The 72,089-nt window shown below is 40.1% G+C and overlaps 3 protein-coding genes across 5 annotated transcripts; 1 reads left to right on the forward strand and 2 right to left on the reverse strand.

Annotated features, from left to right (window-relative positions):
- Nucleotides 1-5,890: 5,890 nt before the first annotated feature.
- On the reverse strand, nt 5,891-7,122 carry LOC148369366 (acyl-CoA-binding protein-like). Its single transcript, XM_088331343.1, has 4 exons — nt 7,043-7,122; nt 6,814-6,931; nt 6,446-6,508; nt 5,891-6,353 (listed from the first exon to the last, which is right to left on the reverse strand). The coding sequence occupies exons 1-4, from the start codon at nt 7,046-7,048 to the stop codon at nt 6,268-6,270; spliced, it is 273 nt and encodes a 90-aa protein (XP_088187469.1). The 5' UTR covers nt 7,049-7,122; the 3' UTR covers nt 5,891-6,267.
- A 7,118-nt stretch (nt 7,123-14,240) lies between these two features.
- LOC148369367 (metalloreductase STEAP3-like) lies at nt 14,241-32,043 on the reverse strand. Of its 3 annotated transcripts, none has more exons than XM_088331342.1 (6): nt 31,977-32,043; nt 29,838-30,071; nt 23,497-23,763; nt 22,888-23,415; nt 22,656-22,820; nt 14,241-14,803 (listed from the first exon to the last, which is right to left on the reverse strand). In XM_088331342.1, exons 2-6 carry the CDS (start codon nt 30,063-30,065, stop codon nt 14,516-14,518), a joined length of 1,476 nt encoding a protein of 491 aa, XP_088187468.1. In that variant the 5' UTR covers nt 30,066-30,071; nt 31,977-32,043; the 3' UTR covers nt 14,241-14,515. The 3 variants fall into 3 exon arrangements, with proteins under 3 accessions (XP_088187468.1, XP_088187465.1, XP_088187467.1); XM_088331339.1 differs by having other exon boundaries at nt 31,981-32,042; XM_088331341.1 differs by lacking the exon at nt 31,977-32,043 and adding an exon at nt 31,789-31,970.
- Nucleotides 32,044-43,901: 11,858 nt separating this feature from the next.
- c1ql2 (complement C1q like 2) lies at nt 43,902-48,882 on the forward strand. Its single transcript, XM_088331344.1, has 2 exons — nt 43,902-44,737; nt 46,562-48,882. Exons 1-2 carry the CDS (start codon nt 44,150-44,152, stop codon nt 46,739-46,741), a joined length of 768 nt encoding a protein of 255 aa, XP_088187470.1. The 5' UTR covers nt 43,902-44,149; the 3' UTR covers nt 46,742-48,882.
- The last annotated feature ends 23,207 nt before the right edge of the window (nt 48,883-72,089 follow it).

Genomic DNA, 72,089 nt, shown 5'->3' on the forward strand with positions numbered 1-72,089 from the left:
CACTTTTCCCCCCACCAGGGCACTGCCCTGGTCCTACCTGGTTTCCCCCCCCCCCCCCCCCCCCCCAGCTAGCAATCACCCCCCCCCCTCCGCTAATTTTCAGATAATTTCACTTTGGTCAAATCACATCCCTGTAAATTCTATTTATATTTATTATGGGGGGAGATTTATTAAAAATGAGAAAAACAATATAAGATTCTTTCCCATCCACCACGTCATCCTAATCTGATCATTTTATGTTGTTAAAAATAAAATCAAACTTTGTTGTTTTTTTCTTCCCTTTTTTAACAATATACCTGTAGTAATTTTAATTAATACTCTTGTTGAAATTTACCGTACAGTTATTTTGATATGATCTATTATAAAATACGAGAAATAATACTTAAAATGACCCAATTACAATACGATACATAATCAACAATGATTTTTTTTTGTAATTATTATGAAGCATTTTTTATATGTATATTTAGGTCTGATTGTCAAGCACCTTATTATTATTGTTTGTCCATGCAACATCCATTGCAGCCTGGCCAAACTGGAAGGGGGATTACCTCATGGGCGGTCCCCTTCTCAAGGTTTTTTCATTTTTCTCTTGTTGAGGTTTTTGAGTTTTTCCTTGCCCTCATGTACGTTTTAAATCTGGTGTAATAATAGTCTGTAGTTTGCAATAGTCTGTGGACTGTGCAGCCCTTTGAGACTTCTTGTGATTAAGGGCTATACAAATCAAATAAACCTGACTTAACTTGACTTTAATGTTGAGATATTTGCTTATTGCCAACACTAAGCATTACGTCATTGATCCACAAAAAGAAGATTGCAATACTCAATGTGACCACTAGATATTAGTGCAATAGTTTTACTTTTATTGATCACAAAGCGAGTCCCAGGTAAATTAAGTACAAATATTATTCATTGTAATTCGTGAACTATGAACAAAGTTGTGATGTAATTTTACTTCACTGATAACTGTTTGCTGCTCTTTTCCTTAATTCTCATTTCTCATACTGTTTAAGAATGTCAACTCACAGAGAATAATTGAAGTATAATTGCTAATTTAGCTTAATTATTTTTTTTCTCTGAGGGTTTTGTGGAACGTGGATTGATTATGAATGAATCTTTGTGCACAGAATATTTCTCAATATTTCTACCATGAATACCAAGGGCGTCATGAAATGATCCTCATTTTTACTTTTTTATTACTTTGCCAGTTTCATTATGGTTCAGACTGTTCATTTACACCTATTGACTCATATTTACACCTGACTTAGTGTTATGGGTAGGAAATAGATAGCTGGTACCATCAGTTTGAACCACCATACTATACATTCAATTTTCATATTTCATTTTTCTTTTCCCTTGAAATCTAACAGTGAGTTGCAATTATTTAGATGTTTCAGATTGTTCTGTCATTACATTTTTGTGATTTGAAAAAGCTTGGAGTAAAAGCAGTGAGAGACAACCATAAATTTAGCCATTGGTATAAAAAATATTTGATGAGGTAAAGAAGAATGTGATGGTCTGCCCGCGCTTCAATGTTACTCTGTGGATAAAGTCAAGTCATGTTTATTTCTATAGCCCTTAATCACAAGGAGTCTCAAAGGGCTGCACAGACTACAGACTATTGCAAACTACAGATCATTATTACACCGTCCCCTGATCTAAAAACAACATGAGGGCAAGGAAACACTCAAAAGCCTCAGCGTGAGGTAAATGAAGAAACCTTAAGAAGGGACCGCACATGAGGGAATCTCTTCCAGGATGACCAGGCTGCAATGGATGTTGCAATAACAAATAATACACAGATATTGTCAACATAAAATATAGGTAATTGATATGCTGCAGAATAGAAGTGTGTTTTAAGCTTATATTTAAACATTCCCACTAAGGTTGCAGATGGAATCTTGGAGGGCAGAGCATTCCACAGCACAGGGGTCCGAATGCAGAACGCTCTCGAACCTGCCGATCTCTTCTTGGCTCTTGGAATCACTAGTAGACCAACATTTTCAGAGCAAAGGCTCCAGACCGGAACATTGGGAGAAATTAAATCTTTGTCAGAGGATATTACTGGAAACGTTTCAGTGAACTCCCAAAAAGTTTTTGTGGCAAGCAATAGAACATAACTTCTCCATTGACAACGCTTCATGATGCATGGACAAATGATTTTTTTAAATACATACGCTTCCAGTAATTGTTTTTCTTTAGTGGGGCTAGTCAATGAATGTGGACTTCCTGAAGAATTATTCAGGGCGTCCTTAACAGTTCTTTCAGATTCAAATTGATCTCTAACTCAATTGATATAAGTGGTTCTTTGTTAAACTCCCTCCTAAATTGTCTTTGCACTTCTACTTGGCAGCATTAGCCTAGGAGGTAAGCGCTCGTCTTGGGATCAAGAGGTCCCAGGTTTGATTCCCGGCTCCTCCGTGTTATGTGTTGAAGTGTCCTTGGGCAAGACACTGAATCCCTAATGCCCTCAATAAGCAGGTAAGCGCCTTGCATGACTGACTCTCTATTGGTGCGTGAGTGTGTGTGTGTGTGTGTGTGTGTGTGTGTGAATGGGTAAGTGTGAAGCACATTGTAAAGCGCTATATAAATGCAGACTATTTACCATTTACTTGTTTTCATTCTTCAAGTAAAATTCTAGAATACATTTTCTTTCTTTAATGTCAAGTTTGGCTGCCATCACGCAGCTGACTTTTATCTGAAGGAATAAATAATCACTCAATTATTTATAAGCTGCTAAAATGTGTCTACATTTTGGACACACTGTATAAAATTTAAAATATTAAAAGAACATACAGTTTAAATCTTTATGACATGTTTACAGATGAAAACAAACATCACAATGTTTCCCACTATTTGTGTTGTCCTAATAATTTATACCGCTTTCTGCTTAATTTATTTTAAAAATATAACCATGGATTTGAACAGCTGTTCCTTGAAAAAAACAAATAATTTTCTCAATGACAAGACCAGAAAAACGATGACTTTTCCCCAGGGGACAGTTTTTGCCAATTTCAAATGGATGATGGTGTGTCTGTCTCATCTGTCAATCTGGGACATGGAAGACATCAACGTTATTGGAATCTTGATAACATACTGTATATAGTGCTGGTTGGAGTTGGCAATTCCCTGATTCGTCAAAGTCAACCAACTGGGCAATTTTATTGGAAGTGAAAAACTGCCACTCTTTTTGATGTTGTGTAACCACTCGTCAGTACCCAAACTGAGCGACGAATTAACACAATCTTGGGAAAAAATTAGATTTTGTTTCGGATTGCTGTAAGTTGGAGCAAACACGGAGACACCAGTATCATTTTAGAAAGTTCCTTTCTGGTTTTGCACATATATTTCTTTTAAACGTTTACAGAACAAAAAATATCGTATCGTGGTTTACTTTTGCAGTTTTGCTACTTCATGGATTTTCATTTTGCATTGTGTTCTGCATTACGATTGGCTACGAAGTCGCCCCGTCCCCTTTCGTCCTGTGTCTGCCTGTACGTCAATAACGTTGCCGTCTGGGTTGTTGATAAAACATCTCAACGGACCTACATTACGTATGTGCGAATCTTGAGTTTTATCAAAAGCCATGTTGATAAAAGGCTCCGGACCGATAAAAGCTCAAAATGCAGAGGAAGATGCTACTGGGAGGTCGCTGGTTCGCGCCTCGGCCGAGTCATACCTAAGACTTATAACATTGGTAAAATGGCGGCGCCCTCTGTTGGCTGCGGCTGCATCGGCTCGCTACAACGGGTCAGGTGTATCGACATTTCGTTCTTACAAAGAATGACAATACAAAAGAAATTATTATTATTATTATTATTATTATTATTTCTATCACAGACCAATTTGGTCTACTCGATATGCTAGCAGAAGGTAAAAGCCTTTGACACCACATTTGTTTTCCAATAATGTGCGACAAAAGATAATCTAGAATGAAAAGCGGACAGTGTCCTGAAGTAATTTCCACCCAGTTTTGGAATCAATAGTGCAATATACCAGCAAGGCTACCGAAGTTATTACAAAAAAAAAAAAATTAAAGTACAGTATTTTTATTTGTTGTTGAGAAATTTCTTTTCGTGTTAACATTTTTGCATCACATTTGTTTTACAATAATGCCGACAAATTTGATAGTGTCCTAAAATAATTTCCACCCCTTTTTGGAATCAGTAGTGCAATATAGTAGCACGATTATTTTTAAAATTATAATTTGATTGTATAGGAGTTACAGTTGCTTGCAAAACTATTTGGCCCCCTTGAGCTTTGTGACCTTGTGCCACATTTCAGACTTCAAATATCAAGATATAAAACTGGAATCTCTTGTGAAGACTCAACAATAAGTGGGACACAATCATGAAGTGGAACACACTGCATTGTATATTTTAAACTTTTTTTTAAAAAGTAGTGTGATTACAGCTGCAAGTCGCTTGGGGTATGTCGCTATCAGTTTTGCACATTGAGAAACTGACATTTTTTCCCATTACTCCTTGCAAAACTGCTCAAACTCAGTGAGGTTGGATGTAAAGCTTTTGTGAACAGCAGTTTTCAGTTCTTTCCACAGATTCTCAATTGGATTGAGGTCTGGACTTTGACATGGCCATTCCAACACCTTGATATATTTTTTGGGTGAACTATTCCATTGTAGCTTTTGCTTTATGTTTTGGATCATTGTCTTGTTGGAAGACAAATCTCCGTCCCAGTCCCAGGTCTTTTGCGGACTCCATCAGGTTTTCTTCCAGAATTGCCCTGTATTTGGCTCCATCCATCTTCCCATCAATTTTGACCATCTTCCCTGTTCCTGCTGAAGAAAAGCAGGCCCAAACTATGATGCTGCCACCACCATGTTTGACTGTGGGGATGGTGAGTTGAGGGTTATGAGCTGTGCTGCTTTTACGCCAAACATAACGTCTTGCATTGTTGCCAAAAAGTTCGATTTTGGTCTCATCTGACCAGAGCAACTTATTCCGCATGTTTGGTGTGTCGCCCAGGTGGCTTGTAGCAAACTTTAAACAACACTTTTTAAGCCCGATTTGTGCAGTAAATGACTGATTGTTGTCCTATGAACAGATTCTCCCACCTCACCTGAAAACCTCTGCAGATCAGCCAGAGTGATCATGGGCCTCTTCGCTGCATTGATCAGTTTTCTCCTTGTATGAGCTGAAAGTTTAGGGGGACGGCCCGATCTTGGTACATTTGCAGTGGTCTGATACTCCTTCCATTTCAATATTATTGCTTTCACAGTGCTCCTTGGGATGATTAAAGCTTGGGAAATCTTTTTGTATCCAAATGCAGCATTAAACTTCTCCACAACAGTATCTCGGACCTGCCTGGTGTGTTCATCGTTCTTCATGATGTTCTCTGCGATCTAAACACACCTCTGAGACTATCACAGTGCAGGTGCATTTATACAGAGACTTGATTACACACAGGTGGATTCCATTTATCATCGTTAGTTATTTAGATCAACATTGAATCATTCAGAGATCTTTACTGAACTTCTGGACAGAGTTTGCTGCACTGAAAGTAAAGGGGTTGAATAATTTTGCAAACCCACTTTTACATTTTTTATTTGTTAAAAAAGTTTAAAATATCCAATAAAGGGTGTTCCACTTCATGATTGTGTCCCACTTATTGTCGATGCTTCATAAGAAATTACAGTTTTATATCTTAATGTTTGAAGTCTGAAATGTGGCAAAAGCTCACAAAGTTCAAAGGGGCCAAAAAGTTTCGCAAGCCAGTGTATTTAAAAAAAAATATATAGTTGAAAAAATAAACAGTATTTAGGGTTTGTTCAAAGGTTTCGATTTAGGATTTTGACTTTTACAGGTCCTTTTGGAACACAATTCCCGTGAAAGACAAAAGATTGCGGTACTTGATAAAAAAGGATGATTAATTTTGCGCAAAATGTTTGTTTTTATTTAATTTTTAGTTGATTACATCAGAGAAAAACATTTGGAATAGAGACACCTGGTAATTTAAGATTTTTCAGGTCATACACTGTAATTCACAATTTTTGATTCATGGTAAACCTGATTTGTAAAATGTTGAAAACCTTATTAGAGAATTATTCATATAAGTCAAATACAAATGAACATATGCAAGTACATAAGACTCTTAAAATACAAGTTTTGACGGATCCAAATTTCAATAACTTCCAGTGACAGTACATAGGTAAGGGATACAATTGACTGCAAAGAATGACGAGGCTTTGACTTCAGAGTGCAAACAAAAGAAATGTATTCTATCAACTATGCAGAAAAGAGCACTTAATTAGGAAGAGGTTTGGATTCCGTATTTTCCTTTCAGTGTTTCCACCAATTCCACATAGGCAGCCATTGCCTCATCTTTGGACAGACCTATGGATTCAAAACCACAAGTCGCTCTCTGCAATCTGTTGGTCAGGTTCACACAAGACACGACTCCTTGAAGCATACCAGATGTACAGTACCTTTCTTTTTGTTCCACGAATCCCATTTGCGTCGTGCCAACAAATCAAGTATCCCCGGACGATCTGTCAAAGTAAAAAGCGCTTTCGATTATCTCGAGTTGACAACTGTCGTAAACCCCACTTCGTTATCCTGCTTAATCCTTGATCAGAAAAAATGTGGCTAGATGATTTTCAAGTATGTGAAAAATCTTTCAAGACAAAACAAAGCCCCCTTTGCATGAACTTATCAAATTTGTCATCATTTTTTACAGCACTCGACCTGTTGAGCTTCATTCTATCCTCAGTGCACACCCATTTAAGAAAAGAAACACCATATATTTCGAGACAGCTTTTGTTACACAAAATATGAATAATGTACGTAAACTCACCTGATTCGACGTCTCCGATTGTCGCCTGCTTGTATAGACCATAGAGAGCATTCATTTCTTCATGGTTAGGCTGCTTTTTCAACACTTTTGCCTCCTCTGCTGCCTTTCTGAAGCTTTCCTGTGAAGTAGAGAAAGAAAATGTGGAACAGGACAAACAGGCTTAAGCACACAAGCACAAATTAGCACTTTGTGAAAACACCACTGTTTTTGTTGGTTAGCCAAAACTTACAGTCATGGTTACCGTGAGATTAAGACGCCTTCAGAGTGTGAAACTTGCGTTCCAGGTTGCAGCTTTGTCATCAGTTCTTGCTGCAGTAAAGTGTAAATGGGAGGCACCATCAACAAGTAGGAACGTGACTTCCAACCGAGGCAAATTCATTTTAACCCTTGAATGTGCTGATGATATTTTGTGCAATCATATGAGTTTTGTTCCTGACCTAAAATATCCTCACAAAATGTTCTTTTTTAGTCGTGTTTTAGAGAAAAAGTGCATGTTTTACATTGCCAAACACCAAATCAAAAATGTTTGATAAACCACTTAATATTTGCACACACACACACACACACACACACACATATATATATATATATATATATATATATATATATATATGGTGAAGAAAACAAGTATTTGAGCACCCTGCTATTTTGCTATTTCTCCCAGGTATAAATCATGGAGGGGTCTGAAATTTTCATCATAGGTGAATGTCTATGGCGAGAGAGATAAACTAAAAAGAAAAATCCATAAATCACAATGCTGATTTTTTTTTTAACAATTTAATTGTGTGATACAGCTGCAAGTAAGTATTGGAACACCTGTGTATCATCTCGAATTCTTACCCTGAATGACATGTTAGTCCGCCCATTAGAAGTTCACCTGCACTCCATGTATCAATCTGGAACAGAAGCACCTGTTTGAGGTCGTTAGCGGCATAAAGACACCTGTCCGCCCCATACAATCAGTAAGACTTGTAACATGGCTAAGACCAAAAAACTGTCCAAAGACAAAATTGTATAACTGTTGGAGCAAAGAAACTAAACATGACGGTCAATTTCAATCGGAGTGGAGGCCCATGTAAGATATCAGCTCGTAGGATCTCGATGACTCTGAAAAAGGTGAAGAATCAGCCCGGAATTACACAACAGGATTTGGTCAAGGGCCTGAAAAGAGCTGGCACCACCGTTTGCAAGGTTACTCTAGGTAATACACTAAGATGTCATGGTTTGGTATCATGCATGGCACAAAAGGTTCCCCTCTGCAAACCAGCACATATCAAGGCCAGTCATAAGTTTGCATATGACCATTTGGATGATACAGAGGAGTCATGGGAGAGGGTTTTGTGGTCAGATGAGACCAAAATATAACTTTTTGGTCATAATTCACTCGGCGTGTTTGGAGGAAGAAGAATGGAGAGTGCAATCCGAAGAACACCATCCCTACTGTTGGAAATAGCATCATGCTTTGGGGGTGTTTTTCTTCACAAGGGACAGGACGAGTGCACTGCATTTAAGAGAGGATGACTGGGGCCGTGTATTGTGAGAATTTGGGGAAAAACCTCCTTCCCTCAGTCAGAGCACAGAAGATGTGGTTGTGGCTGGGTCTTCCAAGCATACAGCCAGGAAAACCAAGGAGTAACTCCGTAAGAAGCATATCAAGGTTCTAGCATGGCCCAGCCAGTCTCCAGACATGAACCCAATCGAAAATCTTTGGAGGGAACTCAAACTCCGTGTTTCTGAGCAATCTCCCAGAAACCTGACTGATCTAGAGAAGATCTGTGTGGAGTAGTGGGCCAAGATCCCGCCTGCAGTGTGTGCAAACCTGGTGAAAAACTAACGGAAACGTTTGACCTCTGTAATAGCAAACAAAGGCTACTGTACCAAATATTGACATTCATTTTCTCATGTGTTCAAATACTTATTTAAAGCTATATCACACAAATAAATCATGCATTATCACAATGCATGGGGAGACTAACAGATCTTTTAGGGTCAGAATTCTAGATCATACACAGGTGTTCAAATACTAATTTGCAGCTGTATCACAAAAATACATTGTTAAAAAATCAGCATTGTGATTCCTGGATTTTTCTTTTTAGTTTATCCCTCTCACAATAGGCATTTGCCTATAGTGACAATTTCAGACCCCTCCATGATTTCTAAGTGGGAGAAATAGAAAAGTAGCAGGGTGTTCAAATACTTATTTTCTTCACTGTATATATGGTGTATATATCTATATCTATATATACATATTTATGAAAAGTTTGGACACCAACGATTCAAGGCCTATAAAGGCTTTTAACATTTACCATAATATCCACATGATGGTGACAAAATATCATGTGAAGTCAAAACGTGGAAAGATTTTTTATGAAATTAAAATTTGACCGTAGATAAGTTACCCCAAAAAGTATAAATCTTAATTTGTGCATTTATTATCATTGTAACCAAAAAAGGCAGCATGGCGGCGCAGTGGTTAGCGCGTGTGCGTCACAGTTCTGTGGTCGTGAGATCAAACCTCCTGTGTGGAGTTTGCATGTTCTCCCTGTGCTTGCGTGGGTTACCTCCGAGCACTCTGGTTTCCTCCCACATTCCAAAAACATGCTTGTCAGGTTAATTGGCTGGTCCAAATTGTCCCTAGGTGTGAATTAGCGACTGAGGTGTCTGTATCTGTGTGCCCTGTGACTGGCTGGCAACCAGTTCAGGGCGTCCCCTGCCCACTGTCCGGAGATGGCTGGGATAGGCTCCAGCACCCCCGCGATTCAGTGAGGATAAGCCGTGCAGACAATGGATGGAAGGATAGATGTACCGTATTTTCCGCACTATAAGGCGCACCTAAAAGTCTTAATTTTTTTCAAAAGCTGACCTTATAACACAGTGCGCCTTATATATGGCTCAATATTAAATTCGCAAGGTCTCGCAATTTACTCAACAGCCGCCGACTCGATTTTACCCCGAACGTGGAGTAGTCCGCGGTTTATGCTGGGATTTATATACCGGCGTTTCATTGGCTAACCAATGTGTCAATGATCATTTGAATCGATCACTATTGGCTGAAGTTATTCGGAGCCTCGGATTGGCTAGATGGCCAAAACAAACCCTGCACTGGCCGAGTTTAGCAATGGCGTAGCAAGTCCGCGGTGTATGCTGGGATTTATATACCGGCGTTTCATTGGCTAACCAATGTGTCAATCATCATTTGAATTGATCACTATTGGCTGAAGTTATTCTGAGCCTCGGATTGGCTAGATGGCCAAAACAAACCCTGCAATCGGCCGAGTTTAGCAATGGCGTAGCATGTCAGCGGTGTATGCTGGGATTTATATACCGGCGTTTCATTGGCTAACCAATGTGTCAATCATCATTTGAATCGATCACTATTGGCTGAAGTTATTCGGAGCCTCGGATTGGCTGGATGGCCAAAACAAACCCTGCAATCGGCCGAGTTTAACAATGGCGTAGCGAGCTTGCTAAAGTATGCTATAAAGAAAACATGTTTCGTTAGTATGTATTTGTAAATATTCTACTCTCCTGGATTTACTTCACTCACGGTTGTAGGAAGACCATGATTGCGTATCATTATTGAACGTGAGAACTTAGGTGAGTTATGCGGCTTTATATTTTCCCGGTATCTTGTTTTAGAACGATTTTGATGTTGCTGTGATGAGTTGAGTGAATTAAACTCAATTCCAAGTGTTTATTGTCATATGCACAGTAAAGTTGCGAGCGAAAAAGAAAATAGAAACATAGAAATGTTTGGCATTTCTTGAATCCCAAGACTTCAACCTTCCGAATGATATTTGAAATGACGCATTTAAGTGACATCGTACGGACACCGCATCCGCACGTGTCTACGACTCGTATTTGCTTCTTTGCAAGCTTTGAGAATTTTAAGGGGGTAATCAGTTTGACTGAATCATCTGACTGTTTTGTCGACGTTCCCATTGTAGCGCCTTATAATCCGGTGCGCCTTATCTATGGAAGATATAGGACCAAAAACTATTTTTTGGGGGTGCGCCCTATAACCCGGTGCGCCCTATAGTGCGGAAAATACGGTAACCAAAAAACAAACACAATTTACAGGCTCGACCATTTGTTTAATGTATAAAACATACCCGTCAACCTGTACGTTTTTGCCGTACAAAGTATGTTTATTATGCATTTTAAGACATGTACGAAGTACAAGAAAAAAACGCAACTGTGTCAATTATGGGTGCCATCCGGTATACAGTGCATCCGGAAAGTATTCACAGCGCTTCACTTTTTCCACATTTTGTTATGTTACAGCCTCATTCCAAATTGTATTAATTTAATCTCTTATCTCAAAATTCTACACAAAATACTCCATTATGACAATGTGAAAACGTTTTTTTTTTATAACTTTTTTTGAATTCATTAAAAATAGAAAACTAAGAAATCACATTGAACGCTGGAGTTCTGACAGAGTGACCATCGGGTTCTTGGTCACCTCCCTGAGTAAGGCCCTTCTTCCCCGATCGCTCAGTTTAGAAGGCCGGCCAGCTCTAGGAAGAGTCCTGGTGGTTCCAAATGTCTTCCCTTTACGAATAATGGAGGCCACTGTGCTCATTGGGACCTTCAAAGCAGCAGAAATTTTTCTGTATCCTTCCCCAGATTTGTGCCTCTAGACAATCCTGTCTCACAGGTCTACAGACAGTTCTTTTGACTTCATGCTTGGTGTTTGTGCTGTGACATGCACACTCAACTGTGGGACCTTATATAGACAGGTGTGTGCCTTTCCAAATCATGTCCAATCAACTGAATTTACTGCAGGTGGACTCCAATTAAGCTGTAGAAAGATCTCAAGGATGATCAGTGGAAAAAAGATGCACCTGAATTAAAACTAAACTAAAAAAAAAAAAAAAAAAAAACTTTTTCACATTGTCCTAATGGAGTATTTTGTGTAGAATTTTGAGATAAGAGATTAAATTAATACAATTTGGAATGAGGCTGTAACATAACAAAATGTGGAAAAAGTGAAGCGCTGTGAATACTTTCCGGATGCACTGTACACCGACTATCACGAAACGGCAGATCAATCAAGTCAAACGAGTTCGCCGCGGCAGCCCTATCTCAGTATCGTTTTTTTTCGTTGTAAACGAAGCGAGCGGTTTGATATTACTGCGCGCATGCGTCTGCCGCCTGGGGATTTCCCATCATGCATCATTCCGTGGTAGTTGTGTAGTGAAAGGAAGTCCGTCTCTTCTTAGAGAACCGGCTTTTTCGGCTCAATTCATTTAAGAGAACCGGCTCTCAAACAGCTCACTTGCTTTGATGCATTATATTACGAATTATTATGTTGCATAAAGAAGTTAAGAAAAAAAAGAAGTATAAAAGGAGAATGAAAAAAGTCAGGTTTGTGGTTATCCCTTTAATCAGTATATTGCCAACAATAATTTAATGCAGAAAATGAATTAACAATTTGAATAAAATAATTCTACTTAATTATATTTGCATGCATTTTTTTCTTCATCAGTGAACGTCCAAGCTATTTAATATTTGATTTTTTTTATAATAAACTTAATTAATGCCATTGTCATTAACTAATGACAGGTATGATAAAAGTACTGTACTTTATGAACATTTTTTTACAAATACCTTCTGTTCTGCCAAATTATAATCTTAAAAATAATCTTGCTACTATATTGCACCACTGTATTCAGGACATAATCCATCTTATTTCAGGTCGTTTTGTTCTAATCATGTGGACGTTATTGGAAACCAAAAATGTGACGTGAAAAGAACATTCTAAACAACAAATAAAAATAACTTCTGTTCTTTTTTTACTCAATTGCACAATTGATTTGTTATCTAAAATATGGTTGGTTGACCGACTAGGGCATTTCTGCAGATGAAGCAGCTTTTTATGGAACCTGATTGAGGCAAAAATCTCTATATGGTCGAAAAAAAACTATTTTCCCCTCATTTTATTCGTAATTATATATATTGTCCTTATATTTTCGTCAGGTTTTTGTGCAGGCCGTATAAAAAAAACTTTAAAGGGTAACTATGATGTTTCAAAACTATTCGCTTTGACTTGACAATTTCAGATATTATGTCGCCATCGTGTGGAAGTCATGGGAAAACAAAAACGTGGCGTAAAAATACTTCTACCTTCTTTGACTACAGTGGTTCTCAAATCGTGGGGTGGGCACACGCAGGGCTCCGGCAAGGTTGGCGTGGGTGCGTTTGACCAGGAACTTTTTTTTTTCAACTTTCAACAGAATCAAGTGCAATAGCACCTTCACTACACTAGGGAGCAGTGGCGCTCTCATTGGCAGTTTTGTTTACATTTAACTATCACGCTGTGAATATAGCACAGAGTATAAACATTGAGTGTAAAGTGTAAAAAAAACGTGGGCCAGACTCTCAAGTGACCCCATGGAAAAAAACATTTAACAAGGGTGAGAAGACAGACTTCTACGTGGGGCTTGAGATGATTTCTTCTTCCAAGGGTGGGCATGACAGAAATTATTGGGGTGCATTGCTTTAGCTTATGGAGTCCAACTTTGTTGGCGATCAAAACCATCTTCTTATGCCTTTTAGTGGTTTTCTTGGACTACAGCATTTTTTTTCACATGACGGCTTTCAGAGAAACTCAAAATTGAAAAATATGTGTGCGTATGGTATGTATATTTATCAACCGTTTTACTGACACGAACAATTTAAACTCCAAGGTTCTTGACACGGTCAGACCAATGTAAAAAAGTGGCAGAATGTCTATTTAGTCGAATCAGAATGCACAATAAAAATCTTCAAAGTAACAAAACCACGGAAAGAAAACCGTAATACAGCAAGGGGTTACTAATGTTTAATGTAATTATACGTTATTGTGACACGTACGTTATTTTTATTCCCCTAATATCAATCAAAACAAGTTTAATCTTTGAAATAAAAACCAACAGAATAGTCTTATTTTCTCTGCTTCAGTTCTGCCTAGAAAACTCATATATATATACATACACATAATTTGTAGGTCAGCTGGTCAAACAGTTGTCAATATTTTTGACTTAGTAGTTGCTTCTACTACTTAGATATTGTTATAACAAGTGTAGTTGACCCAGTAGGTCTTTATTATATATGACCGCTTCTGATTCAAATATTTGTTTAGCAATTTAACAGCAGTTGTTCCTAATTCTCCGGTAGGCGAGAAAGGCTTTCTAGTATTGGAAGTCATGTTACTTCTCTTCCACTAGATGGCAGCATCGCATAAATCAACTACACAGTGCCATGTTGTTTATATGTGCCCCAATAAAATGGTATCAGCCAAACATTACAAATTACTCGAATGATTTTGATTACAAAATGGCGTTTTTTCCAAAACGTAAGAAGTATCCAACGATAAGATAAAGCAAATACAATCACACAAAAATAAAGTACCGTGTTTACAAGTAGACAGTTTTTGGCACAGATTCGGAAGCAAGCATTTAAAAAAATAATCACCATGAACATTTTTGACAATGTGAATAAATAAGAAGTCAAAATTCTACAGGCAAAACTAGTCATGCGTCTTTTCAAAAACATACATCAAAATATGCAAAATAAATCACAACTATACAAATGCATAAAGTGTGTTAGGATGAAAGATCCACACAATTTATATTTAAACACCAGTATCATTTTTTTTCGAATAACGCAACATTTAACAATCTACATAACTTCTGAAGTTGCTAAGACCAAACATTCTTCAAACATGACTGACATTATCAAAGCCGTTGCAACAATCATCATTGGGAAAACTAAAACGTAGATGCCGGCTCCTTTCCCACCCTCGTCGGATCTTCTGGAGTTGAGGCGCAATGCAAGGCAGTAGGAGAACGAGGCGTATGAGGAGAACTGAGAGAGGTAGGATGAGGACCAAAAGAAAAGTGGGCGGCAGGAAGAAGCCATACTGTTTTGAGTCAAAGGCGCGGTCCCAGCCAAACAGGAGTGTGTGGATAGTGGCCATGGACAGGGCACAGTAACCTAAAGTGGACTGTGGGATGTCAAAACGCATTTGGTTTAGTCAGCCTTCTTTTATTTACATCTGAAGCATTATTTAGCACATGAAGTCAGAGTTTTACGTAAAATATGACTCTGGTGGGGCGCCAGGGTTTCATCGGTCCCGCCGGAGTTTAATAAACTTGTATTATTAAACATCCATCCATTTTCTGTGCCGCTTATCCTCACTAGGGTCGATGGAATTTATACAAGCTATCTTCAGGCATTGGTCATTCACACATAGGGACAATTTGAACCGGCCAATTAATCTTTTGGAGGGAAATGGAGCAAAAACCCACACAGGCCTGGGAAGAACATGCAAACTCTGCACGGGAAGGCTTCTGTCACTGGAATTGAACCCTGGATCTCCGCACCATGGGGCTGCGCTCTAACCACCTACCTGCCGTGCTGCCTATCATTAAACAGACTAATCATATTTTTAAGTAGATGGATTGGCCGGTCCAAATTGTCCCTAGGTGTGAATGAGCGAACGAGTTGTCTGTCCCTGTGTGCCCTGCAATTGGCTGGCAACCAGTTCAGGGTGTCCCCTGCCCACTGCCCGATGATTGCTGGGATGGGCTCCAGCACCCCAGCGACCCTACTGAGGATAAGCGGTGCAGCTAATGAGATGAGATGAGATACAGTGCATCCGGAAAGTATTCACAGCGCTTCACTTTTTCCACATTTTGTTATGTCACAGCCTCATTCCAAATTGTATTAATTTAATCTCTTATCTCAAAATTTTACACAAAATACTCCATTATGACAATGTGAAAAAAGTTGTTTTTTTTCCTTTTTTGAATTTATTAAAAATAGAAAACTAAGAAATCACATTTACAAGTATTCACAGCCTTCGCTTAATACTTTGTCGATTCACCTTTGGCAGCAAATACAGCCTCAAGTCTTTTTGAATATGATCCCACAAGTTTAGCACACCTATCTTAAGGCAGTTTTGCCCATTCTTCTTTGCAATAAGTCTCAAGCTCAATCAGGTTGGATGGGAGACGTTTGTGCACAGCCATTTTCAGATCTCTCCAGAGATGTTCGACCGGATTCAAGTCTGGACTCTGGCTGGGCCACTCCAGGACATTCACTGAGTGGTTCTGAAGCCAATCTTTTGAGATCTTGGCTGTGTGCTTTGGGTCGTTGTCCTGCTGAAAAATGAACCTTTGCCTCAGCCTGAGGTCAAGAGCGCTCTGGAGCAGGTTTTCATCCAGGATATCTCTATATATTGCTGCATTCATTTTTCCTTCTATCCTGACTAGTCTGCCTGTTCCTGCTGCTGAAAAACATCCCCACAGCATGATGCTGCCACCATTATGCTTCACTGTAGGGATGGTATTGGCCTGGTGATGAGCGGTGCCTGGTTTCCTCCAAACATGGCGCCTGGCATTTACACCAAAGAGTTCAATCTTTGTCACATCAGACCAGATAATTTTATTTCTCATGGTCTGAGAGTCATTCAGGTGCTTTTTGGCAAATTCCAGACGGGCTTCCATGTTCCTTTTACTTAGGAGTGGTGGATTGCTGCAGAGATGGTTGTCCTTCTGGAAGGCTCTCCTCTCTCCACAGAGGAACGCTGGAGCTCTGACAGAGTGACCATCGGGTTCTTGGTCACCTCCCTGACTAAGGCCCTTCTTCCGCAATCGCTCAGTTTAGAAGGCCGGCCAGCTCTAGGAAGAGTCCTGGTGATTCCAAATGTCTTCCATTTACGAATAATGGAGGACACTTTGCTCATTGGGACCTTCAAAGCAGCAGAATTTTTTCTGTATCCTTCCCCAGATTTGTGCCTCTAGACAATCCTGTCTCACAGGTCTACAGACAGTTCTTTTGACTTCATGCTTGGTGTTTGTGCTGTGACATGTACACTCAACTGTGGGACCTTATATAGACAGGTGTGTGCCTTTCCAAATCATGTCCAATCAACTGAATTTACTTCAGGTGGACTCCAATTAAGCTGTAGAAAGATCTCAAGGATGATCAATGGAAAAAAGATGCACCTGAGCTCAATTTTGAGCTTCATGGCAAAGGCTGTGAATACATATGTAAATGTGATTTCTTAGTTTTCTATTTTTAATAAATTCAGAAAAAGTAAAAAAAAAAAAACTTTTTCACATTGTCATAATGGAGTATTTTGTGTAGAATTTTGAGATAAGAGATTGAATTAATACAATTTGGAATGAGGCTGTAACCTAACAAAATGTGGAAAAAGTGAAGCGCTGTGAATACTTTCCGGATGCACTGTAAAAGTCAAGTTAATCAAACGCCATGGTGTGCAATTGTGCTACGTATCTCTGTCAGCCAACCCATTCCTTTATTCTAAAGCGAACACTTGGGTGTTTGTTCCGCCCCGCCTGCACTGTGATTAGCTGGCTGAGTAAAATGCGACATTGACTAGCGTCACGTGGAGAGTTATGTCATGCTCCTTCCGGCGTTTTTTTCGTTGTTTCCCTTTGTTAGTTGAGCATACTAAACTGAAGAAAGAAATATATTCCGACTTTCAACAATCATGAAAAATGCTGAGAGAAAGAGAAGGTCTGCTTCAAGTACGTGCTCTGTTACTTTTGGTGCACGCATCAACGGCACTGAGTGAAAATGATTTTAAAAAAGTGAGTTCATAAAAAAAAAAAATAGCGAGGACCATATTTTCCGGACTATAATTTGCTCTGGATTATAATATATATATATATATATATATATATATATATATAAAGTGTCCTAGAGTCTAGGTGACTTTTGGGGGAAATGTATTCAAGAAAATCCAACACCAAAAACATGCATAACATTTTAAAAAAGCACTTTAAAATTAATATAAAATAAAGAACAGGCGGAATAAGTGTGCTTTATTCCTGGACCCTGGCTATTTCAGCTGAAAATGAAAATCTCCATTCTGATCCCTGCCTGCGACATGCGGGAAACCAGTTCAGGGTGTCCCCTGCTCACTACCTGAATTCGGCTGGGATGGGCTCCAGCGACACTCAACACCCCCGGCCAGACTGTAAAAAAACTCACTTATAGTCCGAACAATACTCTGCCTTATTTTTGAGGAGATATCCATTAAATGCCGGTGTTTGATTCCAACTGGCCTCGTAACTCCGTATTATTCCAGCTATTTTCCCCCAAAGTATCCACAATTATCCAAAATGTCATCAGTTAGCCATTCGCCAATTCACCAAATCCATGCAAGTTTGTTTGGGCAATCCGGTCTCCCTGTTGCATTTATTACAATACAAATCCTTTGTCCTCGGATCATTTTTGTGCTCATGCATCTGTGTCCAACGCCCCAGTTCTTTATTTAATTTTCCACTGTTCTTGAGTCTGTCAACGTACTTCACTGAGGCTGCAATGGTGACCCAAGCCAGAGGTGGCGGCCGCGAGTAAAAAAACATTCCAAATATTGTACAGCTCTTTTAAAGTTGGCTACTGTTGACCAGGCTACTCATGGCCAGACAGGCACAAGCAAACATAGTTTGAAGTTCAACTTTGACCCAAGCAAGTGCCACAACAGCTTTAAATATCGCAGAAGGGCAGGATTACAAAAAAAGACATCAAGTAGGGGCCAAAATAAACAAGCTCTTCCTCATTCTCACAACAGACCAGGAAAATATATTTTTCCCAAAAAACTCCCTTCTGCTTGAACAGACAACCACTTCTCCCCGTTTGCCTGAAAAAAAAAACCAAAGCTGCAAGATGAGCTTTTTGTCTGGTCTCTGAAAGAGAAACTGACGCTGGAAATTTAACGTTAATTAAGAGTGTGTTATTTAGCGCCTCCTAGTGGTAAAAACGTAAATAAAAGAAAACAGTTCTGATTTAAATATTAAGTAAAAACACATGATTAAAACCTTTTTTCTAAATGCTAGTGGGTTTAAAAATTATAAATTAATATTACATAACATGAGCCTCACCTAGAGGGAGCTGACATATTTGTCTGCCATTTTGTAGCTATGGGTAACCAAAAACCTCAAAAAGGCTTGTCACAAAATGAGTAGAATTGTATGTTTTTGTCACTTTTGAGTCTCATTAGTCTGTATTCTTCCTAGTGCTTTTTAGCATATTTTTTCTGATGCAATACACTATACAGAGACATGTGAGTTTAATAATACACACTGTCCCTTTAAAAATTAAAGAGGCAACATATCTTTAAATGTTAACAAAAGAAAAGACAATACTACTAAGGTTACAAACCATTTTCAAAGCCTTATTGTCATGAAATAAATGGTAAATATATGCATGCTAAGAGGTGTCACAATATAGTTTTTTGTATACTGTATTTGAGTTCCTCGTTTCCACTTTAAATCAAAGTTGTTTCCTAATGGGAGTGTATTATTTGACAAGGGTCTCCAATATGCTTCCCGCAGGCACCAGGTCACCCCCTAAGAACACCCGAGTAGCCTGCTGACAGGTTCTGAAAATAGATCACCAGGGATGTGTTATTGTGATTTTCTAGGAAATTTGATTTCTGGCATGATGTTTTAGTGGGTGACTGAGCCTATTTTTCAATTTCAAACTGGTAATAGTAGGCTAACAACATTATAATGACATGATAAGTTGCTATTTCAGAAATTCATAATAAACTGACGGCCCTTCTGGTCAATCAGAAACGATAAGCTTCTCTCAGCTTTAAAACATTTGGTGTACCCTGGTGTAATGCAACTGAAAATGCGTGCTAAAAAGCACAAAGGAGAATACAAAATACCAAGACCCAAAGTGACCGAAACTCACCATTTTATTTTGTTTTTGTTTTTGCCCAACCTTTCTAAAATTTTCGGATACTCTTTACAGCAGGATGCCTGACAAAAATATCAGCTCCCTTTAGGTGAGGCTCATGCTATATAAAATCAATAGTAATTTTTAATGCATATTCATATAATAGTCAATATATTTTTTGCTTATTATTGGAATCGTATTATTTCACAAATGAAGTTTTTTTTCACAACTTGGAGGTGCTAAACATATTTTCCCTTTAAATAAGAAAAGCAAGTTAACAACCCCGAGGAAGAGGTCACTTCAGGCCTGCCTCGTGGACGACTTACGGTCCTTGCAGGCACCACTTTGGTGACCACTCTTAAAATCATTGAGATGCGTTTCATTTATCAAATATGTTGAACCTGGATGCATCTTACAAAACTTTCTCAAGTTTAATGTTTGAGTGAGTAGTTGACTCAACTTGTTGAAGATCAAGTGTCTGTCCTGAAGCGCTGCGCTGCACAGGAACATTTATCGGTGCCTAGCGCTGAAAGGATGGCAATAATTCATCGCTGGGCGGCAGTTGGGACATGACTAATCTGACAGCCAAGGGATTAGTTTAGCGGCCAGATGAAAAGGGGCCCAGGGGACAAGGAGGAGGAGGAAAAAGCAATGTGTGAGCCCTGGCAATGATGGCGGCTTTGACTGTGAGGAACCCAACTGACTCAGCTGCAAAAGTGCAAACAGGCTAATTGTTTGATTGTGTGATTTATCTTCACCGAAATCCCATCAAGAGCATTTATTTGCATTCAATTGTTTGAATTTGCAATGGGTACTAAAATAATTGGTGTTTTCTCCTTCTACGAGGCCATAAGGGAAAGCATCTTGGCATTCGTGGGGTATGCTAGAAGCACAGCAGCGGACAAACAAAAACAGAGCTATCAACACAGACCCCAAAAATCTTCGCCTGCTCTCTGCCCAGTCTGGAGAACTGATACAGCAGCAGAGCCATCAACATTACAAAGGACTCTAGAGTAGGGTCCGAGAATCAAGTGAGGCGGCTTCGACAGAAAGCAATAGCGAGACTGAAGATCAGGCCTACTACTACGGCTAGGCTAACAATTCAGGTGCCCCCTGCAGGGCCCTCATTTCAGCAACACCAGGAGCTACACCTCGTAGGAAGCCGCTACATTTGGGACTCTTATCTTAATTATTGCAGACACTTTGCTATCGCGCAGCTAGCCGTCCGCTCTCTAAATTGCTTTCTTCTCCGCAGGGGACCGTTCTCTCTCCGTTCCTATTCACTCTATATACATCGGACTTTAAGTACAACTCTGAGTCCTGCCATGTGCAAAAGTTTGCCGACGACACTGCGATCGTGGGATGTATCAGAAACGGGCAGGAGGAGGAGTACAGGAAATTGATTCAGGACTTTGTCCGATGGAGCGACGCAAACCACCTGCACCTAAACACCACCAAGACCAGAGAGATGGTGGTGGACTTCAGGAGAACCAGAACTCACCTGGTTCCTGTAACCATCAAGGGAGAATGTGTAGAATTTGTCCAGACCTACAAATACCTGGGTGTGCAGCTGGACAACAAACTGGACTGGACTGCCAACACAGAAGCTCTATGTAGGAAAGGGCAAAGCCGACTTTACTTCCTCAGAAGGCTGGCCTCCTTCAACATCTGCAAAAAGCTCCTGAAAATATTCTCTGAGACAGTAGTGGCAAGCGCCCTCTTCTATGCGGCAGCGTGTTGGGGAGGCAGCGTCAAGAAGAAGGATGCCTCTCGTCTCAATAAACTGGCTAGGAAAGCGAGCTCTATTGTGGGCAAAGAGCTGGACAGCCTAACAACAGTAGCTGAGAGACGAGCACTGAAAAAGCTGAGGTCAATCATGGACAATCCATCGCATCAACTACACAGCATTATCTCCAGACAGAAGAGCAGTTTCAGCGACAGACTGCTGTCACTGTCTTGTACTACGGACAGACTGAAGAGATCTTTTCTTCCTCATGCCATGAGGCTCTTTAACTCCACCCGGCAGAGTAAAGGCCCACATTAAACCACACCACCTACATTGGATATTACCGAATCTTACTGCAATATGTATTCTGTGTAGCACTATTTAGTTACTCTATATAACACGCTACAGTGGGCATTTGCACGTCACACTGGGTATTTGTATATTGCATTCTTTTGGCTTTATTATTGTACTGTTCTCAGCTCAGGGATGCTGCTGGAAATGTGAATTTCCCTTCGGGGATGAATAAAGTATCTATCTATCTATCTATCTTCTTACTCTGAAAGGAGAAGTCATCCTAATTCGCGATACTTTTGTATAATGTCAATGCAACCATCCATTCTCCTGCAAACATGTGTCGTGTGTTTTTATTTGTAGATTTCTCATTGTTGTTTTGTTACAGTTGTACAGGCTGTATACTCTCAGTCGGTAGTCACGGCATTTCGAGGTAAGTTTGACCCTTGAGGGCTTAAATGAAAGTGCAACGCTATTTTGCGGAGTTTCACTTTTCACGGGTGGTTGTGGTCCACATTAACCGCAAAACCGAGGAATCTCTGTAATAAAGAAAAAAAACTGCAAAATTCAAACCAACTAACGGAGACTCAAAGTGAGCCGACTACACCAATTTGCTTCTGATTATTTTGCCAAGAAATTCCACAATGTTTTAGGCTTTTGGGGGTACAAATAGCAGCGAGAGGGGCGCAATCATGCAAGCTCCTTTTAAGTGAGGCTTGTTTATGCCAAATAAATGCAAATTTCTCAATCAACCAATGTTTAAAATTTACTTTTTATGATAGTGTGTATATATTTTTTGTTAATTATTTAAAATTAATATTGTGGGTTTTTTTTTACGAATTACATTTTCTTTACCACAAGAAAGCTCTGAAAACACACTTGTCCCTTTTTCACTCCTCCCTTGAAGTTTGCCAATTTAAAACACTGGCATCTCTAAAACCCTAGAATAAAGGGTCAACTCCATTATTTTTCAAAATTTAAAAACAATGCCTCCTAGTTTTTATTTAAGTACAGTATTTTCTACCCTATTTTTGCGACTATTTATCCATATCAGCAGTATTTTTCATCTAAACCTTCAAATTATCACATTTCACCCACACCGGATTGTTAAAAACTACCATACCTGTACAAAGCTGAATTCCCGCCAGTTGATGTTGTCAGCGACAGAGGGCAGTGAGGTGATGGCCAGCAGGGAAAGGAGTCCAAGGGCTAGGATCCCTGCTGAGACGTACAACTCCATTCTCCACACCGCCTCGTCACTCCACGAGTGCTCCACTCCATCTTTCACCTGCACGCCACACAGTTCCACATGTGATCAATTAAACACCTTAAATCACGCTTCACTTCTCGCGCACCTGCTGGAAAGCTGCATTGAGCAAGTTGAAACGTGCCGACCTTCTCATGGGCAGGCAAAGGCTGTAGATGGCGTGCAAGGCCGCACACAGGAAGCTGCACAAACCAAACTGCTTCCTCCTGAGGAGCCACTTGTCCAGCCAGTTCGGAAAGCGATCGTATTTGGTGCCCCGCCATAGCTGAAGCAATGCGGCAAGCACGCCCGGCATGTAAACCAGCGCGAGCATTACCAAGGAGACAGAAGGTAAAGTGACATTGACAGTTTCGATGGGCATTTTGTAAAATAAGCTTTTGGATGCAGTGACATAGGGATGCAATATGTCGCGGACAAAGTTGTAAAGGTAAAAGAAGATGAAAAGAATGAGGGTGGTGAGGATTGGCGATCCCCAGGAAGGGAACAGATATAAAGGAAGATTTTCTATTGTCACAGAAGAGGAGAGCGGCCCCATATCCACAGGACAGAAACCCATCCTGCGACACAAAGCCATGACACGGCTCTTGGCTTTGCTGCTGTCACTGCACAGGAAAACCTACACAAGAAAAATGACCAAAAATGTCCTGTTGCTTTCTTTCATTTGTCAGACATCTGTGGCACCTTGAAATCATCCTACCTTCCGACTTCCATCTCGGGATCCAGTCTGAAGCGCCCATGCCGAGATTGTATTAAAACCTTTCACAATAAAGCTCTCGGGAAACAGGTCAGCCAGCCGTTCAGCATGCGATGGTCCTCCTTGCTTGATCTCCAAGCCGTTGCTGACATCCACTAGTATCTTTCCGGAAAGCGTCGACTTCAGCTCAGACAAGGTGGAGTGGTGCTCAGGGTAGATGGCCACAAAGACCACATCTGCCTGGCTGGCCGCCTTCAGCTGGGTAGTTACCTGGGGTACAAGGAAATAACAGGGTTCGTATACCTTTTTAATGGACAAATTTAAGCACTTTTTAGGGACTTTTAAGCTAATTTTCCAATTTCCCCAATGCCATTCAAAGAAGAAATAATACACTACTATATTTTTAATAATTTTTATATTTGATTAATTGTCGTGATCATTATTGACCCCACTAACACTAACGATATCTTTAAAGTGGGTGCAAGCCAAGGAATGTCAATTCTTTTAAAGTTATGTGTGAACTAAGCTACTGTAAATATGAACCGGTCACCTTTGCCACTATTTTTGTCCATTTAACTTAAAGATATTTTACTCATTAGAATTAGAATTGTCTTTATTGTCATTGATATCAACGTTGTGAAACATTGTATGCAACGAAATTAGACAGGGCACTTTGGGGTAAAATATGTGTATAAAGACTTTGAAGAGAAAAAAAAGGTAAAAGGATGAATAGTCAAAAAAATAATATCCATTAACTGCTCCGCTTATCCTCAGTAGGGTCGGAGGAGGTGCTGGAGCCCATCCCAGCTATATTCGGGCAGTGGGCAGAGGACACCCTGAACTGATTCCCAGTCAAAAAATAAGTTAATTACCACAAAATTCTTAGAAAAATTGGCTCAATTTATAATAAGAAAAATTCAATGATAAATAGTGCAGAGTGAGAATAGTGCAATGAAAATAAGTGCAATAATATTGAGATAAAGCATTTTTTTAAAAACCCAATACATAATATTTTTTCTCCACAGTTTTGTGAACTAGTTTATATAGTTTTGCACAATTGCATTTGGCAACAAAAAAAGGGAAATAAACCCAAAATCGTCACAAGATATGTTTCCAAAGTTTTGTGCGTTAGTTTAGGGTGGTGATGGCCCTGGGGAAGAAACTGTCTCTGAGCCTTTTTATCCTAGTTTTTGGGACCTGTAGTGCCTACCAGAGGGCAACAGTTCAAATAGGTGGTGGCAAGGGTGGGAATTGTCTTTTATAATGCTAATGGCTCTGTTACAGTATCGCACATCGTCAATGTCTAAACTGGGTAGAGAGCAGCCGATGATCTTTTAGGTTGTGTTGAATACTCTTTGTATGTTTTTTTGTACATTGCTCTGTTCCCAGCATACCACGCGGTGATGCCGTATGCCAGAATACTTTCCACTGTGGCCTTGTAGAAGGACACCAGCAACTTCTGTTCCAGGTTATTCCTCCTGAGAATTACGTTAATTAAATAATAAATAAATAAAATCAAACCTATTTTTTTCCCAATAGGAACCACCATAAAGGAAGTGAAAAAGTCACACAGAAAAGTGCCACGAAGTCGCTCGCACAATCCATGCGTAGCGCCAATAAAAATAACTTTTTTTTTTGGTTGACTTTGATCACAAAAATAAAGTCCCTATCTTGATGCTTGCACAAAATACGGCTCTATCCATGCTCTTTCCAATTGTCTGGTATAAATTGACATGAAATCCACTGTTCGGCCTCAACAATGCGCATGCAGCTTGGCTACATCACACTTATTTGCAAACATGAGGAGGGGTCTATTGCCTCAATCTACATCATAAATATGTAATCTTGGTCTGGTGCACCGGTAGATGCAATTGTAGGCGGCGATGACGCTTCACATGACAACGCCATACAAACTAATGCCTGCTGACATTAATCATGAGGTAAGAAAAAATGCAATGCCAAAGCGTAGCCACCAGAGCAGGCGTTTCAGCGTCATTTTTAAACAGACTTGTTTTAGTTTTCTTCATTGAATGTGTCGTCCATAGAGTCACACCACCGAGAAACATGGCATCAGTTTCAATCATTTACGTGCACTTTACCCAGACTTCTAGCACTTTTCAAACCATGAAAACACAAATTAAAATTAAAAGCATTTTCATAGATTTCAATTGCCTGTATGAACTCTGAAATAAATTAGCAGCGCGTGTTACTACACACGGGCAGCTCCGTCAGCGATCTGGGGACCAGAAGTTTTTTTCTTCAAGTAGAGACAAACCCGAATTGTCAGTTTTTCATTTCTCCTTTTACTTCCAACAGACATTCCATCAGTCCGTCATTTGTCAGTCATCGACAAAACGGTGATCCAAAAAGTGACTGAGCGATCTGCAGAATCACAGTCTAGCTTCAATTACAGCTGCCGGAAACACACATCGCAAGTCTAGGAGGTGTTTGCTGATGGGGAGAATTAAATTACCTTAAGCAGTGTTGTGAATATTGCAATTTAATCTGGTTGCTTACTTGTGTTTCTGGCGACTGCTTGATAAATTTTACCTGGCATTTTTTTAAAGTAATTTGTTGTTATGGTGTGCTTACATAGCTTTCTATTGAGGTTCGTCCCACTAATTCTATTTTAGCCAGTAATTTCTCACTTCGATGTGACAAGCATTATTCAGCATTTTAACTATCAGATTATTCAACAAACACATGAAACATAACAGAAATTTCTATTCACCCTGGGTTTTAACAAGCTGTTGCATTTAGTGGATTGAAGGACTGGAACCATTTCAAAGTTAAACAATTTTAATGCAACTGCCCAGTCTGGAGTACATTGCTAGCTTGCAATACCATAAAATAGCCATCAACATTACAAACTCTTTTCACCCAGGCCACAGCATCTTTGAACAGTTGCCTTCTGGTACACGCTGCAGGTCACTTCAAAAAGGGACAAACAAGTTCAGAGGCAGTTTCTTCACCAAGGCCATTACCATCCTAAACAAGGATACAAAGCTGAAAATATATATATTGTGACCTATTTAAAATGTTTTGATTATGCTTAATGTTAATGCACTGTTTTTCATTGCGCTAAAGACACTGCCCTACTTACGAACGAGTTCCGGACGATCATTGGTAAGTTAAATTCGTTCGTAAGTTGCTTCAGTGCTATATTTTGTATGAAATGTACGTTTAAGGTTTATATAAGTATGTTTAAGGCCTGTATAAGTAACCTGTAACCTTTTTATGAAAAAAATAAACATTTCGTAAAATAATATGCTCTTTAAAGATAAATAAAGTTACGTTTAACTTACTTTTGGACGATGGGTTCCAAGAGGTTCTCTGACATGCATTAAGCTTTCTTATTCTACTTTCATTCCAAATGAAACGGCTCGCCTCCTCTTTACACTTTACACCTACCATATTGAATGGATGCACGAGATATTTCTTAGTTCTTAGTGCCCTGGAGATTCAGTACAGTATTTTATACACGAACTAGGAAGAGGATTTCTTCTTCGGGGTGAATGCTAGGTGACCTCTCACAGCACCACCACACACCGGTAGAGGCGGAAAGAAGCACTACAGTAATGTCCTGTACTTGGAAAAAGGTGCACACAATACTAAATCTTACTTACAGAAATGTCCGGATATTTTTTGACATCCCGAAAAAAATGTTCGTATCTACCGTTTATCGTAAGTCGAATAGTCGTAAGTAAGGGAGCGTCCGTATTGTACAATGCACTATTTTTATTGCACTATTATTACATATTAGGCTAGTCTCTGACAACTACACTGTAAATATGTTTTCATTTTCATTGGGACAGTCTTATAAGTAATTTTCTCTTTTAAGTCTTATTTGTGTTTTACCCCAAAATGCCATGTCTAATCTTGTTGCATACAATGGTCCACTATGTTGTTATCAATGACAACAAAGACAATTTAATTCAACTTTTGATGACTCTGCAGATACTTAAGTTTACTGACATTATTGTAACGGCAACAACTGGATTCGGGAGACACGTGACTATTCTAATGGACTTTCATGGCATTGTCCCAATATTTCTATCTCACTCATAACCATTGTGAGTGTAAAGGTTAGTTCTTTTTTACTCGATTAGGCTTTGTGACACAGTAGCATGTTCTCAAAGTGAAATGTTTGTTGAAGATAAAATATTAAAGGGCAGTTTGAAATAATAACGAATTGAGGAATACTGACAGATGGCCCTGCCACTGACCAATGGTCTGCATGTACAGGACTGTTTCAGAAAATTAGAATATTGTGATGAAGTTCTTTATTTTCTGTAATGCAATTAAAAAAACAAAAATGTCATACATTCTGGATTCATTACACATCAACTGAACTATTTCAAGCCTTTTATTATTTGAATATTGCTGATTTTGGCTTACAGCTGAAAAAAACTCAAAAAACCTATCTCAAAATATTAGAATACTTCCTCAGACCAAGTAAAAAAATAATTTTATAACAGCAAAACTAAATCAAACATTTGAAAATGTCCATTGATGCACTCAGTACTTGGTTGGGAATCCTTTTGCACGGATTACTGCATCAATCCGGCGTGGCATGGAGGAAATCAGCCTGTGGCATTGCTGAGGTGTTATTGATGCCCAGGATGCTTCGATAGCGGCCTTCAGCTCATTTGCATTTGTAGGTCTGGTGTCTTTCATCTTCTTCTTAACTATACCCCACAAATTCTCGATGGGGTTCAGGTCAGGGGAATTAGCAGGCCAATCAAGGACAGTGATGCCATGGTCAGTGCACCAGTTACTGGTGGTTTTGGCACTGTGGGCAGGTGCCAGATCATGCTGGAAAATGAAATCCTCATCTCCATAGAGCTTTTCAGCAGATGGAAGCATGTAGTGCTCTAAAATCTCTTGGTACACAGTTGCATTTACTCTGGACTTGATGAAACACAGTGGACCAACACCAGCAGCTGACATGGCTCCCCAAACCATTGCTGACTGTGGGAACTTCACACTGGATTTCAAGCAACTTGGATTTTGCTCCTCTCCAGCCTTTCTCCAGACTCTGGCGCCTTGACTTCCAAATGAAATGCAAAACTTGCTTTCATTTGAAAAGAGGACTTTGGACCACTCTACAACTGTCCAGTGCTTCTTCTCCATAGCCCAAGTCAGACGCTTCTTCCGTTGACTTGAGTTCAGAAGTGGCTTGACCATGGGAATACGGCTATTGTAGCCCATTTCCCGGACACGTCTGTGAACTGTGGCTTTTGATACCTGGACTCCAGCTTCAGCCCACTGTCTTTGAAGCTCCCCCAAATTCTGGAAGCGGCTCTTCTTCACAATTTTGTTAAGGCTGCGGTCATCTCTCTTGGTTGTGCAGCGTTTCCGGCCACATTTTTCCCTTCCAACAGACTTTTTGTGGATATGCTTTGAAACTGCACTATGTGAACAGCCTGCTCTTTGAGAAATTTCTTTTTGTGTCTTACCCTCCTGATGGCGGGTATCAATGATGGTCCTCTGGACAGCAGTCAGATCAGCAGTGATTTAGTTTACTGAACCAAGCTGAGTGTTTTTAAGGCTCAGGAAACCCTCGCAAGGTGTTTCGAGTTAATTAGATGATTCAGGTGATTAGTTGAATAGCCTACTTGTATACTTTTTCATGATATTCTAATATTTTGAGATAGGATTTTTGAGTTTTCTTAAGCTGTAAGCCAAATTCAGCAATATTAAAATAATAAAAGGCTTGAAATAGTTCAGTTGATGTGTAATGAATCCAGAATGTATGACATTTTTGTTTTTTAATTGCATTACAGAAAATAAAGAACTTTATCACAATATTCTAATTTTCTGAGACAGTCCTGTATACAGTGCTTTTCAAGTCAAAGAAGACCTCCCAGATTGCCCTACAATGTGCTTCACACTCTCCCTTTTACACACACTTAATTAACCAATTGCAGCGTCAGCCATGCAAGGCTGATACCTGCTCACCAGGGGCATTAGGGATTCAGTGTCTTGCCCAAGGATACTTCGACATATAAGACGGAAGAGCCGGGAATCGAACCTGCAACCTCTTGATCACAAGACGAGTGCTTTACCTCCCGAGCTACTGACATCCCGACTAATGAGAACCCAGCAAAATGTATTGTTAATCCTTTCCAATACTGTGTTCAAACGAGTCCCCACACATAAATCACATGAGTGAAAAAGTTCACACTGCAACATGCCCTAATTTGGAAGAGCTGGTATAGCATCAAACCAGGAAGTAAAAAGTAAGGGTTTTCCCACTAGTGTAATTATAGAAGAAGATAGAATCAAGGAAAAACAATCAAGTTAAGCAGCATGGGGTATGCATGAAGAATAGTGTTTCTCACCTCTGTTTCTACAGGGAAGAGAGCAACACAGGGTTTGGGGTTCCGGCTTCCTATCACCACCTGGTATCCAGAGGCCACCAGTCTTCTGGCCAGGGAGCGAGAGAAATCCCCAGTCCCCAGAATGCCAACGACTTGAGTGTTGAACTCAGACGCACAAGGCTCAACAGTCCAGCAGCCGCTTGGGTCTCCTTCTTCCTGGATTAATGCTCGATGCATCTCATCAGGCATGGTGGACTGAGAAATAAGAAACAAAGAGAAACTTTTATCGCTGATCAGTAAGCCAAGGTGAGAAAAGGCACAACAAAGTATGGTTGGATCCAATAAACTGTCGCTTGATTTGATTATCTCTCTATCACATTTGAAATGTCCTGCCTCAGCATGTCTACCCTCTTAAAATGTTCTGCAAGGAACTAGTAAAAAAGGAGTCTCCGACCTGAGCTGAATAGCTGAGCTTCTTATGATAATAATTAGCAATAAGGACAGATGGTTTAATGTGAATGAAATAACTTAGGTCATAACTATGTTGTTACTTTGTTATTACCAGGATCAGTATAGGAAGTATGGTTAAATGGACTAAGCCAACCACTAAAATACATTTTTACCAGAAAATCACTATGACCAAGAACAGGTGCGCTTTTTTCAGGGCAAATCTGCGGGCACATCAGCTGTTCTTAGTGTTCAGCCGCGTTAGAGACCCCTGTACTAAAAGCATGAACATTGTACTCAAGGTAGAATCATACCTTTTAACGTATACATTTTCTCTGTGTTTCTAAGATTTTTTTATCACTTCAAACTGTGTATGTTGTTTAAAAATTTTGTACAAAAAAATAACATAAAATAAAAAAATACTAACATTGAATAATTTACTGCAAGTAGAAATAAACTAAAAAACATAATTGTGTTGTTTATCAAGTTAATTAAATAAACGTTTTTTACACATATTATCTTTGTTTTAATTCAACATAGTCTATCTTGCTATGAGAATATAGGTGCCACGTTGTGTGGTAAGTCTTATGAAGGGAATGGCTATCATTAATAAGGGGAGCGATTGCCTGAGGTTGACAAGTATGTTGAACACACATAAATAACTAAAATAAAAGAAAAATGCCAAGAACAATTAACACAGTTTGAGTTCCATGCACATTTTACTCTTGCTGGTTTAGGAAACAATGATGGTTAACTGAAGACATTTACCCAAATCCGGACCAGGGATGAAAATGGGTCAGGGCTTCAAAATGTCAGAAGGGTGCGGAGGAAATACAGTATTTATTTGTGTATGCTGTGCATCCCTACATTTTGATTCAAAATCAGTATAACGTTTTGTTGAATTTTTACTCAGCTTTAACTAAACATTTAAAGAGGCATACGTTGTAGAATACATACGGCCATAGTTCAAAAGATCTATTGACAATTATGAAATTAATATTGACATAAAATGTACAATGTATTTATTTTGTGCCCTTAAAGTACGATTGCATTTATTTAAATCTTCCAGGACAACATCCCGTTTTCTCTAATCTCAAACATTCGTCTCTGGAACCGAAAATAATAATAGTGTGATAATGAGAAAATCTAATTGCGCGTTTCGCACTAATATATACTGTACTCCTGCCCATGCGACCTACACTAATTTTAATTTAAACACACTACCTCAAACGGGATATCTCACAATTCGCATCTCAAAATACTTTCTCCATGGATATATACAATCCACGTAGGTCACCCTTTTTGAATTAAAAACGGTGAGAGTAAACTAAAGAGGAGATTTCCATGCCTGCGCACTTTAAGTGATAGTACTATCTCTGCAGCGCAGGAATAGTGATAAAACGGCGAAGTCATATGATGGAAAACCGTCGTTGTTTTGTGGTCGTCGAACTAAGCCATGCAAAATTAACTGCAGTTACTTTTTGAATATAAATTGTCGAAAACTCGACTTTAAAGCGAAAAACACCTTGCTCCAGTCATGGCGTCTTGCCCGGTGTCCTTGGAAAAACTTTACGAAAAACCAACTTTCATGAAGTAAGTTTTGCTTGGTCACAGGAGATTATTTGTGAGATCAAAGTAAAATACAAACAAAGTCTAAATATGATACAAAATATATTCAAAAAAGTTGGCATTTTAATTTTTGGGAGCGCTTACTCACGTTGCTGCTGTTTGTCTTCCTGGTCCGATGACGACACTGTTGAAGCCGCGCCCTGACCACGCCTCCAAGTGTTGGAGGAAGATAAATTTGGAACAGGCATAAATTCATAGGTCCGTCTGCAACAATCATTCTAAAATGGAACTACTACAAAATATAACAGAGATAGAACAAAAAAATACAAAAATATTACACTAGAGTAATACTAAAAAATACTACAACTATAAAACTACTGTAATGATGCAAAAATACAACGAAAATACAACGGATATACAACAACAAAAATTACTTTCGAAATACAACAAAAGTACTATAGAAATATAAAAAAAATACTACTATGGAAACACTATATAAAATTACTTCTGAAATACTACAAAAATAGTGAAAAAATAAAACCACAGTAACACTACAAAAATAACAGAACTTCAATTAAAATCAGACTTCAGAAATACTAAGAAAAAAAACTACACTAAGAAAGAACTGAATAACAAAGTGTTTAGAACAGGGACCCAATATACTATTGTTCTCTAATTGTGGTCGTTTCAAAACCAATTTGATAAAACATCCATCCATACATCCATTATCTGCACCGCTTATCCTCAGTAGGGTCGCGGGGGTGCTGGAGCTCATCCCAGCCATCCTCGGGCAGTGGGCAGGGGACACCCTGAACTGGTTGCCAGCCAGTCGCAGGGCACACAGGGACAGACAATTCGCTCGCTCATTCACACCTAGGGACAATTCACACCGGCCAATTACCCTAAAATACATGTTTTGGAATGTGGGAGGAAACTGGAGTGCCCGGAGGGAACCCACGCAAGCACGGGGAGAACATGCAAACTCCACACAGGAGGTTCGATCTCATGACCTCAGAACTGTGCTGCACACGTGCTAACCTCTGCGCCGCCGTGCTGCCCCTTTGATAAAACAAATCTATTTAAAAAGAAGTATAACATGTCACATGCGGCCCCTAACTCCAAATGGTTGCCGACCCCTTGAGTAGAACATGAAATAAGATATAGTAGGTAAAGAAATTATCGAATAATAGGGGGCCCCAAGTCTTATTTTGCGTAGGGCCCCATGAAGGCTTGGGCCGGTCCTGCATAGCCGTATAATTTCTTCCGGATGATGCAAACATCTCAAAAGTCAGTAGAAAAGGGTCTCAATTATTTTCATCTCATCTCATCTCATTAGCTGCACCGCTTATCCTCAGTAGGGTCGCGGGCGTGCTGGAGCCCATCCCAGCAATCATCGGGCAGTGGGCAGGGAACACCCTGAACTGGTTGCCAGCCAATCGCAGGGCACACGGGGACAGACAACTCACTCGCTCATTCACACCTAGGGACAATTTGGACCGGCCAATTCACCTGAAACGCATGTTTTTGTAATGTGGGAGGAAACCGGAGTGCCCGGAGGAAACCCACGGAAGCACGGGGAGAACATACAAACTCCACAAACGCCGCACAGGAAGTCTGGCGCTGGATTTGAACCCACGCAGGAGGTTCCCATGACATTAACTGTGCCGCACATGCGCTAACCACTGCGCCGCCGTGCTGCCCGTCTCAATTATTATATGAAGATTTATATTCAATGTATCAATTTGTCCAAAGACGCTAACTTTGTGAAGGTGGATGCAAAATGTTGCCGATCTATGAGGATGTCAGAATCCCCGTATCAACAACACATAGAAATAGATTCAGATTTGTGATAGATAATAGTATATAGAGGATGTACAATGTGTGATTCAGTATATCAAGTTTATGAAAAGAGTAGAGTAATTTCCATTTGTTCCGAGTCTCCGAGGGGAACATAGAAATATGACATCACGAGTTTTAAAAATTGGATATACTGGATCACACATTGGATATCCTATTTATCCCATAAAGTTTTACTTTAATACGAGACGCCACCTTCGCTTGTATTTGTTTTTGTCATTTGCTAACCAGGGTGCAGTGATATACTCAAAGAACATGCAATTGAGGCGGCCGCAGTAACTTACAAACTTCACGCCAGTAAATGTAGACTGAATTGGTTACCATGGATACTTATCTAATTACTACAAAAGACATACAATAAAGTTATCAGTTAATTTGGACATTCTTATTATTTTTACACATTAAATACTCAGATCCACTGCGTACGGCAATCTCCGTCTACAAAGTGACTGACGTCACATCAGACAAAGTAGATGGCCAGAAGCTCATGGTTCCATATTCTCTCACTGACAACTAACCAACCCAACAGCAACATAATAAAAATACTGTAGAAAAAACAATTTTGTTTCGGTTCCCATCAATCCCCTGCACGTTGAGTTGATTGTGAAGCCACCCACATGCCTTTATCCATCTCAAACATTTCTCCGACTTAGATTTTGGCTGAGGAAAAGGGAAACACCTCAACCATACTGTAGCGTATTCATCGTATGGTCAGAATTCCATTTTGCAATGTCAGAAAATGATCAAACAATGTCAAAACATGTGAAGTAAATACCTATACTGTGTTTTGAGTCAATCACATAGATATTTTATCTTACTGATACTGCTGGAATATGAGGTTAGGGCGGGGGGCATTCTCTGCATCAAAGGTCTCCCTGACAACTCCACCACAAGGGGGTCTACCCCTCCCATGACACCAGAACCCAAAGCTGGTACACGTCTCACCTTGCAAGAGCAGTCTGAATTTGGCCAGCAACAAGGAAAGAGAGGATATCCTAACAAGGAGAACTGGATCAAAATCCTGGCCGATCTTGACCAAGTCTCATCTCAACAAAGCAGCCAGAGAACCTTGCCAAGTCAGCAGCCAAGCTTGATCAAGCTAGCGGCCAAACTGGTAGGACAAAGCCAGCGACATCAGAGAAGCCTGAAGCCACAAGCAGTCAACCTCTCCATCAACACTATACATCCTGTGGTCCTCGTCCCAACCAACTCTCAAGCCTACCGGGATTCCTCGTCACTCGACAGCCGAGGACATAAAGACTGGGCCGTCATCGTCATCGACGCAGAAAATCGCAGAACACCTGGTTGTTTCTAGGTATTGGTATTGATGTGACATAAAATGGGGAACTCTCAAAATACAATAACGTAACATTCAAGCCAATGTTGTTGTCTATGCAAATAGTACCAGTTTAAGCTCTCAACTTCTAGTTTTGTTTTGTTTTATTATTATTATTGTTTTGTGTTCTATTCAAGCTTCTTCAGTAGATGATTAGTAATAGAAAAGTTCATAAATCCAAGAGTGTGTGTCTGGATACCTCTACATTACAAGTGCCCCAGACACATTGTTCAACCATTTTGATACAAAACACTGTCCGAGCATGCGGATCACGTGTTCATTGGCCGTGATACAAAGATGGCCGACCTAAATCAGCAGCCATGGGGTGTTGTCTGCCTTGTGTTCTGATTGGCTAAAAAGAAGCGCTGTCGTATATATGAGTTGCCCTGAGGTGTCTGTTACAACTCATCACTTGATTGACTGGATAGGCGTCAAGTGCGAGCGGAGAAATAGAAAAAGCATGTCACGTTTGTATTATACAATAGTAACAAGTAAGCAACAGATTAAGTCCTCCTCTTGGTACGTTCTTTATCAGTGTTATCTTTAGGTGTTTGTAATTGTAGCATCACTGCAAAAATCATTTACACCATTCAAAAATTATGTCAAAATATTTCCAACAAACCAAACTTTAAATAGTAGTTGCTTGACGGGCTATTACATTTTTGGGGACTGAAAAGCCAGAGTCTTGCCATAGAAAGGGTTTGGTTTTGGCCAAGACGAAGAGGATGAGTCCTCACAAATAAACCCCTTTCCGTATATTCTGGAGATGCCCACACATTGTTGAGGCAGAACGGTGGGACATATGTCCTTTCATTCCAACCGATTGACTGAAAAACTTCAAGGATCGTAGATAGTAACATCTCAAATAAAAACAAATGATATGCATGCAGCAAGAAAGCAACTCTGTTTTAGTGATCAAAGTCAACAACAACAACAAAAAACGTCTCATATACAACGGCAGTCTGAATCGAGTTAAGTACCAGGTAAATTATCTTTTTATAAGTTAAATGGACGAAAATAGTGGCTCAGATTACCAGTTCATATTTACCGTAGCTAAGTTCACACATAAATCACATTTTTAAAAATTGACGTTCCTTGGCTTGCACCCACCTTAAATACATTGCTAGTGTTGATGGGATCTATAATAATAATAATTATAATGACAATTATAATAGTGTTGTTATTTCTATTGATGTTACAATTGTTATAAAAAATCTACTCGCTAGCACCACTAGCAACAAACTTACAGTGCATAGTATGTATGCGTAGGTAACAAGCTTACAGTTCACCACTTATCTTACTTACACTTACTAAGGCATTTCAAGTGAATCCAAACCAGATGGCTTTGATAACTTACCAACCTAACCTGTCCATATAATTGTGTGTATGTATTTTCATGGTTAACCATATCATTTCTATTTTAACATTGTTTTAATTGTTTTATATTTCCTAGTTTTTAATGTCGTGTGCTTTATTTAATCTTTTTTTTCTAGTGACCTCCAGTGTCGTAAAAGGCACCTTTGAATTAATTATTTCTTATGATTGGCATTTTTAAGATATCCAATAATTGTTGATCCACTTCACAATTGTTTCCCACTTGTTTGGTACAATTGATAAAAAAGAATCAATATTAATAGTTAAAAACTGACATGTGGTGAAAATGCCCATATTTAGTCATGTTAATATACTTTCTTCATTTATAACTTCTTCATTTATTTTGTCGTAATTATCTAACTTCCTTTGTGTTTTATTTATAATATCCTCTTGCGTCTTTGATTAGAATACACAATAACAGTCAGGACTATTTCAGCATATTCCTGCAAAGATCACGAGAACTGAAGTCCAACTTTTGTTCATTTTAACAAAGACAATTCGGTTTCTCATTAAGGGTTGAGTGGCCAGAGTAAAACTTGTGTGGCGGTCATCAGTAGAACACTGGTCCATCGAACTGTATGTTTGACTTGTAAAAGATTTTCTATCAGTTTATGGATTTTTAGTATAAAAATCATGCCTAAACACGTCAGCCTACACACAAGTGTATTGCTACAGCCATTGTCTGTAGTTCATTTATTTATCTACCTTGGTCATATCCCTCAAGAGGGGTGACTGACAGCAAGACAAACACATACAAAGAAAATAAAAGGGGAAAAAATAGCAAAAAAAAACGCACACAAAATGTTTGGGACCATCACCCAACCCAATTGCCCAAACACCCAAACAAGTTATGCAATTGGGCACCTAGGTTGGTCATGCTTTCGAAATGGGACACCAGAAAGCGGCCATGTCACTCTTTTGTTCAACAGCAGGGCCCGACAGCTTTCACTGGTTTACCCCTGCCGCATCATACGGGTGCCCAGCCCATCCTTAAGAACGCATCCACAATCCCACTATCCTTTCACAACACCTCTCCACTCCTTTCTATCACCAACAAGAGCTCTAGCTTCCATTATATTTAGACTTCTTTCCTGCAGTGCACTCATAACACCATCCATCCACATCAATCGCGGCCTTCCTCTTGGTCTCCTTCTGTTGACTTCTGCTCTGTAGATCCCCTTCAACATTCACTCCTCATCCATCCTCTCCATGTGTCCAAACCAACCGAGTAGTCTCTTATCAACACGCTTGCTCAGTTCCACCACTACTCCACTTCTGTCTCTCACAATTTCATTTCTCAATCTAGTTCATTTATGCCCAGGATATATTCTGCAATAAAACCTTTGAAAGAACTGCTCATTTCCTTTCAGCATCCCTTTCGAAAATCTGCCTTCTCAGTATCCAAGACCACCAAAATCACTGAGGAAAAAGACATTCTTCAACAAGTTCAGGGGGCCGAATGCTTTATGCATGTTTATCACATACTTAGCACCAAGGACCCACTGCCAGAAAACAGAGGACAGAGGGCTGGGCTTCTTCAAGAAACCAAAATAGCCACAGAACATGCCCGAAGGTTTATACAGACGAAAAATGTCCATGTTGCTTAATTACTTTTGCTTAACAGTATTAGACTTTAGCATTTTCTTTATTTTACTCTGGTTATGGCTACTTGATAAACTGCCCCTGGGATTAGAATCATAAGCAAAATCAGAATTGTGTTAAAGGATGTCTGACCCAAGGTTACAGACTGTCAACATGACTTTATCATGTCTGCCTTTGCCACTTGCAAAAGGTTGAATCCCTCTGGCTAACAGCAGTGCATTAAAGCACCCCCCCCCCCTTTCTCACACAAACGCACTAGCCTACACACACTAACTGTGCATGTCTGCTGTACTTGTCACCCGTTCTTGCACGACCGCTTGTTTGCTTCCCAAGCTAGAGTTCTTTGAAATACATTTACATTTGCCTATCCTTGGGCAATCTAGTTTTGTAGAACACGCACAACACATTTGTTTTACGCAATACTTATCCTCAGTCACTACATTCAGATGCAAGGAATATTCCCATTCAAATCGGACCATTGTCGCTATGCAGATTATGCAAAACCATGTAAACTGACCACGATTAGTCCGATTGAAACAGTCTGGTAAATAATTTCATTTTTTGATTACCCGTGCATTTAGTTCGATTCGAAAAACGTTTTTCACAATACTGTACATGTACAGTTTCTTTCATCCAGGATATTTGGATGTTGCAAAGCATTGTGGACTTGTAGTACATAGACAAATTACTGCAAAATTTGGAATATAGAGCGCGCCTGATTGGGAAAAAACATTTTGTACATACTCTACAAAGGCCTCACCTGACTATAAGCCGCATGTGCCAACATTGAAACACAAGACATTTATAAAGAAAGACTTTTAATGATATACCATACCTTACACCTTTGAAGTGTCTGTACAATGTAACCAGTCACTGAAATATGTCATGCCACATATCATTGGAAAGCTTTAACTATTTCAAAATATATTCGTCAGAGAAACATCTGAATTTGTCAGAAACAAGCTCTCCGAAAACTATAAAGCTGTTGTAACTCTCCAGTACATCACCTAGCCATCTTCAACTTCTTTGACTGTCCGCAAAAATGCCTTCTTTCCATCAAGGACAATCCATAGAGTTTAACCGTGTAAAATATTTATTACAAAAGACACGATAATGCCAACAGATAAATTGAAATCCGCCTTAAACATCTCTGCTTCGTTGGACGTTTCTTATTGTAATTTATTTGTTTCTCCACAGTATTTCCGTTTACAAATAAACACCCTCGTAAAATTATTTCTAATATGGTAGTTAGCCCTCCCCTTTCGATTGACACCTTTTTCATGCTTTTATCCATTCACAAAGTGCATGATTCTTCCCAGACAAATATATTTTACGTTTCTTTCCTCCAACACAGCTTATTCCAATTACAAGGATCGTTAACAAGCTCCTGCCATATTGCTTACGAGCTGATAATTTGTATCACATTAGTTGAAGAAGAGAAACATTCAAAATCATGCCGCCCTCGAGGACTGGAGTGCCAAGTTGGTTCTAGATCTCACAGGGGTCCCAAATGACTATTTTGATATGCATATGTTGAACTGTGCATGCGCAAAGGGATTATGGAACACTCATAAACCTTTGCATAGAAATTTTTGCATAGAATTTAGTTTTCATCCATAAACTCCACCTTGCTACTCTTGATTAAGCTCAACAAAGGTAAAAAGATTCTGTTAGCTTAAAATGATCAAAATTGCCTTGCTTTAATCTAATTTTACTTATCTAAATAAAAGATAATTCTAAAAATGAAGATATATTTGATATCTACAATATTGCTCATGTTTAGGTTTATTCTTTTATTTTAATTCAGAAATGAAATTATATACAAAGTGAAAAAATCCTTAAAACAAACAGACATTTATGCCAATGTGTTAAGATTTTTTTGGCTGCAGCCCAATCTCTAGGAATAGTGTATCTAAAATCCCAGGGATTTTGATTCAACAAAGGTTGATGGTATGGGGAGCTTAGGCAGATGTGACAAGACATTTTCTTCAACTGGTGTATGAAACAAGATATCTTATCGGATAGCCATTTAAGAGGCACAGAAGTGAGAGTGTGTGGTCATAAATTATTAATGTTCTGCTGTCACGAGACAGGCCATCACTGTCAAAAGTTGTCATGAAGGAAGACATTTCTTTATGTGCTTTCCAGGGCAACAGAGTCTTCAGTGTCTTCATGGGAGATTAGGGTCACTTGTAGAGACAGGAGCTGATGCTGCTAGTTCTCATTGTTGTCTTTCGAGGCTCAGCAGAATTTTTACACATACGAGTATGTGACACGTCACGTTACATCATGATTCGCTCATCTTACATAATATTCTTGAAAGTCAGTCTCGTATATTCAGAATTTCATTTTCAATGGCAGACAGTTAACAATTGGGTTTCCTTTCACTTGGCTAATCTTGAAAACGATTGTTGCAAATAGGAACACAATCGTCGACTTTTGCTATCTACTCAATGTATGCATTACGCTGCAGTGTGCTGAGCATTCATATGAAATTCTACACAAGCTCGACAGTGCTACAGGGCAATAGCAGTGCATTATGTGGACCAAGTGCCGTGCATGGCTCATTATAGCTGGAAGATACAGCTCACTGTACTAATCCCAAATAAAGGTCAATTGTGTTTTTTTTATCGAAGAATAAAAAGCCAACATTTTTCCTGAATTGTTTTAGCTTTTGTTTTGAGAAATGAAATGAGTTAAACTGTGCATGTAGTGTGTGTGCTGGGATATTCGTAAAAGATAACCTCAATGTCCCTTTTCCTTTCTAACTTGTTATGGCGTATGTGCCAGTGATGTTTTAAGGAGTTAAAGCTGAGGCGAACACAATCTGAAATTGCTTGTTGGGAGTGCAAGGCTCTGCTGCTATGATCACCAGGCTTCGGTAAAGCCTCCTGTTTATCTTCACAATTTGCCCCCTGTCAAATCTGAAAGCTTACGGTAAATTGAGGACTACTTCCAGTTCCCAGAGTTGGGCATTTGAGTTTTTTTGCTCCCTCATATAAAATATAACAAAACATAACAAATCAATTCGTCCTTTAATCGATAAGTAGAGTTTTTAATGAAAACCTGAACTGTGTTAATGCATGAGTGCAAATAAAATGAATACAAATTCTTCCGATAGAAGAATTTGAGTTTAATGAACACATTTAGCTTGTGCTTTTTCAGGGACTGTTGGGATCAACCTCATGGAAAAAGATGTCCAATATACAAGTACTTCGTCAGTCTGGAAGCTTGAACCCACAGATAGTGACACGTGGATTTACTTCATTGCATTTCTTATAAGCCCCTTCCAAGTATATCAAAGCGGAGAATTTGCCCTTAACCTTTTAAATATATATAAGTACATCATTTTTTTATTTTTTTTAAAAAAGGATTTCTGAGACATTATAGGGGAAATTATTATATTTCTGTGCCTCGTCAAATTTCTTATTGCGTCCCAGGTGCAATAATGTATAAATATGTATATATATATATATATATATATATATATATATATATATTCCTGTGCGGAGTTTGGATGTTCTCCCCGTGCTTGCGTGGGTTTTCTCCGGGCACTCCCGTTTCCTCCCACGTTCCAAAAACATGCATTTCAGGTGAATTGGTCGGTCCAACTTGTCCCTGGGTGTAAATGAGCGAATGAGTTGTCTGTCCCCGTGTGCCCTGGGATTGGCTGGCAACCAGTTCAGGGTGTCCCCTGCCCACTGCCCGGAGATGGCTGGGATGGGCTCCAGCCCCCCCGCGACCCTAATAAGCATAAGCGGTACAGCTAATGAGATGAGATCATATATATATATATATATATATATATATATATATATATATATATATATATATATGGGTGACACGAAAGTAGGTGGTTAACGCGCAACCCCACGGTGCAGGGGGTCAGGGTTCAAGTTGAGGTACTGAGGCCTCCCCGTGTGGAGTTTGTATGTTTTCCCCGTGCCTGCGTTTCTTCCGAGCACTCCGGTTTCCTCCCACATTCACAAAAACATGCATGTCAGGTCAATTGGCCGGTCAGAATTGTCCCTGTGTGAGAATGAGGGAGTGAGTTGTCTGTCTTTGTGTGCCCTGCTGGCTGGTAACCTTTTCAGGGTGTCCCCGGCCCACTGCCGGAAGATTGCTGGGATGGGCTCCATCCCATATTTGGTCACCTACAAACAAGCAAGATTTCTGGCCGTCAAAGAGATCTAACTTATTTTGACAAGGTCTAATAAGGCTACACTCGTTACCTGTATTAATGGCACCTGTTTTAATTCATTATCGGTATAACAGACACCTGTCCAGTACCTCAGTCAATCCCACTCTAAACTCCATTATGGCCAAGACCAAAGAACTGTTGAAGAACACTGGGGACAAAATTGTAGCCTTGCAAAAGGCTTGGAAAATTGAATCTGTAATAGATATAAAAACTTGTTGGTAAGAAATCAACTACGGGAGCAATAATTGTAAAGTGGAAGACATACAAGACCACTGATAATAGCTGGATCTGGAGCTCCATGACAGATCACACCCCGTGGTGTCAAAATTATGTAGAACAGTGAGCAAAAATCCCAAAACCACACTTGGGGACTGAGTGAATGACCTACAGGGAGCTGGGACCACAGTAACAAAGGCTACTATCAGTAACACAATTTGTCGCAAGGGTCGCAAATTAGATAGATAGATAGAGATGGATAGATACTTTATTCATCCCCGCAGGGAAATTCTCATCTCATCTCATCTCATCAGCTGTACCGCTTATCCTCATTAGGGTTGCGGGGGGGCTGGAGCCCATCCCAGCCATCTCCGGGCAGTGGGCAGGGGACACCCTGAACTGGTGGCCAGCCAATCGCAGGGCACACGGGGACAGACAACTCACTCGCTCATTCACACCTAGGGACAATTTGGACCGGCCAATTCACCTGAAATGCATGTTTTTGGAATGTGGGAGGAAACCAGAGTGCCCGGAGGAAACCCACGCAAGCACGGGGAGAACATACAAATTCCGCACAGGAAGTCTGGAGCTGGATTTGAACCCACGCAGGAGGTTCCCATGACATGAACAGTGCCGCACATGCACTAACCACTATGTCTTTGTTAATAAAATGTTGTAACTCAACTACTGTTACAACATGGTGCGCTACTCTGAAGTATTTAGAATCATTCAACACTGTTCAGGATTGCGTGAGGGGACGGGCATGGCTTATACAGGACTAACAAAACCAATGGGGCAAATGTGATCAAATGGAGAAATGGAGAATGAAAATCTTGAAAAAGTTTTGAAGACCTTTTATGATTATGCAATGGAACCAAATGCAGGGAAACAGTAACCAAGTCAAAGTGTTCAAAAAAGGTGTCATTTCAGAACAGTATCATGAATGCAGTTACAAAAATGGTCATAAACAACCAAACAACTGTCTGAGACAGAAAAACGAAAAACCAAACCTCAGAAACCAGGTGTCAGAAAATGAATAAAAGCCCGACAATGGGTGTTGTCCAAAGTGTCCTTATGAAGGCTTTTAAGGATTAGGAACATTTGTGTGATATTGGACACACTTGTCAAAATTCCAAACCCATTCGGCGGCCACTGGTGAATATTGGTGCACCAGACCCTATCAAGAGCTATGTATTCAAAATTACTTATAGTCACAAAAGAAACACAATTTGAACTCCATCAAACAAATGATTAAAATCATGTTTTGAAATTGTAGCTAACATCTGCACATTTTACAACCTTGAAATTGAAACCACATGTCATATGAGAATAAAATTTAGCTTTCAGCTTAAAAAACGGAAAAGACCCCTGGTTTATATGTTAGCTATCACTGGAGTTCGATGATGGTGTTGTTTTAATTTGAAGAGAAGCCTCCTGTCTTTTTCCGGTCATTTCTCCCGTACCTCTGACAGTTGGAGCCAACTGGGCTGCGCGCAACTGTCAGCGCGCAACATCCGCACTCATTCAAAGGCGCTCTTTCCGATTGAAAGTTGTTGGACCAAGTGATGCACGCTCGACTCACTTGATCACTATTTTTCTCACCTTTTCCAAAGTCCTTTCGTATCTTTCACCATTACCCCTCACCGAGACTCCGCGGATTTTTTGTCATCCCTTGGTCTCCGAACCGCGGGGAGAAAGTGGTCACTGTTGGTTTTGGTCACCGCAGTCGTGATGGTTCTGCTGGTTTTGGCCATTACGGTGCCGTTTTTCCTCCTGCGCCCCTCGGAGACCTCCTCACATCACTACGAGATGATGGGCACCTGTCGAATGGTTTGTGATCCTTATAGCACCAAACCAGGGGGAACTGCCGCTGTTGAGGAAACGCAGACCCCCAACGGCATCGCGCCTCTACCGCCCATGGCACAAGGCAGCCGCGGGGAACCGGGGCGACCGGGAAAACCGGGACTTAGGGGGCCACCGGGGGAACCAGGACCCCCGGGCCCCAGGGGTCCCCCGGGGGATCGCGGCAGCAAACTTGCCTTTCCTGCTTTAACTGCGGGAGAGCACAACGACGCGGACAGAACGAACTCAACAAACAGCGGGTACCGTGTCGCTTTTTACGTCGGTCTCAAGAGTCCTCACGAAGGATACGAGGTGTTAAGGTTTGATGATGTGATTACAAACTTGGGGAACCTTTACGATCCGAGCACCGGGAAGTTCACTTGCCGTGTGTCCGGGGTCTACTACTTCACTTATCATGTGCTGATGCGAGGAGGAGACGGAACCAGCATGTGGGCCGATCTTTGTAAAAACGGGCAAGTGAGTTACAACTTTAATTGTTTTATCCGTAGTAGTGAAGTCCAGTCACGTTTATTTGTGTAGCCCTTAATCACAAGGAGCCTCAAAGGGCTATTGTTATACCATCCCCTGAACTAAAACCTATACGAGGGCAAGGAAAAACTCAAAAATTTCAACATGAGGAAAATGAAGAAACCTTGAGGAGGGGCCGCGCTTGAAGTAATCCCCCTTCAAGGATGACCAAGCTGCAATGGAAGTTGCAATAACAAACAATACACAGATATTGTCCAATCTAAGAGCGTAGTTTTGGCATGGACAGTGGGGATTTGTCCCTACCAATATCAATTTTAAATTTTAAAAATATGTTCTGAGAACGCACCAAAATTGAGCAATCATTCTTTTATCCCCACTCATATTATTTGACCATTTAAAAAATGTTGTGTGTCCCAAACAAATCCCTTGACTCAAGATCAATGAAGTTCATTTTTACCGTCGTTTTTGTCGTGAATGATAGTTTCAAAACACGTTGCAAACAAGAAGGATATTTATTAGGGTAGTATTAGGATAGTATTCACCTTTCTTTAACTATGGGATGTCCTTATAACCATTGTAATGGAGTTCTAACTCCATTTATTAGATGTGAATCTTTGATATATTTGAAATCTACAAATATATGCCCTAAAGGTGATCGAGTGTGTCGTTAATCATTCGACAATTTTTCTAAACTTGTGCCAACTGAACTCTTTGAAAAAATATACTGGAAATGGTAAAAGGCCTACGTCACACTCGCCTGTATATTTCCATGAATCTCATTGGCTAAGAGACACGGAAAATCTCTGAATGATATTTCTTACCAGTCTTAAATGTAGAAAAGTACTTCTGCCGCTAGTGGTAAAAACGCAGTTTAATGTGTTAAAATAGCGATTTTTTTCTTCTTCTTCAAGATGAGCTCATGAAAAGAGCCATAGATTGGCTCTGGGTTCCGGCCCCCTTCCCCAAAATGTCTTCGAATTCCTATTTGAAATAAACGGCCCGGGTTTATTATGTGATCACTTTAAAAATATGCGATGTCCCCACAAATCCCTGGACCAAACCTGCAAATATTTTTAAAAATGTAAGTTTATATGATAGTGCATGTACTTTTGCTCTTCTTAAAATCAATATTTTTTTTTCCTTTAAAGGGACTGTGTGTTATATTTAGTGCCTCCTATCGGTACAAAAAACTTTCTCTCAGTAAAAATAATTGATTTGAGTACTAAACAAGAATACATGATCTATCATACCAATGTCAATTTTTATGACACAAATCAGAGGTGGAGACATTTGTATTTATTTTACATCGTGAAATCCCTTCCTAGAAGTCGCCGCCATGTTTGTCTGGCATCTTGCTGCTACGCTGTACTCTTGACACTGGATTTTGTTTGCATTAGACAATACAGTGTCATCTAGTGGTCAAGTATTACTCACTGGGGCTTTAATGAATGAATTAATCCTTTTCTACCACTAGGATGCGCCAAATATTACTCACTGTCCTCTTTGAAGGCTTTAACCCAAGAGTTTAAGCAGATTCAAATAAAGTGTTACAGTCGTTTGTGTCTGTCAGTCTGTTGAACAATGAAAATAACAAGAATATCCATCAACAAGAGATCCACATAACGTCAAATTTCTCAATGAGCGCAGGTGGATTTAGTGATAATGACCATCAGATGTTGCATTTATTTAGATTATTGTTGTTCAGGAAAGGAAGAAAGCAGATAAATAGGTCACTCTTCAAATGTTTATAATCGTTTCTTTGCACACAACAAAATGTGTTAATAATATTAGATATTGTCCTTTATTTTTCAGGTTCGAGCCAGTGCCATCGCTCAGGACGCAGACCAAAACTACGACTACGCAAGCAACAGTGCCGTGCTGCACTTGGACTCGGGCGACGAGGTCTACGTGAAACTGGATGGAGGCAAAGCTCACGGAGGCAATAACAACAAGTACAGCACCTTCTCTGGCTTCATCTTGTACCCTGACTAAGTTCATATATCCATTTGTTATTTTCATAGAACTACTGTACTGTCAATGGTTATGATGTGCTTTGTGTCCTTCAAAATTCGGGGTGATTGTGTTGATGCCAAGTGATGGACGGCCTCATAAATGTAGCGGTGAATACAATATATCTACTTAAAGGATTAACACAGCGTGGTAATCGTCAGAAGTCAAACATCAGTTGAATAAGCTTGCACAATCTTACTGTTATAACCTGGTATTATGCAGCAACATGTCAGATATGAATCCAAGACCATGTTGGCAAATAAGCCGTCTAAATATGTGCATTAATAAATCTTACCAGCTCACTTTCAAATACAACCAAACTCCAGTTAAATGTAGCACCTATGTTATTTAATTGTTTTAAAATAAAAAAGCATGTAGAATTCACACATCATATATGAATGACATCTCTTCTGCACAACAACTCATAGTGAGGTATGTTATGAATTTTTTAGGTTGACTCTCAGCTCTTGAGTTGTCATTGACACTGGTACCAGCTACAGATGGCGCTAAAACATGACCACCAAACCGCCAGTAAAAACGACTTATAAATACTTATAAATCCCAACATAAAATAGTTGCTTGAAATTTAAAGGAATACATTAATCTTTTGCTATAACACCTTTTACTTTTCACAGTTTTGCTTCCCTACGGATTTTCATAGTGCATCGTGTTCGGCATTCTGTTTGGTTAAACATGCTTTTGGCTCATTATTTGACAATAAAGTATTTATCTGTGAAACTAAATCAATGAAAAAGGTTAAAGCTGTACTTATTTTTCTTAAATGAATGCTTGAGCCTTTGAGGACATTGTGTATTACATTCCCTAAACCAAACTTAATTCCTAAAAAAATGATATTGATTTGAATAATACGCAAACATACAGTTATCATATAAACGCACATTTTTTAATACACATAGCTCAAGAAATTGTATTTATCGTACATAACATGAGGCTTACCTATAGAGAGCTGACGTGATTGTCTGGCACCTTGCTGTTACAGGTACTTCCAGAAAATAAAACCTTCTGAAAAGTCTGGGCAAAGAAATGAGAATAATAGCTGTGCGGTTTGGTCCCCTTGAGTCACCGTAGTTTGTCAATGTCTTTGTGCCCCGGCAGGGGTCCCCAACTTGGTGCCCTCCAAGAACACTTGAGTAGTCTGCAGAATGGTTCTGAAATTAGCTAATCAGCGATGGATCATGGTTTTCTATAAAATCTGATTTTTAAAAGGCATAAGAAACGGCAGTGTCTTTAAAACAATGTTTAAGTAGGGGTTTACTGTGCTTGTTTTAGCCCTACTTCTAATAATTGCAACATTTTCATAACGTAATCATAAAATTGTAACAACATAGTAAAGTTTTAGAAATCCAACAGGTAGCCCTTTGTGCTAATCAGTAATATATATATATATATATATATATATTTTTTTTTTTAAACGTTCAAAAATGTCAGCAACCCCTGCCGTGCACAATACAGTGACATCTAGTGGTCAAATATTACACAGTGTCTCATTAAAAAGGGTTTGTTCTTTGGTTTCAGTGTATAATACAGTATTTGATTTCATTATAATTGTAAAAAAAAGGTTTATACATCACGGATTTTGCCTCATGGGTTTATTTTGGATCACAACTTCTGTGATGGACGAGAAAATACTGCAATGACAATATAAAAATATTCATCTAAGTTCCTGACAGTGAATATGCTGCAAGAAGCAGCAAGTGTTGCAAATATCAATTAAACAAAGCGGCTATTTGTGCCACTAACTGGCATCTGTACTCACCCAACCCTTAAAAAAAATATTTCTTCCAAATGCAAGCGCAGCATCAATATCCAAATTGGAACTCACACTTACCAAAGGCAGACACACACATGTCCATTCTTGTCCCATCATCCAAATTGCCGATGGGGAGCTGGACCCATCTGATCATACAAAACCGTGTCAGCAAAGGACGTGTAGGGAGTAACCCAAACACTCAGATTGTTTTGATCCAGAGGCTAACATGTCAAAATCAAAATAATGATGTTTTTCTGTTTCAGAGGAACATTATTTATTTGTCTGCTTTTTGGTTATAACTTGGTTTTCTTATGTTTGATGGAATACCCAATAAAGTGTCAAGTCATTTCTATGGTGTGGTTTGAAATCTGTTGTATACTGAATAATACATTGTGGCTGGGATCTTTTTGGAAGTGTTGGTCGCACTACTGAAAAATAGTTATTAGTTACGGTTACTAGTTACTTCATTTAACGTGTAATTCAGTTATCTACCAGATTACTGACACCAGAAAGTAGTGCATTAATTTGAAAGTAACTGTCTGGATAAAAATGACTCACATGGAAGCTGACCCTATAAAACTGCTTTAAAATAGCTGAATAGGAGAAAAAGGAAAATAAAACCTGTGGAAGCAGTGAAACCTTCATAGTTCTTCGCTCACAAACAAACACTTAACCGAGACACTCAATTTCCATTTTGTCTCTGGGCTTCATACCACTTGAAGATCCCCCTCCCCATTTCTGGGTACTGTCCAGTACATTTCCTTATTTTTCTCTAGGCATGGTGCACAGCAAAACTAATGTTACATACAGAAAGACCAAAGTTTGGCACCCTTTTAATAAAAATGCAATGATAATGTTTGCCCCACATCCATATATGCCCATATAAACTGACCCCCTGGTATCAGTATTTTATTTAATAGTCGTAAATTTGGCTCAGCTTTAGGATATACATTACGGAAAATATCCCCATAAGGAGAAATTCAGCATTCTCGTACTTTGTAATCAGGACGCCACTGCCATGACTTTATTTAGTGGATTTTGTAGGTAAATATAAACATGCCCACCCTTCAGGCAGCTGTAGGCCAATCGGGGCTTGTACGTGAATATGTGGGAAACACAGGAGTGTAGCAGAGTGACAGAGTAATGCACCATGTAGTAACAACAGTAGCTTTATTAATAACATGTGTTACAGTACTTGTTACAAAAAAAAAGGTAATTGTGTTCCTTTGTACTGCGTTAGTCCCATCACGCAAGAAGCTAACAAGGAGAGGAAATGCTTAACTTACCATAGAACTGAAAGTGTAGTGATGTCTCTATAGAACAATTTTAGCAAAATAAATGGATAACATTTGCTAAAATCATCCTAGTTGTGAGGTATGCCTTTCTACTGAGTATTCACGAGGACGGTTCTCATTATACGTTTTAATCTGATATTATTTTTGTGTATTTTTACGGGCTTCTTTGTGTGTTGTGTCGCAACGAAGCCCGAGGACTTTAGCAAGACATTGCAAAACACGGCCCGCGCCGCTGCTCACGTGTTTCAAGTTCCCTGACTGTCCTTTGCTGCACAGTAGCCCGAGGGTGTTTTGAGTCAGCAAGCCCCCATTTTTTTAAAGGTTATACTGAGGACAAAACCGATTTTCCTGTATTGCTGTAAAACCCTGAATATGGGATCATACAGTTCAATAATAATAGAATGTAAGATTTATGCCCATATTCAAGCATTTAAATACATTAAAGGAATGAAAGAAAATAAAAGGTGTTAAAAATATTGGTGTGCGACCTTTATTTGAACAGTGAAGTCAAAGCTCTGCCTTCTGGAAGGAGCCTGCAAGCGTCTCGATTGATGATAAACCAAACACAAAAGATATTTTTCACTGTTCCACAAAAATGCGTTTTTCAAAGTGGTTAAAATCAAGAGGCTGCCATCTCACGTGCTTTCACTTTCCATTTGCTTGCACCAAGACTGCCAGGACTGGACCAAACTCATTAGAATGATGTTTTGTGTGTGCTTGATACTTGGTTTTTTTCATTTTTGTCTTCAAAGTGCACCCATGGGAACCGACTCCAAACGCCTGTTTACATGGCATGCTTGCCGTCAGTAAAAAGGGAAATCTTGCAAAACAAATATTAGGCTGTCGGATTCTATGAATGTCAATTAGGACCTGTGCCAACATGGCTGTATGCGAATTTGTCTGAGGTGAGAGTCAGTTGTTGGGAAAAATCAGTTCTAGTGACCAATTAAAATTGTCAACCTCTGCATTCTGCTCCATAGTGATGTTTATTTGTTTCTTATATTGGCCTTCCAGTAGGGTGCCAAAAGGATATGGCTCAAGGTGATTGAAACATCTTGGATCAGGGACTGTTTATTTATTCAGCTGGGAATATTATCAGGTCTTTAATGTATGGTATTGATACATTTGATCTGTTTTTACTATTGGAGACCTGCAAAGGAGATTGCATATGTCGCTAGTTTGATATTTTGACTATTATTCCTCACTGTTGTGCCTTTTTTGGACTATGTACCGTTTAAATCATATTCACTATCGGTCAAATATGTTGCTGGTCTTTGTTTTGCACAACCTTTTGGGCAGATCTGCTTTTTTAACCTCGGAGATTGAGAAAAGAAAGTGCTGAAGTAAAGCCTTTTAGAACCGGTTGACATTTCTCATCTGAGGTTTGGGATCTCCTCCCTGTTCTCCTTGCAAGTTCAAATCCATTGTTGTCTTCTCTCTTTATTTTGAGTGTCCCCTAAACTTTAAACGTATCATGTATTAATGGTAAGAAATAAAATGTCCGTAATTTTAATGGGAAGGTAATTCAAATTTGAAACAAGCCTCTTTTAGGGTCCAATTTAAAGGAAAGTTTGATCCCACTTTTTTACTCTGGTACTGGTACCGAATATTGTACTCAGCAATCCCTTGGTATCATGTTCTAGTGATTGTTTTGGTAAAAAAAAAAAAAAAATGACAATATTTAATTCTTTCATTTATACAGTGCTGATACCAGGTCTCGATACTCACAACTTCCTAGTAATTATTTTCAAGTAATTATACTATGCACAAAAAAAGTGAATATCTGATGAGTTTATTTTAGTTGTGCCATTTGACAATATTGGTATTGATGGTATCTGTTAAAATAAATGTCAAGAGGGGTATCAGAATCTCACCAATTGGTAGTACTGTAATTAGGATTAATTATTTCTATTATTCTTACTAGAATTAACATTTTATGAGTTTATATTAGAGAAAGCAACCATTGCTAATGTTATGACATTTGGCAATACCAATGCTAAAACCTTGGATCAGTACTGATGAATGTTTAGTAATTATGTTCAAGTAATTCTATTATTGATAAAATAATGACTATTTGATAATTTGATTTACGTGAATTATACACAAACACAGGACACGATCGAATAATGGTGAAATATAATATTTTGCAATGTTTAAAGACTTTTGGAAGATGAAAAGTGAAATGTGGGACGTCAATGGGGGCTTCACCGGCAGCTCAGGTCACCGGCTGGCAGACAGAAGCCTTCATAAGATCCAGACAAGAATACATCAATGACACAGGGGAAAGGTTTCAGAGGACAGCTTTGGCAATCTGACATTAAACAGTTATGAGTTCCAAAAGTGTCAAACATACTCAAAGTTGTCTCATGCAATGGTAGGGGTCATCGTTTGTTGACTGGTTTACAGAGGTCTTGCCCCTCCTTTTTCCCTTTTTACTCTTGTTTTTGTATGAATTGTGAAAGAGAAAGTGGCTCACTCAGTCTGACACTCTTTTCTATGTGGGCTTATGTGCAACAGAGGATTGAAGTGTAGTGGAACATGAACTCTTGTTAAACCAAATGGCATTGTAGAGCTTCAATGTACAGTGACCACGCAAGCATTTTATGCACTTTATTATCCACACAATGGACAAGCAATTTAGGTTTTTGTTACTGCTAAGCCAGCCTAATTTTGTAATACTGCATATTTTTAAGTACCAATATATATTTTCCAACCTTTTCACCCATTGATTGTGATCTAATTAAAGAAAAAATAGTAAGGGGGAACATGTATCAAAATTGTCTGGTTGTCAAGTAAATATATTCCATTCCCCTGGCAGAATATTTTGCTTATATTTTAGTAAGACAAGAACACATACTTAAAGGAGTATTACGAGTAAAAAAAGCTCTTTCATTCATCAAAAACAATTCATTCGATTTGAAGCAGAAAATACTAGAATATAAATGAATTTAAAAATACATGGATAAAAAATTGCATTTATTGTACATAACATGAGCCTCACCAAAAGGGAGCTGAAATATTTGTCCGCCATCCTGCTGCTATGGATACCCAAACGACTCAAAAAGGCCGAGCAAAGAAAATCGAGAAGTAATAGGGTGGGTTCTGGTCACTCCATAGTTTGGATTTTTTATTGTGCTTTGTATCACTCGTCTTTGGTTGCACTACACATTACAGCCATATCAATCGGATTAATATTAAACAGTATCCTTTAATATGATCAAAATTGTATGTTTTATGAGAACATTTTGCTGATTTTAAGTATTAGTATAGTATAGTAGTATAGTAAATTGCGGCAAAATGACCCGCCAGTGGAAGAAAAATGCATTTTTAGAGGTGTAATCTCACATATGAGCGCCAATGTGAAATTGTTTGTCCCTTCCAAAAAGGCTAAATGTCAGTTTCCTCTTCACATAATCCCGATTTTAAAATAGATAATAATGGAAACTCAGGTCTTGACACATTCAGCAACACTTTTTCCACAGCCTAAACATGATCTTGACCACATCCATGCACATAATTTGCAGCTTAATAAGCAAATGGTACATCTCTCAAAAAGGTATTTCTGTCATGTGACGGGAAATTATGAGGGGGGAGGTGACAACCCCCTGATAGATCTCTTTCTTGCTCTCCCCATTCTCCACACGTTCTTAAAGGTCTTCAGCTACCCTTCTTTTTAATCTTTGTGTTCATAGCCCATTTTTATACATGATAAGCATAAAAAATAACTTACCGTAAATTCCGGACTACAGGGTGCACATGATTTAAAGCTGCATGCTTAAATTAAAAAACGAAGTCAAATGTGTTTTTGCCACGGATTTAAAGTCACGGTAGCCCATACTGTATCTAACCAGATCTGAACTACTTTATAAATCTGGATTTGTGCATGTGTGTGTGTGTTTGTATGTGATTTATAGGCTACAAAACAGCCGAGAGAAATTTTGTAAAATTTTCACAAATGTACTTTAGGCCTTTGCAAGTGTCTTTAGCTAGGTTTTGTGTAAAGGCACGGCCAAATGAATAGCAAAATAAAGATATAAAAACTGCTTCCATGTGGTCTGCTTTCGTGGGGTTTATAACGCCTTCTAGCACCGAAATCCAATCTTCTATCGGCTTGTTTACTACCATGCTGAAAGAAAACATGAATGAGAGCTGCGTTGCATAAAATGTTAGCCCTATATTTTAGACAACAGTGCCAGGGCAAGCACAGTGTTGAATAGAGCTAGTTTCTATGACAAACGTGCTTTTATGCTGTTGTCATTGGGGATTTGCGTAGTGATTGGCCAAATTGCATTCACTTGTCATCATTCCTTGAGGATTAAAGGAAACTCCAGCAACCTGACAATAACTCCGATGATATGGAAATAGAACAGAATAATTTTGGTTAGATAACTTCTGGTGTTTAATTCAGACATATAAATTAAACTTTTTGTTGGTGAAAAAGTGGAAATATGGTGAGTTTGTAGTCAATATTTGATAAAGTACCGTCAACCTCCCTGTTTTGCTACTGATACGGGTTATTTAATGATGTTGCCAAAAACCTTCCCTAGTTTGTCCTCAATAAGGGCCTCATAAATGTTTTAGACATCACCGCTGTGTTTTGTATTTAGAACGGATGCGTTGTGGAAAATGGCAGCTTGTCATTTTCCTCTGTCCCCCGCACACTTGGAGACCAAGTGCCAAATTATGAAGTGCAAATGTTTGGCGTTGCACGGTTTTCATCCAAAAAGTTTCCCCCGCACTTATGAATTTACAATAACGGAAGTTGCGATTAATCATGCAATTAATTATACCTCTGCGAACTTCTCATTAATTTTATTTGGTCTACTGCTGCTGAGCAAAATGTTTTTTCTACGACGATACAAAAAAAAGAAAGAAAAAAAAAAGAAAAAGGCCACTTCCTAGTTAAATCTGCAGTGTTCAAAATGAAGCAAAGAATGAGTGGCTTGTAGTCCGGAATTTACGGTAAAACTATTATTTTTTTTTTACAAATGCTTCTTTCATTTTAGAAATATTCCCTTCATCCTTATCTCCAATGATGTATTTTTTTCTTCAGGGTAAGGGGAATCTCATGACATGACATTGGTTACAATTGAATAATTGGGAGAAAAGGTTACAGATAAGTCTTCACAGCGGCAGCATTCGGAGGCAAGGTTTTGTCGTAACATATGCAATAAGAAGTATTTCTTTCATATTTCCTGTGGCTGGCAGCCGCTGACAGGCCGAGGATGCCTGATGAGAGAGTCAGAGTCCTGAGAGAGTCGAGTGAAAGGTTAGGGTCGCCCTGGGCAGACAGGCTGATGAGGACATGCACGCACATGCATGCACACACATAGTTAAATCCCCCCCTAACTAAGTGGTGTGTGGTTATACACTACTTCCTCGTGCATTTCTTTTGTAAACAAGCTACCATGTTACAAAATGGAAAGCTAACACGATGAGCAGGGGTCTGCAATGTGATGCCCGTGCACACCAGAGTACCCCATAAGGGTGTTGAGGTGCTGGGTCATTGAGATTTTCTACTAAGATTATTCTATTTTATTGGTTGACTGAGTCTGTTTAATTTTTTTAATACTCAACCTGGTAATAACTTAGTAACAACATAGTAATAACATGATAAGTTGGTATTCTAGAAAATCAAATAAATGCATTCCAGTTCACGGGCTTCATGGAGAAAAAAGTTATTCAACTATCGCTAAGTATTTTTAAGCAATGTATTCAAAGAGTAGAATGAGAATTGATTTATGTTCAGGTATTAAATAAACTTATTTATTCATTGCAGGGATTTATTGAGCTTTAATTTTGAGATTTGTTAGGATTGAAACAAATTATTCATAACAGAAATCAGTTAGCAAATTTTGCCTCTAGGTGTTGCTTGTGCTCCACCATAAACCTTTTCTTCTCTAAAGGATTCTCAAAATTCCTCCACTGATACAAGTGAAACAACGATATTACTTTGAGTTCTTGAAGTTCTGATATAAATTACTAATCCCCCCAAAAATGGAATGAATGAGGGGCCGATTGAAATCGCACACACAATTTTTTAACACAGAGAATTAATGATAGAAGAATCGGAGGAGGTGGGTTGTACTGGCTCACCGGAGATGATGGAAGTTTTCGACTGCTGAAAGAAGTTACAAGCACAAAAAGAAAGTTTCTCGCGATAATGCTAGTCGATTCGAGGCAATTCCCTAGGACAGAAAACCAACGCTCATTCCCAAGAACCAGCAAACATGGAGTTAAATCTGAAGCCGCCACATTTTTCGTCTTTGAGCGATTTGGTGTCGTGCTCCGGATGGTCGCAACGTATGATCTCAAGGCTGCAGTGCGGCCGTAGTGCTAGATGAACCAGCCAGGCAGGAAAAAAGTTAACGGCTATCGCTCAGCCAAATATTTTTACATGGACCAGTGACGCTGGACCAGAACATGCCTCTTTGGGCGTGGTCTCAGATATCTGATACCACCAGTATGAGATGACGGAGTTTGAAATTGGTAACCTTGTTAGACAGCTAAAAATGTGAGAAATTTGGGTAATGTTCTGTACTTCAGAATATCCTACAATCTATTTAATTACGTACTGTGAGAAAATTATTTTATCTACACTAGCCTTGGATGTTTCAATTACATTCAAAACTTCCTGTTATCAGATTTCATTATGGTACATGGCAATCTGGTACGTCCGGGCACAGTCCAAAAGGCGGCACAGTCGTTCCATCCATTCCAAAGTTCTGAATTATTTGAATTGGGCAACTGTAACTGTTCAGTTTTTGTTTGTGGTAAAGAGAGAGAATAAAACAAAATAACATGGGTAAACGAGGAATGCGGTAGTATATTTTATGCTGGACTTATTTGCTCTAGATCACCTTTTTATTGATTTATTTTACAGAAAATACAACAAACTAAATTCCAATTTATGTGTAAAAAATGTGCAGGTTATTTTAGCTATCTTCCTACCCTTTTACCTATTTAGCAAGCTTTCTATCTAGCTTTTTACATATTTTTTATGTTATTGTAGACCTATTGTACAGTAGTAAATTAGCATTTATTACAAATGGATATTTTTAAGTTCAGACTAATGTCAGGAACTTTAGCTGAAATAACTAAGTTCAGCCTGATGTCAAGAACCAAGAGACCACGGTGCGAACAGGAAACTGAAACTTTGAGAATTGGCTGATAACACAAAAATATGTGAACGGTGACAAGCAAAAAAATGAAGTTGGGGTTTCTCGTTTACCTATAACACAAAAATGTGTGAACGGTGGCAGGCAGAAAACTGAAGTTGCGGTTTCCTGTTGACCTGTACATTGCCTCAAAAAAGGTATAAATATCTTGCTTTAAAATGTCATAGAGGGACTTTTTTTCTAGCTAACATTTTGCCTTTTTTGCCAGTTGTCAGGCAATTTTTTTGCCTCCTTCTAGCAAGTTATCTAGCTTTGTTTTTAGCTTTCTGTCTAATTCTTTGGATGGCCTCTTACTCTTTTAGCTAGCTATCTGCCTCCTGTCGTGATTACCTAACCGGAGTCACCTGAGGTAATCAGCTGGTGTGCTGGAACGCGATCTCTTGATTGGTGGAAGTCTACTACATAAGCTGTCAGCGTCCAGAGATGGACGTTCGAGTGTCTTCCTCATTTCCTGAGTGAACCTCCAACATTCAAGGTACCACAAGCCCATGTATATTCCAAGTCTGATTCTCGTTGCCTGACCCTTGTCTGTTAAAAGTCTACGATCTACTCTTCCGCCCCGGCCACCGACTTACCTGCTACGTTTCGCCACGCGTTTTCACCACGGAGTTGCCATATCGTCCCAAGAGGCTTTCCACTGCCAAGGCTCGACGTCCCAAGCCTGCTCCACCGAATCTTGTCACAATAAAGCCTTTAACTGACGCTATTGGATCCGAGTCCTTGTTCTGTTCCATGACAGAACACTCGAACCAAAGCATGGATCCAGCGACAGTTCGTCCCACCTCTGAGAGATGCGGAAATGCCGAACAGGAATCCGCGCTACAGCGCCTACAACACACCGAAGGCGCAATACAACAGATCGTCCACGACGTATCCACACTAGTCCGGCAAGTCGGCAGTGTTGAACCACGAGTAGGTTCGCCAGAGAGATTCAGTGGAGAGCCCGCCCAGGTCCGCCCCTTTCTTATAAATTGCCGACTAATTTTTGATCTACAACCGCGAGCCTTTGTGAACGAAAAGGCGAAGGTGGCTTTTGTGATAAATCATCTGACTGGCAGAGCCCGCCTTTGGGGAACGGCAGAATACGAACGGGGGGCGACAGCATGCACCTCTTTTAATTTGCTAAGCCAGGAGATGATTAAAGTTTTTGATTCTGGAGCCTCATCAGTCGATGCTGCTCGTTCAATCTTGAACATTCGCCAGGGGAGACGCTCCATTGCCGACTATGCCATTGACTTTCGCACACTAGCAGCCCAGAGTCACTGGAACGAAGAGGCGCTGGTCGACGCCTACCTCCATAGCTTGTCCGGTTATATCAAAGACGAATTGGTTTCCCACGCTCCTCCGGTAACTCTTGACAATGCTATCGAACTGACCGCCCGGATCGACCGTAGGGTTCAGGCAAGACGCAGAGAGAGAGAAGATCCCAGCCAACCCATCACCCGGCTAAGTCAAGACATTAGTAAGATACCGAACCCCCCAACCAATTCTACCGCACCTCATGAGATGATGGAGGTGGACCGCACCTTTCTCTCCGTCGAAGAACGCCAGCGAAGGCGTACTGAACGGCTATGTTATTACTGCGGCGGCCAGGGACATAGGGTGGTCAATTGCCCGTTAAAAGCCAACGCTCGTCGGATATAGGGGACATCCGATTGAGCTCAGCTTTAGTATCGTCCCCCAAGACTGATAGACCTGTTCTCCGGGCAAATCTCATTATTTCCGGTACATCTCAACCCTTCCATGCCCTCATCGATTCTGGTGCTGAAACAAATATCCTGGATTTGTCACTCGCACACAAGATGGGGATACCTGTTGAAACCCTTCCTAACCCGGTATCAGCTCGGGCTTTGGATGGCCGCCTATTAGGCACCGTATCTCAAATAACGGAACCCATTGAACTACAGTTGTCTGGAAATCACAGAGAGAAGATCCGATTTCACTTACTCCACTCCCCTAACCAACCCCTTGTCCTGGGTCATCCTTGGTTGGTGCAACACAACCCCCATTTCGACTGGCGCACTGGGTCGATACTTGAATGGGGCATGGACTGTCACCAAACCTGTCTGCAAGCCGCTCCTTACCCAAATCATCCTGTTTCCACGAGGGCTCCACCCAATCTGTCCAAGGTCCCAGCCTGTTACCACCACCTACAGGAGGTCTTCAGTAAAGCTAAGGCCTCTTCCTTGCCCCCTCATAGGCCTTATGACTGCGCAATTGATCTCCTGCCGGGGTCTGCTCCTCCTCGGGGCCGCCTCTACTCCTTGTCCGTTCCCGAGAGGAAGGCCATGGAGGAATACATTTCCGATGCCTTGGCGGCTGGTATCATTCGACCCTCCTCTTCTCCTGCTGGGGCGGGGTTCTTTTTTGTGGGAAAAAAGGACGGGTCACTCCGGCCCTGTATAGATTATCGGGGCCTTAATGAAATCACGGTTAAAAATCGCTATCCCTTGCCGCTGCTTGCCTCTGCTTTTGAGCTTCTACAGGGGGCCACGGTCTTCACTAAACTTGATCTGCGCAACGCCTACCACTTAGTCCGAATCCGGGAGGGTGATGAGTGGAAGACGGCATTCAACACACCCAACGGTCACTACGAGTATCTGGTAATGCCGTTCGGATTAACCAATGCTCCAGCTGTTTTCCAATCTTTGGTAAATGACATTTTACGAGATGTGCTTAATCGTTTTGTTTTTGTGTATCTGGACGATATCTTGATTTTCTCAAAGTCCCTCGATGAACACCGAAAACATGTCCAGCTGGTTCTCCGTCGTCTCCTAGAGAACTCTTTATTTGTTAAGGCAGAGAAGTGCGAGTTTCACGCCAAGACAGTCTCGTTCCTGGGCTACATCGTGGCGGAGGGGACCCTTCAGATGGATCCTGCCAAGGTATCAGCAGTCACCTCTTGGCCTGTCCCTGAGTCTCGGAAAAAGCTCCAACAATTCCTTGGTTTTGCCAATTTCTACCGGAGGTTCATCAGGAACTACAGTTCGGTGGCAGCTCCCCTCACGCTTCTTACCAGTCCTAGAGAGCCATTTCGGTGGTCTTCCGAGGCTAATGCAGCTTTCAACCGTCTAAAAACCCATTTCTCTACGGCCCCCATACTCCAGGTACCGGACCCTGCACGCCAACTGGTAGTGGAAGTGGACGCCTCAGATGTGGGAGTGGGTGCTGTCCTGTCCCAGCGGTCGGACAAGGACCAGAAGATGCACCCGTGCGCCTTCTTTTCCCGGCGGTTGTCCCCGGCCGAACGCAACTACGACGTGGGGGATCGTGAGTTGTTGGCCGTCAAGCTAGCCCTGGAGGAATGGCGGCATTGGTTGGAGGGGGTAACGGTGCCGTTCATAGTTTGGACTGACCACAAGAACTTAGAATATATTAGATCGGCCAAGCGGCTCAATCCTCGCCAGTCACGTTGGGCCCTGTTTTTCACCCGCTTTAACTTCACTCTGTCCTACAGACCCGGATCTCGAAATGTGAAACCCGACGCGCTCTCCCGACAATTCCAGAATTCCAATGACACACCTCAGGGTCCCGCAACGGTCCTTCCAGCTTCCTGTATGGTGGCAGCAGTCTCCTGGGATATCGAGTCCCGAGTCAGAGAGGCGATACCCGATCAGGCGGGCCCCAGCTCCTGTCCCGAGGGTCGACTATTCGTCTCCGAACCCTTACGGTCCGAGGTCCTCCAATGGGGGCACAATTCTCACTTTTCTTGCCATCCGGGGTCGGCTCGGACTCACAGTTTCTTGTCCCGACGCTTCTGGTGGCCTACCATGGCCAAGGACGTTAGGGAATATGTCTCCGCCTGTCAAGTGTGCGCCCAGAACAAAACATCCCACCAACGTCCGGCCGGTCTGTTACATCCACTTCCGGTTCCCCGCCGCCCATGGTCCCACATCTCCTTGGACTTTGTGACGGGGTTGCCAGTATCCGAGGGGATGACGACTGTACTAACTATCGTGGACCGATTCAGTAAGATGGTCCATTTCGTGGCACTACCGAAGCTCCCCTCCGCCAAGGAAACTGCAATGATAGTCCAGCAGCATGTGTTCCGCCTCCATGGCATCCCTCTGGACATTGTTTCTGACCGTGGTCCCCAGTTCTCATCCGCGTTTTGGAAGGAGTTTTGTCGTCTGTTGGGTGCCTCTGTCAGCCTCTCATCAGGGTTCCACCCTCAATCCAATGGGCAGTCTGAACGAGTGAACCAAGATTTGGAAACGGCACTTCGCTGCATGGTCTCTAGCGAACCGTTGTCCTGGGCTCGGCAATTGGCATGGGTGGAATATGCTCACAATTCCTTGGTTAGCTCATCCACTGGAATGTCCCCCTTCCAGTGTGTGTATGGGTACCAACCCCCTATGTTCCCTAGTCAAGAAAAGGAAGTAAACTGCCCGTCAGCTACGGCGAATGCACGTCGCTGTCGGCGAACTTGGGCTCGTGCTCGGGCCACACTCCTTCGGGCTAGCAAGACTCATGCCGTTGGAGCTAATCGACGGAGGAGTCCTGCTCCGAAGTACCAGGTGGGCCAGAAGGTGTGGCTAGCATCAGCTGATCTTCCACTGAAGGTTGAGTCGAGGAAACTGGCTCCTCGGTATCTTGGCCCATTTCCTATAGTAAAAATTATCAACTCCTCAGCAGTCCGTCTCCGTCTACCAAGATCTATGAGAGTGCACCCCACGTTTCATGTTTCCCGAATCAAGCCCGTCAGCCAGAGTCCGTTGGCACCCATTCCACCTCCTCCCCCAGCTCCACGCTCCTTGGACGGGGAGCCTATCTATACAGTGCGCCGCCTGCTCCGCTCCCGACGCAGGGGTCGGGGCTTCCAGTACTTGGTCGATTGGGAGGGATATGGTCCGGAGGAGAGATCATGGATTCCCAGCAGGCAGATCCTGGACCGATCTCTTGTGGCAGAATTCCATCAACTGCATCCTGACCAACCAGCACCACGCCGTGGTCGTCGTCGTAGGTCTGACGCTGCTGCTCTTCCTCCGGCAGACCCACCCGCTACCACCCCTTCAGATGCGGACGAAGGGGCCTCTATCCACTCGGAAGAATTCTGAGGGTTCATCGGACGACCTCTGGGCCCTCCAATTTTGGATTATTGGTGATGTATTTTGGGTTTTGGGGGATTATTTGTAGCTGGCCTGTGATTTTTTTTTTTTTTTTTTTTTCTCTTCCCTTGGATTACCGGTGTTGCCATGTGACGTGTTTGGATTTATTTTTTTTTTTTCCCTGGGGGACTTCTGGAGCCGTCCCTTGAGGGGGGGGTTCTGTCGTGATTACCTAACCGGAGTCACCTGAGGTAATCAGCTGGTGTGCTGGAACGCGATCTCTTGATTGGTGGAAGTCTACTACATAAGCTGTCAGCGTCCAGAGATGGACGTTCGAGTGTCTTCCTCATTTCCTGAGTGAACCTCCAACATTCAAGGTACCACAAGCCCATGTATATTCCAAGTCTGATTCTCGTTGCCTGACCCTTGTCTGTTAAAAGTCTACGATCTACTCTTCCGCCCCGGCCACCGACTTACCTGCTACGTTTCGCCACGCGTTTTCACCACGGAGTTGCCATATCGTCCCAAGAGGCTTTCCACTGCCAAGGCTCGACGTCCCAAGCCTGCTCCACCGAATCTTGTCACAATAAAGCCTTTAACTGACGCTATTGGATCCGAGTCCTTGTTCTGTTCCATGACACCTCCTTTTCAGTTTTTTACCTTTCTAGCCCACTTTCAAGCTACCTTTTTAGCCATTTAGCAACCCATCTACCTAAGTTGCTATTGTAGAAAGGGTGCCCTTAGTGCTATTTTGTTAGCGTTTTACTCTTTTAGCTAGCTAGCTAACTCAATTTTAGTTATTTACCTGTTTACTTTTCTAGCTAACTACCAAACTACCCTTTCAGCCATTTAGCAAGTCATCTAGCTAAGTTGTTATTTTAGAATTCATATAAAACTTGGCGCCCTTTGAGCTAATTACCCACAATAAGTAGCTCTCGTCTTTTTAAAGGTTGGAAACCCCTGACAATGAGTATTTGAAGATAAAATCATTTTGATACAACTCAAAGAAACACTACCCTGACATCATTTTGTTTGTTTTTTCTTCGATGCACCTGTAGTGTCTTCTCGAAAGCAGCTGGTCAAAAAGTTGGATGTAAACCTGACCTTGACGATGCTTTGGGCTCAGCCGAGGCACATATTGGAGTAGATGTTCATTAGCGAGAGGAAAGGGCAGCCAATTATTGGCTGTAATTCTTCCAGTCGTCTAATGGTGAAAGAATTTGGTCAACATTGCAAGGCCAAGTATCCCCTTTGTGACTATTAGAATTTGAATTAAAATTGTCTTTATTTTCATTGATAATATAACGAACATTGTTAGGCAACAAGATTAGACATGGCACTCCAGGATAACAAGTGACGGCTTAATTTAATTGGCTCCATCCTCTCCGCTGCCAACATTTTTAGACGCAGTAAGAAAACCGATATTTTCCTTGTCTGTAGTCGCACTTTGTCACATTTCCTCATCTTGGCTTTTGGGAGGAGACGTTCGGTTGTCTCTTTATCTCTGTCTGCCTGTCTTCTCAACCTTGTTGAATATTTTTCTCATAGAGTAACTCGAAGGTTTACGACACTTCGTATCAATGCTTCCCACTCTGTTCAGGACACTAATGCTCAGTGCTAACTAAACTTCTTCACTATGCGCGCACACTCAGCCAATGAGAGCGCTACAGCCCCTCTATTGAAGTTGGGGTGCAATTACACTTTATTCTTGGACAGTTAAAAAGAAAAATCTCTGAGGTCAGAGTGTGTGCACCCCCTTGACAGAGCCCTCCTATTTGAGAAATACTACTTTAACAGAAGTCCTACAATGCTAAATGGGTATTTTGGTAGAACATAGTAAGCAGATAATATTAATGTCAAAAGTTTGCTTCAGAGACTCATTTTTCAATTAGTCCAGTAGCTGGTCAATTACAAAGTGGGGGATTAATCCTAAAGCCAGCAAAGTTTTTTGATGTGATTTAATTTGCCTGGATAAGACAATTTCTCTTCCCACTTAAGCACCGACAAACTTCTTAGCATGGTGCAATAAGACAGGAGGCCGGGGGATCTGTCACCTAAGTCTCATTAGGACTTTAAAAAGGTTCCCCCATATTTTAATTATTTATCTGCATTAATATCCATTTAATTATTGATAATAGGTTAAGGTGTGTGTTGGCGTGTGAAGGCCAAAGATCAGCCCTTCGCTTCCTTCTTGATTAATGGATGAGTGTGAGGAGCCCTTCATGTATTATTACTGGAGAGAACCTGGACCTTGAAGGCAGCCCAGCAGACACTTGCCGGAAACCGAATAATAATTATCGTCTATAATGCTAAATGGTCCTCGAAAGTGTCACAATAAGATTGGCAAGCCAAAGTGTTAAAACATCCATATTGCACCTGCAAAAACCCAAAACAATTTTGTCGGGAGCCACAAAATATAAAAGCTTGTTGTATGCATCTATATAAGCCTACAATTAACGTGACTAAGTTGGATGCAGCGCATCCTGGAGAGAATTACATGAATGCTGTACTATGTTGTAAATATTAACTGAGTTGCTATGTAAAGGGAAACTGTGCATTATATAGCACCTACTGGCGGTTAAAATAACCTTCATTTAAAAAGACAAAAACAAACCTCATTCAAATGATATGCAAAAACATACATTATTGTGTAAACATGCATTTTAAAAAAATCTTTGGCGTTTGATAAATTTGCATTTATTTGATATAAGATGATCCTCACCTAGATTGGCCGCCATCTTGCTGTCAATGCTATCCTCAAAACCTGTATTTTGTTTTCTTTTGTACATCAATTTAATTATTTACTTTTGTTACAAAAAAGAAAACATTTAGAACCATAGTGAAAAAAAAGTTCCACTGTAGGATCATTTTCATTTGTTTTAAGTATTATATTTGTCGTTGTCCTTGTTTCTCTTTTTTTCATTTTCAATTTTTTTTAATCAAAAACCTTGTTAAAAATAAATGGTCATCAATTGTGACTCGTTATTAATAGTTGTTTACATGTAACCTCGCCCCATTTCTAAAATTAACTTGATTATTCTAAAACAAGTCGCATTTCAAGTCAAGTCACAATTAATTGTATAGCCCTTAATCACAACATGTCTCAAAGGACTGCACAGGTCAAAATTACATCAGGCCCTGATCTTAAACCGACATGCGGACAAGGAAAAACTCAAAACCTGAACATGAGGAAACTAAGAAACCTTGTCAAGGGACCTCACAAGTGGTAATCCCCCTTCCAGGTTGCAATTGCAAAGGGATGAATAAAGTATCTATCTATCTATCTATCTATCTATCTATCTATCTATCTATCTATCTATCTATCTATCTATCTATCTATCTATCTATCTATCTATCTATCTATCTATCTATCTATCTATCTATCTATCTATCTATCTATCTATCTATCTATCTATCTATCTATCTATCATCTATCTATCTATCTATCTATCTATCTATCTATCTATCTATCTATCTATCTATCTATCTATCTAAAATATGAATTAAACAATGGAAGAATTGTCCTCTGACAGAGTAAGTAGAATTTACTTTCCAGCTTTCTTGCCTTCACTTGACTCTCAGGTAAACATTCTTACCCTTGTCATTTCAAGCGAGCCCAAGCTTAGAATTCTATAAGGTTTCAAACAAAGAAAATATACTACAATTTTCTGTGTAAATAATCTTTCCCTTCACCTATTTTCACTCATAATACCAAATTTTAGAAAGTCATTCATTTAACCCAACTCTAAATGCAAACTAAAAAATATATATACATCGGTATATTCATTTTAAGGCCCAATAAAATGTGACCACCCTGGTTTTGACAAGTACTGCGGCACTGTGGACTTCACAGAGAGTGCATAAGTTCAACGCTGACATCTACCGGACAAAGACAATAGTGCAAATTAAGGATACAATCAAAGAAAAGATGTGAACGTATTTTTATGTATGAAAAAAATCCACTGAAAGAAAAAAACAAAAAACAAAAATGAAAACCCACTTTTATTTGGGAAAATAATTTGGCATTTGGGTTACATGTTTAAATATGACAGACGTTCCCAGCAAACAAGTGATGTACTTAAGACTTCTCCTTTGTATTGAGTTAAAAATGTCCTAAATAGGTTTTTTTTAACTTTATTTTTTCTATGTATTCCTGCATTAATTTGTTCACTTGAAATGTTTAACTTCATATTGTTGTTTGACTGTTTATTGCCAATTTTGTTTCAATGATGCAATGTTAAATTAAAAAAAAACTTTAAAAAGACAAATGTTGCAGATGAGGTGGACAGCTGAAAAACACTCCTAACAAAATGGCAGAAAATTCAAAAGATTGAGCCCGTTTTAGTAAGATTCTCCTCAGAGTGGCCAGATGTTCAAGATTAAAATCCAGATGCTACTCAATGGGCATCAATTATTCTTTTTACACTTAAACGGTTAGTTTAGCTATTGCTAAGTGAAAAAAATAAGAGCAAATGACTGGGTAGTATTGATGAGCAAGAGAAAACTAGAGAAATGCTATAGAAAACAAACTAATTATATGCTCTTTATTTTTACCATTTACAAATAAAATTAATGTTCAAATCCCTAATGCCAAGTGGCACTCCATAGTTTCTAAAAATTACATTTTTATGGCTTGTTACAAATTGTGGAAAAATTTAAATGATTCACTGTAGATGTGACTTTTCTAGCTTTTAATCATCACATAATTAAGAATGGCTTTGGGGTAGGGTGCTCACCCTGAGACCGGCAGGTTGCTGGCTCGTGCCTTGGCCAAGTCAGACTCTCAACACTGAAACCCATTGCCTTCCATCACCTAATGACTCTCATTGATCGGTTGGGTAGAACTATTGTTGTGGGATAAGGCAAGCTAAAAGAAGAAGAAAGATGAGTCATCACATACTTATTTAAATCAATTTAATCATTAATGCACCTTTTGCCTAGCCATATATTCAAATGTAGTTATTTACTTATCTACTTGGGCTCAATGTATTCATATATGTAGTTGTAATACAATCTCTACATTGTTCTAAGCGGTGTTCTGATCTACCGTTGGGAAGGAGGCCTTGAGTTCTATAATACCACCTGCAGGATTCAGTCTGGACAAAGGCCAAGGACTGGTGTGAAGCTTTTGGGAATTTCCCTCTGACTTGTTCTGTTTTTGTCATTGCTTACCTATCACAGCCCCTTTGGACGCTCCCCTACTTACGACCATTCGACTTGCATAAAACGGTTGACACGAATATTTCTTTCGGGACGTCGAAGAATATCGGGACATTGCTGTAAGTTAGATTTTGTATTGTGTGCACCTTTTTCCGAGTAGAGGACAATAGTGTAGTGCTTCTTTCTGCTGCTACTGGTGTTTGGCGCTCTGAAAGGGCACCCAGCATCCACCCGAGAGAAACAAAATCCGCTTCCTCTTCCTGGTTCATGTGTAAACAATTTATACTGTATTTCCAGCACGCTAAGAACGTTGTCATTTTTACTGTTCAATATCTCGTGCATCCATTCAATATGGTTGGTGTGAAATGTAAAGTAGAGGCGATCAGTTTCTTTTGAAATGAAAGTGGAATAAGAAAGCTTGATGCGGTTGAGAAAATGGTCGGAACGCTTTTTTTTGGGCCACTTTTTACCACAGAGGAGGACCTATTGAAGCGCGTCTTCCAAAAGTAAGTTAAACTCAACTTTATTTATCTTTATATGAGTATATTATTGAATGAAATGTTTATTTGTTAGTACAAAACAATACCGGTTACTTAAAAAAAAAACTTAAATATACTTATATAAACCTTAAACATACAAAATATAGCACTGAAGCAACTTACGAACAAATTCAACTTACAAACGATCGTCCGGATCGTCTTGTTCGTAAGTTGGGCAGTGTGTACAAATACTTGTCAACCATTTTGCAAGGGCACATGTGAAACCATTGCAGCCTTGTTCCTCACTCACAGTGCCAGAATATTCTATTTCATTTATTTGGTTTTAATGTAATAAAAAATTCAAACTGCTCACGTGCTGACTTTTACTTGTTTCGTTTCAGAACCTGGATGTTGATTTGAACACACGAAGAAGGAAAAAGTCTATCCTTCCTTCAAAGTTAAGAGTGATAAAAATTTTAACTTATTGTTTTTGTAGTTATGGGTCACTCAGACTCACTTTAAAGGAGACTGAATCAGATGAATCCACTTTTTGGGGTTTCTGTCAATTTTAAAATTCCTCACTTAAATACAGTGAACATGGGGTTTTGCTCCAAACACCAATGCGAATTCCAGCACACACGAGTGCCCCGTTCCATCTCGTGAAAACGGTTTGGGTGCATATTTGGACACCCTTCACTGAGTGTTTTTTCACCCATGCTCAGAATGTCATTCGGTGCTTTGCTTGGATTGAAGCATGGTATTTTGTGATCAAGCCATTCTACAACCGTGTGGAGTATGCATGTTCTCCCCCTGCTTGCGTGGGTTTCCTCTGGGCAATCCGGTTTCCTCCCACATTCCAAAAACATACATGTTAGGTGTGATTGAGTGAGTGAATGGTTGTCTGTCTCTGTGTGCCCTGCGACTGACCGGCACCCAACTCAGTGTATCCACTTCCCACTGCCAGAAGATAGGTGGGATGGGCTGCAGCACCCCCGCGACCCTACTGAGGATAAGCGGTGCAGATAATGGATGGATGGATGGATTTACAAGTGAAAGCATCACCATTGCGGCAAAGGTAACCTATGATGGTCTTAATACCAATTGTTTTGTATGAAACGGTTCGAAATTACAGGATATGTGACCTTTGATAGAGCTCTTGTGAATATCAATTCAGTACGGCTCGCTAGGCAAGTCTTTTGAAGGCTTATCACTTATACGAGAAAAATCGGATTCGAGAGGCGCAAACTCCAGACTACCTAATGGTGAGGAGGTCTTAATACCCGCTTAAGGAATGTAACTTATTAGAAATGCACACTATTGTTTGACTTTGGCTGCTTGACCAATTTTTTTCTTGGAGTTTCAAAAAGAATGCTGAAAAGTAATTTTCACAGTTGTTCTTAGTTTCCCACAAAAGTGAAAACATCCCTTACATTTCTGCATATATTAAAATGATTATTTTATAAGACAGTCAGGGTAGACTTTAAACAGACACTGAGTAATATTTGATCCCTTGATGACCCTTTACTGTGTGATGCAACCAAATACAAATGTTACAAAACACAAGGCATAAAACAAACTACAGAGAATCAAAGTGAACAAAGTGCATTATTTTTCTTCTCAGCCTTTTACAGGTTTTTGGGGTTCGAGGGAACCCATAGCAGCAAGGTCTCTATCAATCATGTCTGCTCTGTTTAGGACTGGTGAGCCTCATGTAAAATAACATTTAGCATTACATAATACATAATACTCATTGTCCTTTTAACATGGTAAACGTATTGTAAATAAAGCGGTGAACCTCTCATAGTCTCCTTGCTTCACGGATTTTTAACTTGGATTGTGTTCCGCATTTCAATTAGCTATACAGTTCATAAAAGGGTAGCCATTAGTTAAAAGTGGGCAGTGGGCAGGGGACACCCTTAACTGGTTGCCAGCCAGTCGCAGGGCACACAGGGACAGACAATTTGCTCGCTCATTCACACCTAGGGACAATTCACCGTCCAATTACCCTAAAATGCATGTTTTGGAATGTGGGGGGAAACTGGAGTGCCCGGAGGGAACCCACGCAAGCACGGGAAGAACATGCAAACTCCACACAGGAGGTTCGATATCATGACCTCAGAACTGTGCTGCACACGCGCTAACCACTGCGCCGCCGTGCTGCCCTAATCGAGTATTTATTGTACAATATTCTTTTTAAAAGTAAAGGTATTTACTACACAGATTTGGGTATCAGAGGTTATTCTTTAATGTAACCCTTGCGATAAACAAGGGTTCACTGGAAACAAAATGTTCACCTTGTGAAATTGTCAAAAACGAACCACTGTCTCTGATTTGCCCAAATATAGTCCAGTTTCTCACACTCTCTTATACTGGTCACTTGATAAGATGGCGGCGCCCCTGTTCGGCTGCGGCTACATCGGCTCGCTACAGTCTTTTACACTTCGGTCATAAAACCCAGTCTTCGACTCAGTTTTGACGGCAAACAAAGTCAACTCATACCGCAGATCAATATACGATCGCAATTTTTTTGCTGGATATGCGATCATCCGGAAATCAAGCGCTCGGTGCTACGACCACTCGGGAGTGTTTACTTAGCCTCGGACTGCTACGTCAACAAGACCTATCGGCAGCGAAGCAGAGTGGCAAGAGAGCGGTGTGACCGAAGGAGGAAGCAAGGTTGTCGGGCTGGGCTAACCGCTAGGCTAAAGGCTAAACCCTTCAAAACGCCTCTCCCATCCATTTTCCTCTCCAACGTTCGCTCTCTGGACAATAAACTGGACCATTTACAACTGGAACTAACATCGAACCGTAAGATGACGAACTGCTGCGCTATAATTCTGACAAAGACATGGTTAAACTTATCTATCCCGGCTGACGCTCAAGGAAACTGTGCGGGTCAGATGTATCGACATTTCGTTCTGTATACACGTGTACACGAATGACAATAAAGTATATCTGAATCTGAATATAGTATAAAGTTTATACCTTTTTTATAGAAAAGTTTTAGACAAAATTCAGGGAAAAAATGTTAGTGATCGCAAATTGAATTCTAACTGTTAGCGTGTAGCCTCAACGCCAACGTTAGCTTTGTGAACTCTGCGTATCGCTGCTCAAATAAGCCCGCATTGGGCACACAATTCAGTAATTTATTAGGTACATTTAAACATTCATGTATTTATTGTTGTTTTTAGGAGAAACGTCTCTTGATGGCATTTAGGCTACACGCTAACAGTTAGCTGAAGCTAAAAAGGTAACAAAATACTTTTCCAATATAATAAGTGATATGGACAATAGTAACAATCATAAACATTTAGTTATTATATCTGATATAAAGTGTGCGCTGCAAACCTGAACATTTTTATGAATCTCTTGGTCCAATCTTTTCACTTTAATACATTTAATCACAACTCTTTTCTTCTGCTTTACGCAGGAGTGTTTGCTGGGATCTGTAAAACTTCAATTTACAATCACTAACGTTTTCTTGCAGATTCTAGCACCAAAAGACACATGGCGGCATTATATCACCCAACTAGAACCAACAAAATCTTTGTTGACCAGCGCAGTGTCCTGTTTTGTCTCCACCTTTGGCTTTGACGTCACACGCGATGTAAGATATTAAAACTAACGTCAACAGACATCCGTTTTGATGATACAAAGCTAAACTTTTATCCAGGACGCTTGTTGACATATTGCCTAGCCCTAGCTTTTGCCTCCAGGCTTATCCCCGCCCATCAGACATGTCACAATGTTTACAAACAAATTAAAGAGTGTTATAGAAATGCCCAGTTTGTTTACTGACCACTCACAAAGTGATGGATTACTAAAACTGCACAATGATGTTTGATGGGACCAAAAACGGGAATTTAGTTTCGATGGTGCAACAACAACAACAAAAACAGTTGAGCTGCACACAGACAAGTGTGTCTTTACAGTTAAATGTGGTGGTGGGACTGTCCAATCATGCCTCCAGACAAAGACCTGAACATCTTCAAGGCATCTACAAATGGAAGTAGGAGGAGCATATAGACAAAGCTTTATTCGATTTTCATTCAGGAATGGAAGAGGATTAAGATAGTAGCCTATCTGGTTAAGTGCCAGGAAAATTATGATGATAGCCACTGAGAGCGGGAGCGTAAATAGCCCGTTTTGGAGGTGCTCAACCATACCCAAATTCAGCTCAAGCACCGCCAACAAATATAGCATTTTTAAAACTATTCCTTCATTAATAGAGGAAAATGATAGACATCATTTTTAAGAAAAGTGAAACTAAACAAAAATGTGAACAGCACAGCGTTGGAAATACTCCCATGCGTTGAAATGGTTCACTCCATTTGACTCCATGCACCGCTCTCGCCCCCCTTCCCACTCTTGCTTGGCTAATGTCACTTGCAGCATAGCG

The sequence above is a fragment of the Urocampus carinirostris genome, chromosome 3 (genome assembly GCF_059441175.1).
Source record: "Urocampus carinirostris isolate Australia breed hairy pipefish chromosome 3, RoL_Ucar_1.0, whole genome shotgun sequence".
NCBI classification, from domain to species: domain Eukaryota; kingdom Metazoa; phylum Chordata; class Actinopteri; order Syngnathiformes; family Syngnathidae; genus Urocampus; species Urocampus carinirostris.

Excerpts from the sequence above, each read along its gene's own strand:
- LOC148369366 (XM_088331343.1), bottom strand. Across the intron at positions 6,509-6,813 it reads AATCGGAGACGTCGAATCAG|ATCGTCCGGGGATACTTGAT; the intron begins GTGAGTTTACGT and ends TTACTTTGACAG. Across the intron at positions 6,354-6,445 it reads TTCGTGGAACAAAAAGAAAG|GTCTGTCCAAAGATGAGGCA; the intron begins GTACTGTACATC and ends TTGAATCCATAG.
- LOC148369367 (XM_088331342.1), bottom strand. The coding sequence starts at position 30,065 with ATGCCTGATGAGATGCATCGAGCATTAATCCAGGAAGAAGGAGACCCA. Across the intron at positions 23,764-29,837 it reads TCTTCCCTGTAGAAACAGAG|GTAACTACCCAGCTGAAGGC; the intron begins GTGAGAAACACT and ends CTTGTACCCCAG. Across the intron at positions 23,416-23,496 it reads CCCGAGATGGAAGTCGGAAG|GTTTTCCTGTGCAGTGACAG; the intron begins GTAGGATGATTT and ends TTTCTTGTGTAG.
- c1ql2 (XM_088331344.1), top strand. The coding sequence starts at position 44,150 with ATGGTTCTGCTGGTTTTGGCCATTACGGTGCCGTTTTTCCTCCTGCGC. Across the intron at positions 44,738-46,561 it reads ATCTTTGTAAAAACGGGCAA|GTTCGAGCCAGTGCCATCGC; the intron begins GTGAGTTACAAC and ends TTTATTTTTCAG.